The 69,575-nt window shown below is 40.5% G+C and overlaps 6 protein-coding genes across 12 annotated transcripts in view; 5 read left to right on the top strand and 1 right to left on the bottom strand.

Moving 5' to 3' along the window:
* Positions 1-6,149: 6,149 nt before the first annotated feature.
* On the bottom strand, positions 6,150-32,977 carry ngfrb (nerve growth factor receptor b). 2 transcript variants are annotated; one of them, XR_007809209.1, is made up of 7 exons: positions 32,621-32,977; positions 28,592-28,733; positions 22,209-22,565; positions 12,087-12,321; positions 10,064-10,224; positions 8,339-9,478; positions 6,150-8,236 (listed from the first exon to the last, which is right to left on the bottom strand). XR_007809209.1 is itself a non-coding variant. In XM_018661617.2 (6 exons), the coding sequence occupies exons 1-6, from the start codon at positions 32,672-32,674 to the stop codon at positions 9,135-9,137; spliced, it is 1,293 nt and encodes a 430-aa protein (XP_018517133.1). In that variant the 5' UTR covers positions 32,675-32,977; the 3' UTR covers positions 6,150-9,134. The 2 variants fall into 2 exon arrangements, 1 of the variants encoding a protein (XP_018517133.1); XM_018661617.2 differs by having other exon boundaries at positions 6,150-9,478.
* An 8,097-nt stretch (positions 32,978-41,074) lies between these two features.
* slc4a1b (solute carrier family 4 member 1b (Diego blood group)) lies at positions 41,075-51,090 on the top strand. 2 transcript variants are annotated; one of them, XM_018661619.2, is made up of 18 exons: positions 41,075-41,181; positions 42,755-42,801; positions 43,722-43,902; positions 44,787-44,922; positions 45,635-45,707; positions 46,163-46,205; positions 46,333-46,517; positions 46,783-46,993; positions 47,102-47,305; positions 47,401-47,549; positions 47,742-47,936; positions 48,041-48,289; positions 48,410-48,499; positions 48,578-48,744; positions 48,855-49,096; positions 49,269-49,438; positions 50,009-50,182; positions 50,306-51,090. In XM_018661619.2, exons 3-18 carry the CDS (start codon positions 43,746-43,748, stop codon positions 50,384-50,386), a joined length of 2,526 nt encoding a protein of 841 aa, XP_018517135.1. In that variant the 5' UTR covers positions 41,075-41,181; positions 42,755-42,801; positions 43,722-43,745; the 3' UTR covers positions 50,387-51,090. The 2 variants fall into 2 exon arrangements, with proteins under 2 accessions (XP_018517135.1, XP_018517134.1); XM_018661618.2 differs by having other exon boundaries at positions 46,783-47,305.
* Positions 51,091-51,467: 377 nt separating this feature from the next.
* Positions 51,468-69,575, top strand: part of LOC108873450 (nucleolar transcription factor 1-B) — a 37,347-nt gene continuing 19,239 nt past the window's right edge. Inside the window, exons 1-16 of one of the 3 annotated variants that reach the window (XM_018661620.2) lie at positions 51,468-51,755; positions 51,959-52,134; positions 52,647-52,724; positions 52,820-52,975; positions 53,084-53,148; positions 53,252-53,330; positions 53,547-53,596; positions 54,652-54,793; positions 54,944-54,985; positions 55,081-55,149; positions 55,371-55,432; positions 55,561-55,750; positions 55,839-55,886; positions 55,971-56,042; positions 56,437-56,505; positions 56,597-57,315. In XM_018661620.2, coding sequence (XP_018517136.1) covers positions 51,734-51,755; positions 51,959-52,134; positions 52,647-52,724; positions 52,820-52,975; positions 53,084-53,148; positions 53,252-53,330; positions 53,547-53,596; positions 54,652-54,793; positions 54,944-54,985; positions 55,081-55,149; positions 55,371-55,432; positions 55,561-55,750; positions 55,839-55,886; positions 55,971-56,042; positions 56,437-56,505; positions 56,597-56,644 — 1,368 coding nt within the window. In that variant the 5' untranslated portion in view covers positions 51,468-51,733 and the 3' untranslated portion in view covers positions 56,645-57,315. Of the gene's footprint in view, positions 51,756-51,958; positions 52,135-52,646; positions 52,725-52,819; positions 52,976-53,083; positions 53,149-53,251; positions 53,331-53,546; positions 53,597-54,651; positions 54,794-54,943; positions 54,986-55,080; positions 55,150-55,370; positions 55,433-55,560; positions 55,751-55,838; positions 55,887-55,970; positions 56,043-56,436; positions 56,506-56,596; positions 57,316-69,575 lie in introns of those variants that run through there. The other 2 variants (XM_051066465.1, XM_051066466.1) reach the window with 2 other exon arrangements.
* Positions 57,481-61,218, top strand: atxn7l3b (ataxin 7 like 3b). 3 transcript variants are annotated; one of them, XM_018661609.2, is made up of 9 exons: positions 57,481-57,603; positions 58,164-58,205; positions 58,319-58,442; positions 58,624-58,756; positions 58,987-59,158; positions 59,491-59,591; positions 59,720-59,742; positions 59,943-59,988; positions 60,197-61,218. In XM_018661609.2, the coding sequence occupies exons 3-9, from the start codon at positions 58,392-58,394 to the stop codon at positions 60,274-60,276; spliced, it is 606 nt and encodes a 201-aa protein (XP_018517125.1). In that variant the 5' UTR covers positions 57,481-57,603; positions 58,164-58,205; positions 58,319-58,391; the 3' UTR covers positions 60,277-61,218. The 3 variants fall into 3 exon arrangements, with proteins under 3 accessions (XP_018517125.1, XP_018517126.1, XP_050922425.1); XM_018661610.2 differs by lacking the exon at positions 57,481-57,603 and adding an exon at positions 57,610-57,771; XM_051066468.1 differs by lacking the exon at positions 57,481-57,603 and adding an exon at positions 57,613-57,801.
* LOC108873424 (ataxin-7-like protein 3) overlaps positions 57,487-69,575 on the top strand; it is a 34,412-nt gene continuing 22,323 nt past the window's right edge. The window contains 1 exon segment of the mRNA XM_051066559.1: positions 57,487-57,603. The gene's annotated coding sequence lies outside the window, so the exon portion shown is untranslated.
* The window catches only part of LOC108891821 (SWI/SNF-related matrix-associated actin-dependent regulator of chromatin subfamily D member 2), an 8,972-nt gene continuing 1,972 nt past the window's right edge, over positions 62,576-69,575 (top strand). The window contains exons 1-10 of the mRNA XM_018689148.2: positions 62,576-63,259; positions 64,320-64,519; positions 66,118-66,160; positions 66,255-66,377; positions 67,029-67,148; positions 67,839-67,934; positions 68,555-68,656; positions 68,758-68,919; positions 69,195-69,292; positions 69,549-69,575. The exon at positions 69,549-69,575 is cut by the window's right edge and continues 109 nt beyond it. Of these exons, the coding sequence (XP_018544664.2) occupies positions 63,107-63,259; positions 64,320-64,519; positions 66,118-66,160; positions 66,255-66,377; positions 67,029-67,148; positions 67,839-67,934; positions 68,555-68,656; positions 68,758-68,919; positions 69,195-69,292; positions 69,549-69,575 (1,124 nt within the window). The 5' untranslated portion in view covers positions 62,576-63,106. The remainder of the gene's footprint in view (positions 63,260-64,319; positions 64,520-66,117; positions 66,161-66,254; positions 66,378-67,028; positions 67,149-67,838; positions 67,935-68,554; positions 68,657-68,757; positions 68,920-69,194; positions 69,293-69,548) is intronic.

Genomic DNA, 69,575 nt, shown 5'->3' on the forward strand with positions numbered 1-69,575 from the left:
GTGGGCACCTATCTGAAGGCCTTAGACCCTCAGTAGGACTCAGTATGTGTCAAGTTATAGTTAATTAATCCTTAGCCCTCTTAGTTGCTGGTTCTGCTCCATTTAAGTTTTCTGTTATTGCCTGGTACATTTGCAGTTTATATTGAAAACTGGCAGATTTACAGTTTGAAATTTTTAGCACTTTTAAGTATGGGACTCTGAATTCAGACTGAGGTTGACAAATAGGCTTCTTTCGTTTCTAGGCCGATTTTGCTGAAATGATGTCATTTTATCAGCTAATGTTAGCTTCATGAGTTAGGCTGAAAAAGGCAGTCTTGACTTATTCATGTTTCCAGCTGAGTCATTTTAAAACAAATCCTGCAGGAGTGGTCTTAAATATTCACTTGATGACTAAGTACATGACAAATGTGTTGAATTTTGGCTTTATTATTCATACCTCAAATATATTTTGCTTTTCACTTTTTTCTCTTAGAGTTTTTGGCATTGACTTTGGTGCACATAGCACTCTCCTAGATAATGATTTTTTTTAAACTAAACTCCTCTGAATCCAATAAAAAGCAGGACAGAGTCACTAACATTAGCCAAAAGTCTGATATAATCTTATCCAGGATTGTCTCTGGATTGTCAATGTGGTTGTTTTGCTGGGTAACTCAAAGGTCCTTGGCCTTCAAATGCTGGGTTACTGACATACTAACCTAAAGTCATTTACACAGGAACATCTGTCTGGAGTTTGCTATCAATAGCTAACATTAGCCTCCATAAGCTATTGATAATACCAGACCAAGTAAGGCTGTAGCAGCATCTGTAAGAGACAAAATATTTTTTTCATAGTTTTGTCAGTTGCATAGTCTCCCTTTGATTTTTATGCATTTATTGCAAACTCTTAGCACTGGTACCTTCAGAACATTCATTTAATTCAATTCCTTGTAATACATTACATTACATTTTGATACCATTGTTTCTTTCTTTCTTGTTGAGATTACAGATGAGGTTCCTTTCAACAGCACATGTAGTTGCTCTAATTCTCAGCGTATGCTGAAAATTAACTCTCCATGATATGATTTTCTATTGACATCCACTGCAACATAAATAAAGTGAACATATAAAGAATTTCATGTTAAGTGGTTACAAGGTTTCAAAGCCAGTCTTCTTTGACAGGCATTTGAAACTTACAGCTGGCTCAGAGTATCAGTGTCACTCAAGCAGTATGTTTGTACCTCTAGGTGCAGATCGGCTTTGGAGGTATCTCGGTTGTCTCGGTACAATTGTTGCTGCACTGTAGATCTTTTTTCTGTTATGACATGAAGGCTCTATTGGTTCAGTGACTCACTTGACAGGGCGGGCTAACAAAAGAATCAAAGCGAGGACGTATGTACAAACTATTCACCTGGACAGGTGATGGAGGAGGTCAACATTTTGTATAACATGGTTGACGTTTGTTGTAGTGATGAATAGACAGATTTTCTCTATCAAAACAGTTTCCTGGCTGAATACTTTCTAATTGCACAGTTGAATGTGTGATGTGGCACCTGGTAAGCAGACAGGAGAAATAAATAGAAGCAGGGAACATATGTGGGTTTCCATAAAATGCAATTAACCCAGGAAAGTCTTGATGGTATTTCCCCCTGAACCAACCCGTGACAAACATCCTTTCTTGTTCACCACAAAGCCACTGGGTGGAATGTCTCACCAATTATGAGCTTCTGAAAGATGTTTTGGGTATTATGTCAATGTCCCTTATTTTGTCACTTCCTGCTCAAACACATTAAATCTTCATCATCGCTGAAACTGGAAGTGACTATAGACAGTAAAAGCTGTGACTCTTTGGAGCACACACACCCGTCATTAAGCTTTAATCACCTGCTTTAAAGCCGCAGACGTTTTATAACCCTTCAGTGAACAAAGATATTGCTTCTGAGAAATGCCTTTGATGTTTGATTGATTCAGTTTATCAAAAATATATAAGTATTTGAATGTACTCAACATTTTATGACTTTTTACAGATTTTTTTATACCAGTTTGAGGTTCTTATTTATATTATACTGCAGTGTAATAAAAGAATAAAGGCTCTAATTAAGAAGAGATTGATGGGATACAATGAAGAGAAACAGAAATAGAATCCAGAGAAAGGAAAAGCATTTTCCTCTGAAATATGAGAGAGGAGTAGCTGACGCTAAATGACGCTGTACTGTCTTTAAAGAGGAGGGATGAGGTAGGAAAGGACATGAGGAGGAATTGCCTAATATACTGATCTGGAAGGAGGTGAAAAATGGCTCTATTATCAGCCTAATAGAATTTCCCTTGGCCCCAGAGGGAAACAGAATGGACTCTCCCTCTTTCCCACTTTGCCTCTCCCTCCTCCCATCCCTCCATTTACCCAGGCCAGAGATATAATTTCATCACTCCTCACTTAATTGTGTGCATTGCGAGCAGAGCCTCACTTTCGGTTCCAGCAAACAGAGGCAGGTGGGAGAAGAGGAAGAGGAGCAGAATAATAGAACAGAGTGGGAAACCACATCACTTCATTTTTATAGATGGACAGCTTGTAAAAGCGATGGGTTACGTGGTCCCCTCTGAGTAGCCAAGTGTAAACACAGCAGAACACTGAGTGGGATCTCAGAGAAACACTGTCATACAGGATATATACTACAAGGTAGATTTACAGTCAATATTTGTGTTTGGCTCAAGTAGACAAAATACAAGGATAACAACACGAGCCATTTGCATATGATTACGTTCCCTGGACAACAGATAATACAGCAAAAAACAGTGTTTGGATGAAGGTGAAGTGGTCAGAAAGATGAATTGAAATGAGTGGAAGGGGAGCCCCTCTTTGGCCATGCATTTTTACAAAGGTTAAAAAGGCATGTCAGGTAAATCCCATTCATCATTGCTTCTGAATTTATTTGCAGTGTTGGAAAGACTGCATTTCAATCTCAACTGGCGCATCCTCTCATGTATTGTTTACAAAACAGGATACAAATTGAAACTGACCCTTAAATTCACGCTCATTTGTAGCTATGAAAGAGAAGAAATCTGCTTCACCTCTATTACCTTGTCAGATGGCGACCTTTGACCTCAGAGATCAGTCAAGTCTTCCCTACTGTCCCACCTAGAGATCCCATTTTGCTACTTTCAAAGGCTGCGCCTTGTGTTTGATCTCCTGTTACAGTCCACCGCGACCAAAGAGAACACGTGTGCCCTTGTCTGGAATGATCTGCAGACTTGCTACAGTCAGTTGTTCATCATGGTGAGCGTCTACTGGGATCCCCTGAGAGATGTTCTTCTCTTGGTTGTAAAGATGAAGATGCTTCTGACCTTTGACCTAGTCTCAGTAATTGCCTCTTATGGTATGGTATGAGGCATAAAAGGCATTGTGGTTAGAAAACTGGAGTTAAGAATTTTAGACTTTTTTCTTGCAGTATTGCTTTCAGTGTAACTATAGATCTAAAAAAACCTATGCAACTAGTTTTTAGCATTTTTTTTAGTCTACATGGTTGATGACATAGATGGGTTCTGAGCAAAAACTAATATTCATTGTTAGCAAGAAAGTTCCAGGAGCAGCATAAAGTGTTTGATAACGTATGTAGTTGGTTATTTTGCGTGTAGTCTTCCCACCATGAGCTTGGAACTATTTTGATATTCCTACTGTTGCTGCAAAATAAATATTAAATTTCTTACTTTTTTGTTATCTTTGGACTGAGCTAGGTTAGCCATTTCCTCCTGTTTGTGCTAAGCTAACTAGCTGCTGGCTGTGGCTTCATATTTAAAGGACATATATGAGTGTGATATGAATCCTCTCATCTAAATCTCTGCAAGAGAACATATGTGCTTATTTTACAAGAACTCAAACTATTTCAAAGCTAGATCAGAATATTATACCCCAGGTTTCTACACTCTAATTAAACCAGGGCTCCAATTCCTCTGAGATGTGAAGGATGAAACCTTCAGAGATTATTATGCGTTGTTGTGTTATTTTATGTGAGACCTGTGGAAAGGTCTTTTCATGGCAAAGGTTTCACAACCTCACATTTCTGGATAGTCCTCGGGGAGTCCTGTTTTCAGTTTCTTACTTTATCCCATGGGTAATTTGTAGAGTAAATAAGTATGTTATGTTGAGACCACACTGTGACTGAAACATAAAATTGACCATAACATGTGGTAAATTAGCTTAGTTAACTGTGCGGTAGGGAGCAATGTTACATAAAAATCATCATCTATTTATTTTCCTACATTCCTATTTTCTCTTTCTGTAATAGTTTTTTTTTTCTTTTTGATAAAAAGTTCTGAGACAGCTTGTGATTTTATATTAAAAATAAACCTTTTTTGTTTTTATCAACCTAAATATTAATTTAGCTTACTGTGTAATAGTCTAATTTATCATTTTATCTTGCAAGCATATCTGTTTTCTCATTCATTCACGGTAATTTGGTTTAATATTTTAATATGAAATATCCTTTTTATTTAGATAGCATTCAGATCCATGTCTTCACTTTGAACCACATTAGGAAGTAATCACTTAAGTGGAACTTCAGTAGGTTTTCATCATTACAGAATTCACATCAACAAGTGCTGGAGATGATGTAAATTTTCTGTTAACACATAAACACTGATTTTAAGGGATGTGGCTGAACAGTCAATGAGCACAACTTTTCTTCACTCTCTTCAACATGCAGCCAAAACTCATCTGGTCACCTAAACTCAACATGGCCTATCCTCTTTCACCACCACATGTCACTCCTGCACACATGGTTCCCTTCACACATCAAGCATTCCTCGCTAACGACTCACTGGAGGTTAGCAACAGTTGGCTGGGGAATGTGTTTTTCATTTGGACCATGGTTCACTAGAAACTGATCCTAGGCACTGGGACTGGGTCAGAACCTGTTGATGCCATTTCTGATCTGAATAAGCAGAAACAGATCAGGCTGGAGCAAGAAGGCAGGTTAAAGACTTGCTTAATTACGTCAAGTTGAATTGGACTGGAAGCATAGTAAATTTCGATTATTTGGGTGTATAATTTAATGGCACAAATAGTGACAAATATGTTTTACATTCACATGATTTTTTTGTATTTAATGCCCTGGTGTGTAGTATATACCACACACAGAGTATAACTGCATGTATGTATTTCTGTTGTTTCACATACTTTTCCCAGCAGATATACTCTCTGAAAAACAACATTAATTTACATTTCAAACATAATTTATACTGATCTATCACAATATTTTCTTACGTGCAACACTGCCACTGAGCTACATCCACAGTGACATAAAAATATGAAACCAGTTGGAAACCATGTGATAGCATGTGTCATTTCATGCACCATTACTTTGCCATATCACTCACCACACTGAGTCTAATTGTGTTGACAGGCTGTTGGTATCTATTATGATAGTATTGTATAGCTGTCGCTACAATGACCACACACATTGCCATAATTCATGCAGTCAGTTTGATGAAGCCAACAATGTACTAGGCCATCCTACCCTGCCCTCCATTTCAGTCCCCCGTTTCTCTTCCATCGCTCCTTGTGCTACAACTGTTGAAGCCTCCAGTAATCAGTCTGTCTCATTTGGCTTGGATTACATGTCAGAAGGACTTCAGTGGTTGTTGAGGAAAATGCACAGGCCTTCTCCCTCCTGAGGGCAAAATACAAAAGTATCCAGGGCTCAAGACTAAACCACACTATGATTCTGTCGGATCATTAATATATGTAGAGCCCCAAGTGTGCAATATAATTATTATTACTTTTCAAAGCAAAGTCTCATTGGAGTTCATTGTAATTTTAACATAAACATTCTTATTTCAAAATGCCCTTTTTTACAAAAATCTTTAATGGCATTGTGTCACATTTTATTTCATAATGTGTCTTTTTATTTGCTGTTTGCTAGAGCAACACAATGAATTCCAATAAAACATATATTTATACATTTAATAATAATATTCTAATAATATATATTTATATCATTTTATAATATCTAATTTATTTATTTTATTTTTTGAAACTATTGAACACTTTGGGCTGTCATACTAATGTACATGAGTGCGTGCATGTGTAAGATTAAGTTTACTGTATGTTCCTGGGGATGCAAGTGCATGCACTCTTCGGTTTATGTGTGCATTGTTGGATCAATACAGAGCATAAGTGGATTTAAGAGCTTTATTAGTGGTTTTACTGCTTGTCTGTTGTAGGAATTTTGCAAATTCACATTAAGTATAGTACAGTATATGTATTAGTATACAAGGAACATTCAGTATTTCTCAGTCAGTCTTGTCACTATGAGCTACATAACCAGGGCTTTTTTCCCCCCTTAAAATCCAAAGACAGTCTTTTAGTTACCCCTCTCCAACCGTCCACCACCATCTGCATGATCACTTTGTTACTCTCAAGTGCAATAATTGTGACACGTCTTCTCATATAGCTTTCAACAAAAAAGTGAGTAAGCTCTGATTAGTCTTATGTTTTCCCTAAATTTGTGTTCCCTATTTGTGTCCAGTCTGAAGGACACACTACCTTATTTGCCGAATGCTTCACAAACGTACCTGCTTTCCCTTTCCCTTTTCTTTTCAACTAGCCCAGCACTGATATTGTAACAAAGACCCATTCACATATTGTACAGTGGAACTATCCAGGCTTTAACCAAAACAAAAACTAGAAAATTATAAATTATTTACAAGTTAAAAAAAAACAACAATTAAAGAAGATAAACTTACAAAAACAGCTAATAACAAAAAATGTACAACATCAGCGGACACCTGAAATTGTTCCCAGGCACTTGTGATGCAAAACAGACATACATAATTACACATTTAAGTGCTACGATCTAGGACAATAAGATAATACCATTTACAAGTGTTATTTGGGAGTTAAAATATAATAACCCTCAGAGAGTAGCGTGAAAACACCTTCATTTAAAGTAACACTACAGCATGAAGCTCAGTAGGCTAGTGGTTAGTAACAATGTACAATCTGTACCCAAGAGTAACAGATGAAATTGGTGATATAGGTATGGTTTAGCACAGTAAACTATTTGCTCCTTCACATTTTCCCCAAAACATACAATAAACAAAAGGAAAAAAGTAGGTTATAGGGGTCCCCGGTTGGTAGCACGATAATAATGTCCTAATTACAATGTTGAAATATGCTTTGGAAAATAAAAATCAACAAATACAAAGTAGAAAGCACATACTGCCTGGACGCGAGGGATGCATGTTTTTACATAAACAAGCTGAATAATACAAGTGCAGATTCCTGGGTTTCACCTTTACGTTTAAGTAATCCAAAACTTTTCCGCTTTCCCTCGGTCTGAATTCATTCCACATCCTTTGACTTATGTCTCTGCTGACTTGCCTTTTATCCAGAAGTCATTGTTGCAAACAATGAGGAAACAAGACACCCTCTTTCTTCTCTCTCTGGCCTGTTTCCCTCTTCCTGCTTGAAGGATTGTCGGTCGCAAGAATCACTGCTTTGGATGAAAACCGTGTCTCCTCTTGAACAATTATAGCTTGTTCAGTTAATTACAGAGGGTGATGCAGCACAATCATTCAAGATACCCTGAGAAATGAAGCAAAAAGATAGAAAACCCTGGATATTTTTGCTTTGCATCCTGGTCACTTTGTACTTCGTATGTGCATTTGTTTTGTCTTGGAATTTGTGCACTGGCTGATGATGACTTGCTAGTTTCTGCATGCTGTTTACTGTAAATGTAGCATTTCACCATCTATAGCACACATTGAAAATTATATGATTTTTAGACATATTTTTAAGACACAGAGTTACCTTATATTTTCTACTAATAGCGAGATTACAGTATATGGTCCCCACATGAGAGTGCTCAATACAGTATATGGCAGGTTCTGAAGTTTTCTGTGTCCTCTAGATTACACAAGAATGTAAATACTTACATGATCTGTGTGTGTGTTTGTATAGTGCATGCATGCATGGCTACATACTGTAGGTCTCTATGTGTGCTGTATGTATGTACAGTATGTGTATGTATCTATTTGGTGTGTGCACTTGTCTTCTTATGTACATACAGTATACGTGAATGTTACTGAGTGACTTGAGTTTTCAGTCCCAAGTCTTTCCCTTTTCTGGGTCAGTATGAAGGAGCTCCTGTGTTACGCAGAGTCTCATGTTGCCTCTGTCAATGACCTGCCCCACAGACCACCTGGTTGTCAGAGTCCAGCCAGCAGCACTCATAGAATTTGCTGGGATTGGGGGGTGGGGGGTCTGCAGAAAAGTTAAGATTAAGTTAAGATTAATTCCACATGTGCTGCAGCTTAATGTCTTAAATCTAACACATGTATTTAAAGTAAGAGTAAATGGTTGTACTTGGCTTTCATTTTTGCTGAAGGAGAACAAGTTCACTTGAAATGTGTCCAAGCATCTTTCCTCAGATTGTCATATTTGCAAAGATCCAGATACTCTGTGGTATGCAGGCCTCATCTGGTATCCGTAACCGACACAAGCCATTTGTCAACTTAAATTCAAAAAGTCTAACATGGCATGTAAATAATGTTGCTTGTCAGGTATGGTCTGGAGACATTTACTCCTCTTTGGTAGTATAGATTTGAAAAGCAACATTTAGACATACAATACTGACTACTGTTGTTCAAGAATGAAGAAGAAAGATGCAGAGGATCAAGAGCCAGGAATCCACATTAACTTCAGTTCAAATGCCGCTGCTGCTCCATGGTTTATGAAGTCAGATCAAATGATCAGCTGGATGTCAAATAGTGTGGAAAGGCGGGTGGATATTCCAGGCTCACAATGGAATGATAACAGACTTTCCACATAGGTTTACGTTGTGTGAATATTAAAATGTTTGAATGGGTGATTATAAGCACACCCTGATAGTTAAATGAAGAGTTATTGTGTCTTTTTCATTCATTTGATTCAACATGTTAATATTCATTTGTTTTTTTCTGACCTCTGGCATTTTCCTGTCTTAACCCTTGATTTAAACATGAAATGATTCATCAGGGTTCACGGCATTTGATCACTCTGACTGCTGGCTTTATGAGGGAATAGCCTAAAGTGGTTCTAGCATGAATTAAGTGGATTGAGGGAGGACATGGAAGAATATTACAGTTAGGGTTCGGGTGGTTTGCTCTCTGTTAAGCCTAAATCACACCATAGAGGTGGCGGTTGGCTTTGCAGCACTTGGGCTGAGCACCAGGCTCTGGGCGATGTCGTCGCGGTTGATCTTGCGCAGCGCCGTGCACAGGGCATCGATGCTGGCGCAGTCCTTGCTCGCCCAGTCGGACAGGAGTGCACGGACGGGGTGCTCTTCCTGCCGGAAGGTTGCAATCCGCTCCTCCTCGTATCCCAGGAGGCCTGCCAGGTTGCACCAGTCACTGTCGTCCATGTGGTCGCAGTTGTCTCCTTCACTGCCCCGGAACAGCAGCTTCTCCACTTTCTCTCTGGTTTGAAGAGGAAGGAGTAAACAAGGCTCTTCATCCATGGTGACAACTGCAGAGGGAAAAGAAAAACTTCATGTCAGTCCTTTATTTGAACTGTATGATTTAAAATGATTTGATTTAATTGTGATTTGCTGCTTGCACCACTTTGATTTCTTCCTTTACCATTATCTAGACAAGCATGTGGTTTTTAGAGTCCTAAATTCTCTCAAACTGGTTTGTCAGGACAGAACTGGAAACTCCCAGGGGCACGTGCTGCCAAAAAAACAAATGCTGTACCTCTGTCAGTGCTGTAATCCTTGTTTGCTGATTTGCTACAGTAAGTTTGAATGGTTGTATTCAAGGTGGAGTTGTTGAGGCCACCAGACAGCTCGTTCCTGAGGGAAAATTCTTTTCTTTCGCCTGACACACTGGGACAGTTTAAGGTGCAGCCTAGAGTTTTTTCATATTCACAAAAACCCCAAATTCAGGTTTGCTATCAATCAGACTTATTTGTAGGAATTAAGCCCCAGATAAATACTGACATTCTTGCTGAAATGTGCTTACATGCAATTTAAGTACAATAGTTTGATAAATGAGGGCTATTGTATTTCTTGGCATTAAGGGAGTGGCCTCTGTCAAGGTACAGGTGTGTTACCTGTCTGAGCCTGAGTCTGGCCCTGCTGCTCCTGCAGACTTTGGCTGTCCACAGAAATGCCACTGTCGCTATGCAGCTTCTCGCCCTCAGGTGATGGCGTCTGGTTTTGGTTAGTTGTGCAGTTGTTGGCTCCTTGCTTATTTTGCTTACAGCTGTTCCACCTGAATGAAAAGAAATCACAGGAGGGGAAAAACACAGATCAGCAAAAGAAAAGGAGGACAATTGTCAACACTGTTAGTACTGTATGTGTTTGTGGAAATCTTCATTACCAGTAATGCTAATCGAGTTTGACCAAAACAACCTCATCCTTATAGTAGTAATAGCAGTTCTGCAGGTCTAGGTCAGTGCTTATTTTAACATGCAATGACTGATTTTTTTTGGCCACCTGAGGGCAGCAGAAAACAAACTTTGAACATAACACCAACACATTGGTGTTGTTAGCGAACTTGTTAGCAAACAGTTGCCTACATATTGACATGCCCAGCAGATCCAGAGTAACATTAGCTTTCATTTTCGCTCTCCTTTTAGTTCTATTTTTGTCTCCACCAACTCCAGAGGGAAATATCTGACTCTTTAGCTGCTAAATGCTCCACTATGCTCACCAGCACCAACTTTGTCTTTTAGATGTTTGGTCTTGGGCAGGTAGAGTACTCTGTAGTGTAAGTAATGTGAGTTTTTTTTTTTAAAGCTGTTTTGTTTGAACAACTTGGCTGCTCTTGCCAAAAACAACACTAATGAGTCAAGCCAAGTCAAATTTTATTCATATTGCCCAGTAGCACAAATCAGGAATTTGCCTCAGGTGGCTTTAACAATATGTACGTCATACGATACGCTCTGTCCTTAGACCCTGTAATCATTTCAGATTTTGGCATACCTAGTCCAATTAAAACCAACCTTTAAAAAAATTAAAAAGCTTATTTGGATTATCCAGCATTATTAACAATACTTACTAGGTGTGCCAGTCCCTAAAGAATTGCGGTTGGGTGCTCTGCCAAGAATAGCAGAGTAACATAGTAGTAATGTAGTGCTTTGATGCCAGCCTTTAAAAGAACCTTAGCCCATCAATAAAAATACTGTGATAAAAACAGGTTGTTACTGAGGTGTGTAATATTCAAATAAGAACAGTTACGAATAGATAAAGCATCCTCTTCACACTTCATATAGTGAGGCAGTTAAAATAAGGCAGTTGGTCAAAATGCTGCTGCCAGCTCAAGTGTTTGCCCACCTGTTTTCTGATCTGTCTTGAAGCTCCTGTCTTTGAATGTGAATACTTGCAACACACGAAAAGACTTTCAAAACATGTATGCTTGCCATACAAAATATTGTACACTCAATATGTAAGCAGTAAACAGTGGGGTTTCTGTGTAAAGAGTGAAAAGAGTAAACAGACTATATTGTGACCCATGGGGCAACAGTGTGCACTCAGAATTGAGTATGAAAGTGCAGAGATTCACAATCTGACTGGTTTGGGTTTGTTGTCCATATGTATTTGTGATGACTATCTGATCCCTTTTCTCTTCCCTTCAGCTGGAGAATACAGTACACATCAAAGCACCATGGCCTTATGGTTTGTGCCTTAGACCAGGGGTTCTCAATTTGGGGGTCAGGACCATCCAAAATATCTAAATATATGTATCAATTACACAAACTTGTTTGCTTGACTCTTGTGTAAACTTTGTGGTTTTTTTTTCTTATGAAACATGAGGATACTTTGACCTCTTCAGTCCTTTAAAAGTCCATCAAATGAAACAATCTGAGATGTAAAAACACCCAACTGACTTTGTTTTAGATGATAAATGAGACCTGTAGGCCACTTAGACACCACTGGTTTTACAACTTTTTACACTTTTGTTTCAGTGTTTGTAAATTTACAAAGAAAATTTAATTTTTATCTCCTTATACCAGAAATTGCTCAAGAAAGCCTTTTGAGTGGATCTATAAAATCCACCAGATCAGAAGAATCAATTTCCTAAAGCTTGCTCCAACTAAAAAAGCTTTGTTTCATGCCCTTTCCAGACCTCACCTTTTGAAGATGATGAAGGCCACAAGGCCGACCACGACAGCTGCCAGGATGGAGCAATAGATGGGGATGAGTTTGTCGTTCAGGCTCTGGTAAATCCGCTCCTGGGAATCACCATTGGTGGTGGTGGTGGTGCTGTCTGTGCGGACATCAGTTGGAGGACTGTCTGGTAAAGGTTCGTAAATGGTTGGTGCTGAGGCATCCATAGAGGGCGTAGGAGACACTGGAGGGTATGTAACTGTGAAGGATAAATATTCAAGGAGAGAAAACATATATGAGCTTCCTGAATATGTGAAAACAAAGTGACACTGCAATCAGACATTTACATTTTCAAGAGAAAGTCGGTTAAACCCACATAAACAGGTTTTTTGGTCAACTGGGGGCGGTAAAAACAAGCTGCAAACACAACATGATGGCAAATCTTGCCCGCAAATAGTTGCTATTTATGCATCCAGCAGATAAGACACCACATTAGCATTCATTTGAAGTCATGTCCCTAATCACCTGATGAGCACTGTTTCATCACTATTTTGGTCTCCACCAACTCCTGCTGGAAATATCCTGCCCTGTAGCTGCTAAATGCTCCAGTATTTACACCAGCTAAAAAAAAGATGCTAAAGAGCACTGTAGAGCTGAGGGGAACTGCAGAGTCTGAAGATATTACCTGTTTGGTCTGTTACAATGAATGTCATTTTGCACATTACAGATAATGGTTTGACCTATTTGTGACCTCACTACATAAATCCAGCTTAGAATTAATATGTTCTATGGAATTAGGACACAGCATCAGTCTTACAAATGAATTTGAAGAAACAACTTCTGACTTGAGTAAAAGACCTTGTTTTGCTGAGAAATGTCAGCCATCTTCCATAGACTCTTTGATACCTGCAGATCAGATATATGTATATATTTTGAAGATATGATTGGAAATGGCATCCAAGATTTAAATATGGCTACAAATATATCACTAAGACAGATAACAGATAATTTCTCTTCAAGCTTCTATCATCATTTCTGCTTTCATCCACCATAGCCAGTGTAACCATAAAATGTCACTAATTCTGCAAACACGTACACCAAGCACACCCACACACACATTACATACCACATCACTTGGTCATTTCCCCTCCTCCCCAGGGAGCCATTAATGAGGGTAAAAGCAAGTTTGTCCATCCAGTCCTGCTCACTTTCCTCCAACCATTAACGCTAGTCAGACCTGTTCACTCCTCACCGCGGATGTGGAAACCTATCCTCGCCTGTCACTTACTTACAGTTACTCACATCATCAACAGGAAATCATCCCATTGGTTTTCCAAGGCCTCTAAATACCCCAAGAGAGCCGCTGAGTGCAAGGTGGCCATTTTTCACTAATGAGGCGAAAAATATTTTTAGTGAGAGCTTATTTAGATGGATGCACATAACAGCTGTGGGCTGTTAAGCTGAAGGAGGATGTGAGGATGTGATAAGTACTTTATGGCTGCACCAATATAGCAAGCATCCTGTTAAGTTATTGTGCCAGAAGTCCATCATTCTTAATCATTAACCTGTAAAGCCACTGATTTTGTCCATCAAAATACTTTGTCTTAAAGTGATGCTGGTGTCATATTACAGTGAAACCTTACAGGAAACTTGATGCCTATCAGTGGTTACCTACAACTTCACTGTGCCAGTTTCATTTGACATGTGACACAACTGTGCCTGTTTGTCTTGCTGCTAATGTGTTAGCATTGGTCCAAAGCCATCTTTATATTTTTGACTGCCAGGTCAGTGAAGCTTCCTCCCTCTGGATTCAGTGAACCATATCTTGCTATTAGGTGACCTTTCAGCTCACTCAATTACAAGTGGCTTGATAAGGCCAAACTATATCCTCTCTTACATACAGTAAATTGCAAGTTTCCATCATGTTTTCAACATTGTTTTTCACTGTTTGGTGCTCTTTTAATTACATCATCTTATTGCGTCCTCTTCTTCAAGAAAGATCTATCTGCAAACTGTGAGACAAGGGAGAACCTGCACCCAAACCCTACGCCTAACCAAACCAGATAACGGCTACTAATCAGTGATTTGGCAATTTGGGTAATTGGGGTGTGTGTATGAGTGTGAGAGATGCTGGTTTACTACATTTATCACAATAACTTGGGTATGTGCTTAAAGAACCCTCGGTGTTCATTTTGTGTTGTGATAATTGGCAGTTCACATGTTTGGTGTATGGCGGCAACTTTGTAGTTGGTCTACTCATTGTGAACCTTCTGGCTTGTGGTTGTTGCGCTCCATTTTTGTGTTGGTCATGTGTGCTACTGTTTTGTTGTGGGTAAACGCAGTAACACTTTTGTTCACCTCATGGTGGTAGCCATTTTGCATCTAGTGGGAGTGGCACCCATTGGTATGGCTACTTGTGTGTTGGCTGCTTATTCTTCAATCCAGTGGCAGTGACTTAGTTTAACCTGAGTACAATCAGCATTAGTCCACGTGCTTACAGAAGTAGTGGTGTTTGCTTTTCAGTGTGTTTTGCCAGCTGAGTTGTTCTGGTTTGTCCATTGAGCTAAGTTGTACACATACAGTCTTGGTATGTAGAACCTGTGTTGCAATTGTAAATGCTCAAGTGAAATACTTTTCAATGAATAAACAGAATGGTGGTTCTTTGTCCATGTGAACTTTGATGTATATTATTGCCACATTGAACTTGAATGCCTTTGTAATTCAGTGTGATTGAACTATTGAATTATTGTTCATTTATTCATGTGTGGGGGTATTGCAGGCTATATGTGTTCCTGGTGCTTTGCTTGTCCCTCTCCTCTCCTGTCTTCTCTGTAGCTCTGTCCAAGTGCTACCTGATCAGTTATCAATGAGGTGCTCTGGCTGTGAATGAAGTACTTAAAAGCTCCTGTGGCAGCATCTTCTAGCATAGGAACAGGTGGTCTTGCTGCCTCTCAGCCTGGGGTTTTATTTTATTTTGTGATCTTTTGTAGTCATTTATTTACTCTTTTTGTTGTTTTGGTATGTCTTTATGTTAGCAAAAGAGTTTGAAAATCCCCTTCAAAAAATCTGGGGGTGTGGAGTTCATCTCTGCTTAAGGCTAGCAGCTTAAGGCTACTAGCATAATGCAATGAGTGCACTGTCAAATCAGTGCAGTGGAGTATGCTTAATTAAAATATCCATATATATTAGGCTAATATCCATGTAACAAATGCAGAAGAAAAACAAGATGCATACAAATTCCTCCCTGTCCTCTTCATTATTCCCTCATAGGCCAACAGACACACACACACACCAGCATCATCACCATCACCACCATGACTTGTCTGTCTCTCCCTGGCTGTCTTAACCCCCCATCAACACAAACACACTTGAAATCAGACACCATTCATTGACAGAGATCTTCTTTGTCCAGCACAAAATGCCCCCCTCCCCATCTTTTCATCCTTCAATCCTCTTTCTTTCCATTTTGCCTCTGGCTGCGCTTTTGCTCGCTCTTATCAGGCATTTCATTTTTAATCCTGCTGTCAGTTGGATAGCACTTTTTCTCCCTCACTCAACCAAATTTCAATCAGCGAACACTATGATTTTTGTCTAAACTTCTCAGTTACATCTTTTATTTTTTTTTTGTTCATAAACCGTCCATTCATTTACCCCCCACGCTTCTGCGTCATTATTGTGCACTCCCTCCCTCCTCCCTCTATAATTAACAGTTAAATCATGGCCCTAAGTGCCTTCAGTGAAGCACTTGCTCAGCCTCTCACATTGGATGGTCTAGCCTCAGAGGGGTGTGACCTTTTCTTGCTGAGCTCTGCTTGTTTCTAGTGCACACATAGCTCAGTAGTTATTAGACCACTGCTCTCAAAGAATTATCATGTCAAGACATTTTAGTGATCATGCTCGGCAATGATTCCCTCATAATGTATCCCTGGGTGGCGTGCAGTAAATTACCTTATCCGTGTATCCAAAATGTCTAATGTGTCAATGTTAAACACCAGAAAAACAAATGGTAAATTTTTGAAAATACTAAACACAAAGCCGTGACAGATGAGAGGAAGCCATCATGGTACTATGTCCTGGTTCAACACGTTGTCATTAAAATCATAAAACTTGAAAGGCACATAGCTGTCTAAATTATAGGTTCAGTCAAATATAACTCCTCTCAGCAAACCATTTGAATTTATTTGGTTGATGGTGAAATTACTGGAATTTTCCTCCCCAGGGTTTGTCTGTTAATGATTAACAAATGACTGGAAATCCAGCCACACGTGTACTTGCTGGCATTAAAAAGAGTAATTATATAGAAAAAGCTTGTTGCTTGTTTCCCTCACATGAGTGTATATATATACAGTGGGAGTGTGTGTGTAATTTGTGTTCAAAGTGTGTGCATGTGGGGTACTCTGCAACAGCCACACCTGAGTTAAACTTGTTATTCCAACCTCCTGCAGACTCTTGCAAACAGGTGTTGCTGCTGTTTCAACACGATATACTTTGCTGCGTTTGGATTTAAACCAAAAGGGAAGGTGGAGCTTCCGACATAAGCAAGTTGTCTTTTTTTATGACATGTCATTACACCTGAGCACAGCTGAGACTGGTGCCAAGACCTGCCAAACAAAACCTGAAATACCTTTGCCATTGACACTATTATTGTATTCATGTTGTTACAACAAGCACAAGTGACTCTTGAAGATTGCTGCTGATCTGCTTTTGACATTTGCGATTTCTGTCTTTTGTTTCAGCATCTCCTTTCTCCTTGAGGCCTCTGACTCGGTTCCTACCTTACATGAACATCTAATTTTTCTGCCCACATGCTCCCAACACGCCCCTGAATGTGTATGCATGTTGGTGAATTTGTATGGAGTGCATGTGTAGTGTGTGTGTGTGTGTGTGCGTGTGCACTCGCCCCTGTGTGTGTGCGCGTGCGCCTGTTCTGCGGCAGAATGTGATCAGCACTCGTAGAGGTCAACCAGAGAAACCCGAGAGTGCAGAGGAGTAACTTCATCGCTTTTATCGACCAGGCAGCTTTCTCAGCATCTGTTCCTTCTCTCCGCTCGCTCATGCTTTCTCCATCTCTTTCATTTCTTCCAGCTCTGTATTCCCCTTCCTGTGTACCATTCTCAGTGTCACTTATTTTCTGTTACACAATTTAGCTTTGGATTTGCTTGTCATTGCGGTCATATCTTATTTAAATTTTGGGCACCACTTTCTAGTAAGCCCTTTGTAAAGGGTGTAGAAGTTGTTTATTGTTTTGTTATTAATGATTATTAAAATATCTACCAACGGTTGTAGATTTACACATTTTTGGAAAAACAGTTCAATCCTACTTTCTCGAATCTTGTAATCTGTACAAGAACCAGCAACACAAAATTCTGTGAAATTCCCTTTTTGCCACAGTGTAGTAATTCAGCTCTAGGCAGCTGTGACAGATAAAAAGATAAATATCGCTGAGAAAAAGGCTTGACTTGGCAGAGACACAATTCCCCAGCACATGCCGTAAATCCTCATGAGAACAAAACCTTGACTCCCTGGGCAGAACCTCTGGCATTGAATGAACGGCACGAGCGAAAGCGCAAGTGTTGTGGTCACCCTTGGACCAGAACAGCTCACTCATGCCAAATCACCTCCAAAAATGCCCCCACCCCCCCAGAACCATGAGGGGCAAATTCCTATGGGATAGCAGGCGGCTTCAGGAGACTGAGTCATGGCCACAAGAGGTTGATTCTTGTTTGGCAGCAAAGAAAGAGACACAGTCGAGTTTAAAACTTCCTTCATCGTGACAATGCTCGCACTGTGTGGAGCAGGGAGGAAAAGGGTTAAAGAGAGAAGGTCAACTGCGGCCATACAGCCCAAGTCAGAAGAGATATAAGTCAGTAGATGTGTGGACCAAGCTATGGCCACACAATGAGTGACTGTGCAACACAAAGACAGTGAATTGTTTAGTCATTTTGGGGATGGGGATTCTTCACAACTATTGATGTGGTAATGCTCTAAACGCAGGAAATCAGGAATGTTGATGGAATTTTGCCCTTTATCATTTTCCCCGTTTGGCTTCCGCTCCTTATCTGTCTGTCAAAAGCCCCTCCCACTCATAATGTCTATCCAATGGTAGCAGAGCAGCCATAATTAAGCATTGGCAAGCTTGTTAAATTTAGGGAAAAATCCACATGTTCAAGTGATGTGCATGGGGCTCATGAGAGCATTTGGAGTGCTTCACACAAGGCAACAACTTCAAAACAAAACCAATTTAAGAAACAATAAAACCAATTATAGTATTGCAAGCAAAAGAAAAAATCAATCAATCAATAAAAATCAAGCAAAACCAGGAAATGCACTCTGACAAAGGTGTGTTTTAAAAGAGGTCACTGATTGTACTGACTTGATTTCCTCAGGCAGCTCATCCCATAGCTTCAGGACTCTTTTTTTTTGTAGTTTTCAGCCACACCTGCTTAGTTAGCTACCTTTTTGAGTGTTATATATGTTACTCTTTCATTTTTAACTGTGTTTATATGCCATGATTGAACAGAAAGTTTTTCTCCTTCTGTCCCTTCACATTTTCTCTTCCCTCTGTCCTTCTGTCAGGGTTTACTTGAACTGGCCCTGAGGGCCATTGCATGGGGCTGGTTAGCAGATTACGCTTTCTGATTTCTGGAGGGCAGCCTGTCAATCGTTAAGGTCAACCAAACTCAGGAAGGAAACAGCTCTCTCCTCCTACTCACCCTATCAATTCAATAACCACATGCACTTGGCCAAGTCACCCTGTTGTCCTCATCCTCCTCCTCCCCTCTTGTTTCCTCTCAACTCCTCCCATTTGCCCTTCATCCTTCCATATGCTGCCTCAGATCAGTAACATTCAATATGTCATCTTGTTGATTCCAATCCGTGCGTTGAAGCGGGAATATCCGTGCCCGTCTGCTTTGTGTGTGTGCTTTGTGACTCATTTCAGTTTGTGCATGTATGTGCATGAATGACATAATTGCATGTCTCCTGCAAACTACAACCTTCTGCCCTCTCTTGCCACAGAACCAAAAACCCAGGCTTTGGGGGCAGTAGGTCAGCCTACTTACGTGCAGAGCAGCGCCATCAAGTGAAAGCCACTTTCCCATTAGCTTTGAGGGCTCACAGCCAAAACTTCAAACTGAAAAGAACAGTGTGTTAGCATGGCTTGCCATAATCTCTCCCTGGGTTTAGGAACAACAGGAATTACTCCATCTGTAGTAGGGGTTAATTATAGCTACCACTACGGTATCATAGGTGTGTCTTAACTGATACATGATTACACAGTAGATTAATAAGAGAAATTGTTTGGATTCACTTCACTTGTTCTGCTGTTGTTGTCACCACTGAATTGTGGAGATTATACCATGTTGTTCAATGCACATCCCCAGGGGGAACTCATACTGCCTGAACTTTCCACAAAGCCCCCCTCCCCTCACATACAAGCCTCCCATGATCTTCGACCTCTGACCATGTTGGGCAGCCCGTAGAAGAGTGGAAGTCATATCACACTTTTTAAGATAAGCATCTTGCCTTCAGAGCCTCAATTACATAGGTCTAGGCTAACAAAGTCTGGTCGGTATTAACATGTTTTACCATCGGAAAGAGATGAAGAGGGTGAGTTTTTTTTCCCAGATAAGACCCAAAACAAACCACTAATCCCTTTGGAAGAGTGGGAGTAAATTGGATTTTCACCCCACATATCAGCTGAGCTCCACATAGAGAGGTGCAAAATCATTGCAAGGGAAAATTCCCTGCCAGCCTAAACTCAAATATAATCCAAACAGTGACAACGGCACTACAGTATAGTCAGGATGATGTTCTGGTTTCTCCATCTTCAGTTAAACCATCTCCAGTGTCTCAAGTTACGACTTGTCTTTTCATGAGCAGTGGCCTTCTGTGTGATCCTCTCTCTCCCTCCGCCCTCCTGACTGTGTTTAGCCTTCAGGCCTGTGTCGCCTGACTCCACAACATTAATGGATATGGATGTCTGGCAGTACTACAGATTTGTAAGCGCTGATAGCGCTTGTGCCTCGGTAAAAAGATTACATTAGAAATAAAGAGCACATGATTGGGTTAGAATGAGGAACAACATATGATGATGAAGCCCATACACAATGGACTGTGAGCCATCGTGCCTGGAAACACAGCAAATGCACATTAATCATGAGGTATACTGCGTTAGTTATCTAAAAGATGTTTTTGTATTGGAGTTCTGGTTCCTTATATCTTGATCTTGGATGAATCACCTCTCCATCCCCCACACTTCTCTCTCAGACCACAAGTTGAATCAAGCTGCATCAAAACGTCATCCTCAATGGAAGATGTTTTATTTTTATTTTTCAGTAGAGGGGCACTGTCTGCTACATCTGTACATGTTGTGTCCACTTCTGATTATGTCCTTATCAAATCATATTCTAAGGCATCACTGTATATGCAAAGCCAGGGCATCTTCTGAATCCATTCAAATCCCAAGAACTAAACTCTGTCCACATATTCCATTTCACTACATTAAATTTGCTCTAACTTCTGTTTTCATTTTCTGTATGTAGAAAAAAAAAAAAAAAACGCCACTGTGGTTTAACAAGTGTACAATGTACCGCTTGAGGACCCCCAAATTTCAAACCACAACCGCCTGAGTCTAGAATTAGTTGGGAGGGCTAAAATCAGATTTAGCTGTACAGTGTCTTCTCCGCGTGAGCATCGATTTCTAGATATTTACATTAAAAGCTATAAACAGCTTAAATATATAAAGGGGAAATCTACATAAGTTTCACTATCTGTTTCGCTCATTACTTGCTCCTTCAAGTAGCCCCATGGGCTAAATTGAAATCCATCACGGGCCAAACAGGATCATGGGAGAGGCACAAAAGATTCCCTTTAGCCTGAGACTCGCTCTGTCTTCACCACTGTGATAACAACATCCTTCAAACTGCTGCCCCAACAGTCTGCATGGCTGATCAACAGGCTCCCTTTATTGTCATCTCACAAAAGCGTTGATTTAATCTGTGAGGCATCAGGTCATTGGAATGAACAGTGACTGCAGTCATGAGGAATTTCTGATTTGGAGTGTGATACCCACAGGGTGCAATGATATAAAAGAAATTCAGAGCCCCGTTCAGAGATATGACCTCCTTCTAAACCCACGACATAGGAAGAGTGTGGTCTTTGTGTCTTTGGATGGGATGAGTCGGTGAAGACAATGAGACAACCTTTGGAGTGGCATTTAGTTTGACAGGCTAACAATGTCTATAGTGTCGCGCGGAGATGATCTGATTATGTGCCCTGACAGTGTGGATGTCCAGTGTGTTGCACTGTCCGCTCACATTGACTCTATTCAGTCTATCGTGACCCTGGGCGATGCACCCCCATCATTCAGCTTTTCTGCCTCTGCATGAAAGTTCATGATAAACTTGCCCACTGTTTAGATAGGGTCATCCCACAGCCATTTGCTAAATAGCTGAAAAATAAATCTCCGAACAAGTGGATTAATTGTCTTTTAAAAGAATAGATCATTTTTTTGAAGAATTTCACTTTTTTCTTACTAAGCAAGAGTAAAACAATCTCATGAATGGCTTATTTATCTCTTGCTCTCAGTGTTAAACATTCTGAACTTGCTATCCCTTTGTTTAAGGGACAGTTCACCAAAATTACAAAAGACAAGTAGATAATACTTTCAGTTTAGCCTGCTGAGTCTTAGACATATCTGTCTCCAAGATTTCTGCTCTCACCTCTCACCTCAGATAATCCAAAGACCTCCCTGTGAGTGGTGTTTGTCAATTATATCACACCCTTGATTTTGTTTCATATTGAGGTACAAATGCCAGCCAATGCATTGAGTCTAGAAACTCTACAGATTGAGAGATTGGTTGCCTTTTTGAGAAATATACTTCTTATTTTTGTTGTTGCCAAGTGTTAGATGAAAAGGTCCATACCAGTCTCATGAATATGAAGCTATAGCCAGGAGCTAGCCGAGCTCTGTCCAAAGCTAGAGCATCAGTGTTACAGCAAGGGTTTGCATGACATAAATTTCATCATCTGACTGTTTTCACACGGAGGTTCGACTAAAATTGTGACTACATATGTAGATGTAGATGTCTGTCGTAGTACTTAATGAACGCTTCACTATGAGCCCCTGTGAGCTAATTGTCTTACCTAGACAAACTGTATCACTGACAGACGTGCAGGACTGTAACACCTCCCCTTCGTCACAGGTGGTGCAGGGGATGCAGGGGTCTCGAGAACTCTCCTGGTCTGAGTACGTGTCCGAGGTGCACTCCTCACACACGGTGTCGTGGTCAAATTCACAGCTGAGCAGCATGCCCTGGCCCTCGGGACATTTGGTGCAGGCTTCGCACCGCTGAGAGAGTTTATTCAGGTAGTAGCCATAGTTGCACACGCAGGTGGCATCATTGGAGTCTGTGCAGGGTGTCTCCATGCGGAGTAGACCCGTGCACTGTGTGCAAGGCTGACATTTCTCTGTGTGACTGAGGTTTTCTGAGAACGTTTCACCTGAAAGAGGAGGGAAGAAAATGGTCATTGAGCTTTTTATCTGCATGAGTGTTGATTTCTTTTTATCATCCCTACATCAGAGGTTCTTTTTCTATTTGGGCTTGAAATATGACAAAAATAATTGTGTTGCTTAAGCCCATTGATCTCAGAGTCCGCAGGTCAGATCCATGTGAAGTGGTGGTTGGTAACTACGTACACTGTTGCAATCTATCCATCAAAGTTTAGAATTTTCCAATTTTAAAAAGTTGTACAGCTTTTTCTCTCCATCTACAGATCTCAGGATAATTTTACATGCTTTTATCTCACCCTCTTGAGTTCTGTAAGTTCTGTCTCAGCTGCAAAAAGTGCTTGAAGGGAATATTGAAGAAAAATCATATTTTCTTTCTATTGGTCTCCATTTGCTGGCTACCAGTCAAATCCAGAATCGACTTTAAGGCTTTTTTATTTGTTTTCAAAGCCGACCATGATTTGATGCCACATTACATTTCTGACCGCTGCTCAAATTCCACCTCCAGGCTACTTCTATCTTCTGCCTGAATACTCCTGCATTTTGACAGAAGCAACACAGCTCTTGTTCAAATCAAAGGTTGACTGTGTACTTTGCAATGTTGCTGTGAGACTGTGGAATACTGTCATTTACACCTATCCAGAAGGTTTTGCCTTTGTGCTGTACTGAAATTTGAGTGTAACCATGTAACTATGTAAAATATAGAAAATAAGTAAAAGCCACCATCAGCCATAGCATTGATTAAAAAGCATAAGACTGGCAGAGGGTCAACCAGCTGAAAAAGAAATAAATGGTGGAGCAAGAAGAGAATAACCCTTGGTCCATCAAGTTTCACTTTAACACATTATATTCTGTATTGACATATAAAATATATGACATGTAATTAGAATCTCATGTTCACTTATTCATCTTTTAATTTGAACTTTATTATATCTTTAAAATCGATATATGGAATCTTGGCATTTATTAATTCAAGAAGTAGAATCATTTGTCTCATTATCTCTTAACTTGGAAACTTGGATTTCAGTTTTATAATGTCCCACTAACATGGGAATTCTTTAGGAATTTTAGGGTCATTTCCTCCAGTGGATATGTAGCTACAAATAGGTTTGGACTTTTCACTTTGGATAGAAAAGCACCTAAAAATATGCATTAACAGCAACAACATCTTTTACACAAGACATTTTCTCACTGTAACTTTTTCTCAGGCTGTTTTTAAGATTTTTTAGATGATGAGCTACACACATACATCACGTATGTTTCATCAATCGTTTGTATACCTGCAAGATTTCCTAGGACAGATATATCTGCAGAGGACGCAATCAATATTGCATGTTTTATGGAATTGTATTTCGGCTGGATAGAGAACTGGGAAACACACTAAATTATGCAACAGACCCATTTGTAAGAGCAGCTTGTATGTGTGTGTGTGTGTGTGAGAGAGAGAGAGAGAGTGACAGAGACAGAGATAGGGAGGTGGGGGATAGACTGTGAAAGAACGACCTCGAAATTTCTATCACGTCTAAATTGTTGACGAGCAAATTCTTTCCAACACAGTGAAGGTGATCTAAAGTGGAGCTGAAACAATTAGCCAATTAGTTGATTCATTGAAAGAAAATTAATCTGCAGTTATTTTGATAATTGCTAATTTCTTTTTGTCTTTTTTTAAAAGCAAAAATGTGAAAATATTCTCAAGTTTCCTTATTATACATGATACTAAACTTCATATCATTTGTTTTTAAGTGTTAAAATAGATAGCACAGGCAATCTGACACTATCATCTTGAGTGATAAGAAACTGTGATTCTTTCTTGCATTTTATAGACCAAGCAATTGATTCATTGAGACGGTAATCAGCAGAATTAATTCACAAGGTAAGTAATTGTTAGCTGAAACCCTGAGGTAAACTGCTCAGAGACATGCTTGATGTTGAACTAATAGTTGATGCACCTTCTTAAAAGCTGTAATTACATCCGTTTGCTCCAGATCTCATTTCCTCCAGATCTTCACTTGTCCTGTCTTTTGAGGAACCAGTTTGAACTCAAAGTTGGCTGACCACTCCTGCAACTATTACTTTCATTAATCTGTTGATTATTCTCTAAACTGTATTGTTGTTGTCATGAAATAGAGGAAAACTGTCCATCACAATTTTTAGAGCCCAAGGTGATGTCTTCAGATGTCTAATTTAGTCCAATAGTCCAGACCTAAAGATATTTGATATATTATCATAGAAGATTAAGAAAATCAGCAAATAATTTACATTTGAGAAACTGGAACAATAGAATCTTTGGGATTTGGGCTTTAAAATGGATTAAACAATCAAATCAATTCAACCACTATTGTTGTAAATTACTTATTTCAGCTCTAAACTAAACTAAATTTAACTAAACTAAACTGTGTGTGGTAGGAATCTGGAGGCCTTTGGCATGCATTCTCCATGTAGACCTTTTTGTGCTCAGTGTCTCATAGCATATCAAGTTTTCAGTCTGCGTCACTGGCCCACCAACTGAGGCGAACGCTCTGATGATGCAGAGATTAAAACAGAGATGAGGAGAGATAGACACAAAGACAGCGAGATAAAGACAGATGGATAGAAGAAAGCAAAGACTGAGTCATTTGAGAAGACAAATCCATCTGTGCAATTCTGTCTCAAACTGGTGGTGTCAGATGTGGGACCCTCGCATTTTTCTTTATGTGTTCAGAAGCAGACGCTGTCGTCCCCTCAGTCGTTCGTGGGCCCTGTCAGTGTCCAGTCATATACTGTTACCCCCACCCCCTCACCCCATTACCTCCTCCCTCCCCTCAAACAGACACAGACACACTCAGACTGCCCTCACCCCCACTCCCCATGAGTGCTCTCAGAGCCATTATTATAATGCCATGCATCAATAATGCAAGTCAATACATTAATAACTGTAGCCTGCAGCATGGAGGGAGGGCTGAAGAAGGGGGGGTGATGAAGGCAGAGGGAGGAGGGGGGGGTTACAGACGGTCTTTTCCTAGCTCAGCATATCATATCATAACAGTACTTTCGCCTCTGGTCTAACACTCAATCCTTTGCTTTGTTTTCAACATCCATAAAAGGACTCCTGAGTTTATCCGCTCTGGCTGCTCTGCAGCGCAAGGTGTGTGTGTGTGTGTTGGGTGTGTGTGAGGACGTTTTTTTTGTGTCTGCTTCTATGTGTGTTTGTGTGGTTTAATCTGTGTTTTCCTGGACATGTCTGTATGTGTGTAAGAATGAACCATTAGCTGTTGGCTGAGAAGTTCGCCGTGTCTTCATTCCAGCTGCACAGCTGTACTTGCTCTGTTTCATCTCCACTCATCTGTTCATTCATCCAAACTCCTCCGTATGTTTCGACTGGCTGGCCTTTTTAGCACATCAGCCAGGCTCCTGTTAACTATCTGCACATAGACACACTGTTTCCTATAAATGGATTCCTGTGCAAATTATGCAATCAACTGTGGGCAATGCACCCAAAATAATATTCAAAGACATATGGTGAGTGGGAGTGGATGTTAAAAGAAAATTAGGAATAGGGCTTGTCAGAAATAAAATGTAATGAGTCTCTGTTGCATGAGTTTTGTTAACACATTAAGAAAAAAAATTACACAGCCCAAAGACACAGGGAAATATTGTGAAATAGATGATAAAACCACATTCTTTGAGTCAAAAAGGTTAAGATTAGACTTTTACTTTAACAAAGCTATGTATACATAGCTGTTGTTTGGATGATATGTTTGGCAAATGTAATGCTATCACAGGCACAACCTAGCTGCTGCTGTTAGCCTACTCTCTATTTATGGAGTATCTCCCTAATTACAGCCCATGTACATCGCTGCAATGCAGAATTTAAAGTTTGACAGACATGTGCCTATTTATAGTTGCTAAGCTTTAACTGGATAATCACTTTTATTAGGGTGGGGTTTTGTGAATGGTGAACTGACAGATAGGAGACTAAACCCACAAAACATGTTGCTGTTAAAACATGTTTGTGCAGTTCAGCTCTATCGGCCTACATTACAGATCTAATCAATACATTTGATGTGCTCTTAAAATATCAGTGTGATGTTATCTGATGAAGAGCTATCTGCTTTGCATTACTGCTTTTCCATGAGTCACTGCAGAGCCTGTCTGGCCTCTTGACAGTTTTGAGAGCCTGTCACTGTCTGTGTTTGTTCATGTCTGAGCAAAACAAGTGAGCTCTATGAGAGTCAAAATTATCACCCTGAAAACCTCAGCGTTGTGCAACAGAAAGCGGCAACCTCCGAGACACACAGTCATTTTGAGCTTTTACAAAAATAGAGCAATTTATGATGAGTAGGCAAGGGCTTAATGTGTTTATACAAGGCAAGAATATATCATAAAGATGTAACTCTTGATCTGAGAGACACTTATAAAACTATATATCATTCCAAAGAGGACTCACAAAAATACAAATAAATAATTTTCTCCACATCCACATTCTCTTTGACTTCTCTCATGACCTGTGAGGTCTGAGTGTGGGCCTCCTTGGCTCATGATTTGCCATCCTTCACCGACCCAGGGACGTTTACAGCTACTTCCTGGCCCAGGCACAGGATTGTCTTGGAATTTGTACAGATGGCAAAGAAAACTCTGGGAACAGCTACAGATCTGGCTCGGGACCAGCTTTGGCCTCTGCAGACACAAGCTGACCTTTGACCTCACATGATAGGGGATACAATAAACCTTACATGTTAATTTGTTTTCCCCACACTCAAGCACAAATGTACCTCATGCAGAAGACCTTAAATATCCTTTTGAGCTTTTCAGTCACCACTCACTTTACCAAATCTAAGTCTACACTGCTTGCCATCTTAATCACTGTGACATAACTTGTCTGATGCTCTAAATATCTTCCAATAAGTTTTTTTTCTGCAACAACATTTGGAACTGGTCCCACTCTTGTATCCTCTCAACATCACTGTCCTCAGAAAGTCTTTCAGTCAAACACAGCTTGTCTCCCTACATGGTAAGGGCCATGAGGAGGGCAGTAATGCTGGAGCACAGTTAAGTTTGGCATCTAGTTTACTTCCTAACACGCAGCTGAATCAGCCTTGAGCTTTACATTGATACTACAATCTGCATATGTTTCAAGATGTTTATCAGTCACTGACACATGTCCCACAGCTGTTTGACAATAATGATAATGTTGGGCTTAAACTGCCTCAAATGCACTCCTGTGTACTCATAGTCATTTCCTCTGATCCACTCTGATATTGAGGACTATTATGAGCCGTAATCTAAAAAACTGTGGCGTGACTCTAGGGATGGGAGCACTTTGGTCTAGATATTTGCTGAAATATCTAGACTAAAATTAGAAGGATTGCAATGACCTTTGGTACTGATATTCATGGACTCCAGAGGATGAGTCCTACAGTCTTTGGTGATCCTCCCACTTTTCATCAAGCACCACCAGTAGGTCAAAGTTTTCACTTAAGTAACTAAGATTAATAAAGTGCTATTTACCACTAATACTTATCCTGCTAGAAAAAGTGAAAAGTCATATAATCTTACAATTCTTAATGTCACTATAGCAAGGAATTTTTGGCATCTAGAATTATTTACTGCAACACAATTTTGGGTCCTAACTTAAACTACACAGAAACATTACTTTAATTTATGACCCTGCATACTTACTGTGACTCACATAGTCTAAAAAAAATCTGTTTGAACCACATGTCTGCTTCAGGGACAGTAAGTACAGTAGCGGATTTGTATGAGGAGGTCATAATTTACAAAGAGAACGTCACAGTGGCGGCAATTTAACGTTTCTGTGTCAGATGAAACACTAAATCATTATCACAGGTCATCTGAGCCAGAGCAGTGAATACACGACATGGTGTATGTGTGTGCGTCTATGCATGTGTCATGTGACCAGCAAAGTCCTTTCACTGATGTTCAGTGTACTTGCTGCATGATCATCTTTGAACTCATGTACATTATAAATTGTGCGGGTGTGTACATGACATGACATACAGCTGTTTTTTGTGTTACTCACTGTCAAGGCAAGGGACGCAGACAGTCTGCATGGATCCGCATGGTTTGATGACACCCTCTCCGGGCTGACACTGCTTGCAGCATTCCCCACTGGTTGTATACTGGCCCGACGGACAGTCCTCTGTACTGGCCAGAGCCCCGAACTGCCAATCACCAGAGGGATCAGTCAGAGCGAGACAAGGAAAAGACATTCACGTTTAGTATGCATTTAACATTGTGCAATGAGAGCAGCTTTTTTGTTCATTTAAATTATTTCTAGAGGCCTGAAAAAGGTGAAAATAGCCAGTATTTCACAAGAAAAATCATTAAAAAGAGAGGCAACATAAACTAAACTCTGAAGCTGATTTCTTTCTAACTACTTTAATCATCTTGCATCCACTTAAATTTATTTTGAAACCATTAAGCCGCTGGTTCCCAGCCTTGGGGTCAGGACCCTGCGAGGGGCTGTGAGATAAATCAGAGGGGCTGTGAGATGACTGATGGGATAGGAAAGAAAAAAATGTAGATTTCAGTAAGACAAAATTGTCATTTTTTCCAGGTTTTTTCTTCATTTCCTTTGTTCTTGTGCAATATCAGAGAGCATTTCCTTATCGGGCTTCTAAAAATATTCCAATCAAACAATCTAAGGAGGAAAAATCACTCTTTGGCTGAACTGCTCACAACCCACAGACACATGGGACCTGTAATGTGAGGTCTCAAAGAGACATTGCTTTGTTTTAAAGGATCATGAGCCAAAAAGTTTGGAAACCACTAGTTTCACAACAGCTTTAACCTTTAACCACACAGTCATGTAAGACTCACCTTTACCTTAACGTGACCGTAATTCTAAAACTGTACCTTTATCAAAGCACAAGCCACTTGTAAAGTCACTGATGCATTAATAAAAGTAAACACAATCACACACCCAGACCAGGTAAGGCTGGATTATGTCGTCTCTGCATTCTTCACACAGTAACCTGTTGAGTGCTTTATCTCAGCTGATGACAGGTGAAAATGTTTGTGCGTGCCTCTACATATGCAAGCGTGAATGTGTGAGAGTTCGTACACACTCGCACGCTCAAGCCCGGGGCTGAGACCTTTAGGTCTGCGTGGCCTTTTTACATCGTATCATTATAAATCTTTCTCACATCCCTCTCTCATCGGGCCTTTCTTCTTGAAGTCTCCTGCATACACCTTGATTTCCAAAGTGAACTTTGATAAAAGCAGGAGTTGCCCTCTGACACTGAGCCAGAGAAGAGGCCTGTCTTTCGTTCTTCCCAGATACATAAGGAGTGGTTGTTAGGCCAACATTTATGAGGTTAGGGTGTTCTTCTGTTGGCATATCTCTCACTGGTTGACAGACAAGCTGCAAATCAGAGAGCAAAAGAAAACTACATCTTTGACTTGTTTTGATCTTCATAAAAAACTATAAGGAATGGCTTTCCTCAAACACACTCATGACCAACATGTGAGTCAGTTAGTTCTTTCCTGAATTGTTCAAGGCACATTTTTGCTCACTGACTGTTAAGTGAGTATGAACCATTAAAACAGTATTAAAACAGTTAAAGGGTGTGTGTATGTGCTTGCATGTGTGTACATTGAGGGATGCGTTAGGGTAAAGGAGGTGCGCTCGACATAAATCGTCAGGCGTCAGGGTTCAGGTGTGTGTGGAATGCTGCTGACAAGAAAGAGGAGGTCTACAAAACATCAAGTGTCCCCTCAGGCACCTGTGAGTCAGCTGGAAGATAATGTGTGTGTGTGAGAGTGTGTATGCATGCCTGCACGCACACACACACACACACACACACACACACACACGTCTCCCTCTTGCCCTTCATGGTGTCACGGCCCATTCACCTTCAAGTTTCTGGTATTCAGTTATGCTGCTCATGCTCAAGAATGTATCTATAGCTTTTTATGGGGAAACGTCTGTCTTGGAACGATTTGTGCAACATGTCTGATATTATCTGAACATTGTAGTAGAAGTCAGGGGGGACTTTGGGAAAACTAAGGAAATTCACATTAGTCATCTCATGCTGATAATATGTTTAAAAAAAAAATCTGTTACCCAATAGAAAGTTTTGGTTTTCTTTGGGTGGGTGGGGGCAGGGGTGTGACCAGAAGAGAACATGACATAATACAGATTCCCTATAGAATTTAAAATCTTTCATTATCTGTCTTCCTCAGAACTTCATTGACCTTCCTCTTCTTCGTCACTCCTTGAACTCTCTATTTCACACACCTGGTGCAACGCGCTTTCATTCGGCAATGAATCAAATCTGTCACAGCACACACACGCTGATCCCTCCTCTGCTTTCTCCTGAAATGCCCCCTTTATATACCGTCCACGCCCATCGGCTCACGTACATACGCATACACAACCTCACATGTGAACAAACCTGTTCCGAGTTGTCTGACTGACACTTTTTGAAACGACTCCAACTCCTTTGACTCTCTTTCTCTTTGACCCTACTCTTGCTCCGGGTGTGGGCGCAACACCAGAACGTCTCAACCCCCCCCCCCCCCCAAAAAAAAAAAAAAAACTGTGATTAAAGTGCATCGCTAATGACTGCTAAACTGTGCACACAGATGAGTTAGAGGGTAATGTGATTTGAGCAAACAGCTTGTGGAATGGGAGAAAAGGATGCGCGGCACTTAGCAAGTCGTTGCTCTCTTCAACTTTAGTCAGCCGATCTCCTTAAAGCTAAAGCAAGAAGCCAGCTGATCACACACACTCAAAGTAACAAGCACACGCGCACACACACAAATGCACAGACACATAACTTCAACAGAGCTCCGACCAATCTTGCTAATGCTTCAGTCAGTTTTCAGTTGGAGGCACTTAACCTCTGGACCGCGGCTGTCAGCGCTTGTTAAGCCATTAGAGTTCCTCTATACCAGCCGTCCCGGTGAGGTCGGGCCTAATCCAGATCCAGGCGTTGGTCCGCAGGGGGCTGCTGCGGGAACACTGGTGACACAGTGACATTACAGCTAATGCCCTCCCAAACAAGCGCTGAATCATCATCTCTTGTGAAGCGAGAGGAAGACACACACACAGAGGCAAAGAAGAAGAGAGTGATGCGAGTGTGAGAGGTGAAAAGAGAGGAAGAGGAGGAGAGAGGGAGGAGGGGTGGTGGAGTTGGTGGTGGTTCAGCCTGTATCAATATTGCATGCAGCTGAGCCAGCAGAGGATGCATACCCATCAGTTGGAGCAGCTGTCATGTATCAAGCGGTGCAGCCTGTTCCTAAACCAGGACCTTGACAAGCCCGGCAGCCCTGACTGACCGTGTCCTGTCAGATAGAAGACGCTGGAAAATAAATATATACTTTTTTCCGGGGGTCACTTCCTCAGGGGAATTGGAGATTAATCAGGAAGATTGTGACCTGTGACTCCCCAGAGTTTTCATGCATCCGCTCAAGATTTCTGTTCGGTCTCAGCCAGAGATCTGGAAGTCTCAGAAACTTTTAGAGAAAAAAAACACACACCCCCACCCCCAAATTCACCAAACTCCACATCAGTTAATGCGTGCTTTATTAGTGAGCTCCTCCACAGAGGCCACTGCGACATTGTTATTGTCCTGCTGTCTCTGTAGAGCCACATGTAACTGAGAAGGGTGGAACTACAGATCCAGCAACTGGAGCTATAGAGTAACAATCTGAATGGCTGCTGCCGTATACATCCACTCGGGACAGGTGCAAGGACGCAGACTCTCACTTTTTAAGACCTTAAAATATCTCCGAGAGATCATTTACAAGTGCCACATAAAAGGACATTAATCACATGACATGTAAGCTGCTATAAAATCAGATAATGTCAATAAGTCGTGAATGTAGGGAAAAGTTGTGACTTTTTCCGGTAAGTTTCCTGTCATAAAGTGATGGGCGCTAAACTTTATCGCAAACTCTCACCCCTTAATAACCCTCTTTCCCCTGGCTGTATGGATGCGCAATTGCGCAGGTGTCGTCTTGGAGCGTGACTGGAGGGATTCACCCAAGCAAAGTTCATGGTAAACATTTAACGCACTCCTCGATTATGTAAGAGGCTACTCACCACTCCAAGTAACACAGCCACGAACGCGGAATTCATCCTGTAACTCCTCTGCATCTTCCCACAAGGAGGTGAACGATTGGATGCTACGCCAGGAGGATGCGGTTCTCAGTGATTTCGAAGTGAAATCATCGCTGCGTCTTTTTTTTGCGCTTCTTCTTCTTCTTCTTCTTCTTCTTTGGTGATAAAAAGAAACTCTCCAACTAACTCTTCGTCTACCAGGTGTGTATCACTCGGTCCACACGAGCGCTGGCTGCAGACGAAATCCAGACAGTGAGTGAACTCGCTGAGATTGGCCCATTGGATGTTCGGCTCTGTGCGCTTTTCCCCCTACTGGACTCATATGACAGAAGCGCTCAGCTCAACGGTTTCAGGGAAGGAGCCGTCTCCCCCTCTAACTCTCCACGCCCACTGAGCGCGCACACGCGCACACATGAACCTGTTCTCCCTTTAACAGCTTAACTCTTGGTCTGGGATGTTCTTGCTGAGTCGGACAAACCAGCCTCCTTAAATTTTAATCATCAGACAAATTAAGTCTTGTATAAATCGTCCATTTGGCACGTGGTTCACTGGCTGCACTGTCCCAAACGTCTCACTGCAACAAGGAGAGGGTAGAAAATCTAACATTTTCTTCAACTTTTTCCCTTCTTGAACAACTTCCATCAGATTGCTGTTTTGCTTTTATCTTCCTGAAGCATCGGACTGACCTTGTTTTCCGGGCCTGACAGCAGCCACATCAACACAGCTCAGCAAGACTTTGCTCTGAGGACACACTGTGTGAATGCAACTTAAACCCAGAAACCTGATATCCCCCACAGGTACACATCTACTGATATCTGCAATAACACGCATGCAACAACTGGAATCTGAATAAAACTCAATCCTGAATCAGACCATGACCAAGACCAGAACTTTTATTCCTCTTCCTGAATCCTGAATCATAACTCCACTTGTTCTTAGTCCAATCCCTAAATTTGATACACAAAAACTGCATTGTTGTTATTTAAAAACAACCCCATAATAAATATTATTTAGCTGAGTGAAATCACAGGGCCGCTCTCACCCAAAACACTGCCGCCTTTATGCATAACAAGAGGAAATCTACTGTTGTGAAAGGCTGACACCTGAGGACAAATGTTGGCCTGATATAAACTGAGTTCAGATCATGACTATACATGTAACCCCACCCCCACCCTCCTACCCCCTCCATTCAATATGAGAACAAGTCGATTTAAGAAATTGACAGGCTTGTTTGTGAGGTTTATGGATATGTTACAATCTGTCATGTTTGCACACGGTTTTCATTAACTTAATTTACCTGCCTGCAAAAGCAATGATCTTTTATATCTGTCTCTTTCTTCTTTCTTTAAATGGAGTTCACTGTAGTTCTTGCAGCGCCGTCCAAACACTTGATATGCTAAAGGGCACTGAACTAGTTGGTGCTCATACACAATTATTCCTGGCATGGTAATAAACCTACTAAGATCATTATCTATTACAAAATTCTTTTTAAGAGCAGTGCAAGCCTTGTTAATCAGTATGCTTTGTTGTTTTAAGTCAAACTAGTTTTCCACACTGTCTCTTTACATACTGATCTCTACTGTTAAAGACTTGATCTGTATTTGTATATTGATGTGCCTGTGTTTTTAATATACCATCTTTGTGAGTAAGTGATTTAATGTATATACACCATGTAAAAGGACAGAGGGTAGTGGGGGAAATGGGGGCAGAAGATGAGGAGAGGGAGAGGAAGCTGGGTTGCTATGGGTAGATAAATAATGCATGAATGCAAAGAGAGAGAGAGAGAGAGAGAGAGAAAAGCAGACAGACAGAGGGGAAAAATCTATTTCAGAGTCACTTATATGGGGCAAAGAAAATGAATCTAATTTTCAATGTGGCCTGTGTAATTCACCAGACAGTCATTGCCAATTCTACCTGAAATTCTCTTTTAAAATGTTGGTTCTTGATACTGAGATGACATGAAATCCACTTATAGGACAAGACAGTGGTCAATAAAGAAAAAGAAAGAGCAGCAGTGAAATGTATACCTCCTTTTTTTCATGAATAGAAATAAATATAATAAAAAGTTTTGAGGAACTGAAACAGAAAACCAAGCAAAAAAAAAGATTGAGTGTGATAAAGTGATTCACTTTATTTTTGGAGTTTTTGCAGAATCTTTAGTTCATGTTGAACATTTTTTATAACTTGCTTTTTAAGAAATAAAGGGGTATACACTTTTCACATGCAAGCACATGGACGTACACACACACACACACACACATTGCACACACACTGACCATCTGTCACCATTGAGTGGACAGAAGATGGGTGGTCCAGGAGACATTCACTGTCCCTTCTCAGGTTCAGCGAAAAAGATTCTGTTCCAGGTGGCCGGTCCTGCAGATAAAAGTCTGTGTGTCTGTGTGTGTACCTGTTTGTGTGTGTGCGTTTACTTGTGTTCCTGCTGTCATCTCTGTCATATGTGAAATTGTCTTGAAAGTTTTTATGCTTTTATCACTCTGTTATTCAAGATGTTCTAGTGATCTGCTATTAGCTAACGTCTCTTCTATCCAGTACCTAAACCAAGATTCTAGTTAAATTTTAAGATCTAAACAGTATATACTTTATTAAGTACACTTCTACTGTATATTCTTATTGTAATTTTGCATAAATTATTGCTAATTATCAGACAAAAGGATTTGAAATGTCCAATGGTTCTTTTAATTAACACAACAACACTACATAGTAAGTGTGAAAATGACTCAGGAGCATGTTTTGTTACATTTGAAGTGGATTTGGACAGGTTTTGAATGAATTCTTTGAAAGACTTGACACCACAATTTTTGATATTGGCAACAGGCCAATTTCAGGTCCAGATTTTTCAGCTAAAAATGACACAGGGGCATGTTTCATTACAATTTCAGGTCCATTTTATTTTTGTGATCACAGTTACCAACAACCCCCACCCCATCCACAGGATCTAGCGAAAGAAGAGTAGAAACAGCACTGGCAATGTTATCCACAGTTGTCTTTGCAAGCTTTCCTTTTTATGCAATGTAATATATGGAGAGGATTCATATGATGAGCCAAGGAAGCCTTTAAATTTACTCTGAAAGCACTCACACCAGTAACGGGCATGAGAGTCATGTCATGTTGTTGTGTTTGGAGAAAACCTTTAGAGCACTGATGTCGGTGCGTTTCATAGTGTATTGTACAACAACAAACCACCATTAAGCGCAATAAAGGTTTGGGACAGTGAGTGGGTGCATATGTCTTTAATTTCAGTATGTGCCTGCTGATGCTGCTGCTGCTGCCGCAGAGATGAAAGATGAAATGATAGAAGTTTCTTTTTTTTTAACCTTTGACAGGCCAGATGGCAACACACCCCACTTCTTCCCATGGGACTCCCTCATCTGCACTTTATTGATCTGATCTGTCTGATCTCCTTTTCTCTCCCTTTACTGTACATCCTTCCCTCCAGCATCTGTTCACTATCTGCCACATCTCACAGAAAAACTAACAGAAATATTTAGGCACCGAGCATGCAACATTGCTTCATTTACCATTAGAATCTGATTAATGAAACACTGAATATGGAAAAAATCTATATTTATTTATGTTTATAATTGCAGGGTTTCCAAGTTGTTGTTTTATCTACTTAAATGAACCTTTTAACTTTTTATTGGATATTTAACTTGGTCTCCAAATGCATTGGGACTCAACTGGTCACATAAACACACTTAAAAAATGTAATAACTAAAAAAAAGTGTTAGTTTTCTTTCTTTTCATCCCCCTCAGTCTACTGCAGTCAAAGATGCACTAAAGTTTCCCTCACCACAAGTTTTGACTTTGAAAGTTGCTGTTACTATGAAGATTCACTTCCCTCCCCAAATCAGTGAGTGAGTGAGTGAGCGCTGGAGGGGATGAATGTGTCACCTGACCTGAACCCAGAGACAAGACCAGCAGGAGCTACAGTCATGGTACAGGTGTGTGTGTGTGTGTGTGTGTGTGTGTGTGTGTGTGTGCGCGCGCGCGCCTATGTTGATATTATCTGTTTGTATTCAGTCTATGCATTTCAATTTGCAGAAAATATGTTTACTCATCCACCATCTGGAGTAATGAAGTCTGATGTATTGTGCAGTAAATATGTAGTGTTACCTCAAATACAGGTCCGGTCCACTTCTGTTTCTAGAATACGCTCTCCTTAAAGATGCAGCTTTTATAGTTTTGGGATGTTGTCAGAGTTTATGACCAAACGTTCTCCAGTTTAGGCCAGAAATGACTTGAAGTAGATGCCAGTTTGGTTGGAAAGTGTCTATTCAAGGAAGTAAAATGGGAAACTAAAACAAACACAGAACTTGGATCTGTCTCAGGTCTGCCATCATGATGCCAACATGTCAAGACGACCCCAAATTGCCATTGGTTGTAAATGAAACTAAAGACACAACCCCTGCTGATAAGTTTCACCACTCTCAGTGCTGCTGTGACTAATACAATGCTGCCCCCTGCTGATATGAGGGCCATCATTCTGTAGAGAGCACCACTCTTCAGACTCAACAATCTATACAACACCAAATCCTCATTCGAAATAGTTATTAATTATTTTCTAAAAAGCTATCATGTGTGTGGTCAAGAAGCTGTTAAAGACCCTTGGATTTCTGTCTCAGTTACAATCAAATGTGCAGTTGTAAGTGGTATTTTAAGATAATTAATGTATTTCTTATTACCCATTGGAGGGCTCTTCCTGATGCAATTTATACTTTATCTTTGATGACATGATAACCAGTAATCAAAGCAACTTACAACCTGTAAGTATGCCTGGGGAATTGGTATCAGTCTTTATTTTATCCTGGAATAGATTTCATTGATGAGACTGGATGGCACAGAAGAGAGCAAAACACCTTTGACTCCCAGTTTATGTATTATACTGTCACCCAGTCATGTCTCACCTGCCCACTAGGCACCCTCAGTAAATTTTCTCCTCTGCTGATCACCTGATGTCTCCTGTCATCAGCCTCCTGCCTGCACAGCTGCTGCTCCTCTGCCCCTCAGCTCCACAGAATATATACAGCAAGAGAGCAGATTTCCAGATGCTCTTTGCCAGCTTGTTGCCTGGCTGCTGCCTGTTTCCTCCTCTGACTACCTGTTGCTTATGTCCTGCCTGCCTGCTGAGGTTTGGAGTTGTGTGGCTGATCCCGGTTGCCTGCCCGTGACCAACTGTAAGCCTGATCCTAACATAGTAAACTTTCTTTAACCCTTTATGTTATGTCAAGTGTCCGCACTTGGGTCCAGTTATGTGATACATGCTGCTGATAGGTGAAACTATGTGTTTGCTGGCAAACCTTTGAGTATATTAACACAAACATGCATGCTGAGGGTTTGTCCAGCTGTTTATCTTGTATTTTTCTGTTATGACCAAGATAATGATCTATGCAGGCAGCAGTGTGTGTATGGTCACCACTGATACTCTAGGACCATTTGTATTGGTTTTCTAACATCTTTTTAGCAAGCATTTTAATGCATTTAAAACATTTTGTAATTCATATATAAATGTAACATTGTAGATTTTATATATATTAGTATAATACTAATGCTTATAAATGTATGAGTCAAATATTTTCATTTAGTGTACAATAGATTCACATGATTGATTTTTTTGTAAATACTCAAAAGAATGGACTGTGTATCACTAAAGAAATAGACTGAGCCTCTCCCACTGCCCTGTCATCAGTATATTCCCAAAATAACCCTGTGAGTCGTCATATCAGCATCATGCACACAGAGCAACCTCAACAGTGCCAGTTATTGCTCCTCCCACTTAAATCTCAGGGTCAAATCTCTTCTGCTGGACTTTTAATATATATGTTAATTTTGTTGGCAGCATTATCACCATTTGTCTTTATTCCACTGTTTAATGGCTTTCACATTAAACTGAAAACACCACTCAAATTTTGAATAATGACATAGAGATGACTGAATCTTACTGAGATGGCGTCTGTAATCAAACACTATTGTCTCATTAAAAATTTTATCCGTAATCCATTACTGAATGTAGCCTACTATATCTTTGCTCCAAAGACACAACCTTCTACAATAGTTTCAGGCTCAGTGATCAGTGATCTATACAAATACTGTTACCTACAGTATATTGTAGTCAAAATCTTGTGACATGTCATCATCACCTGGCTCCTCAGAGATTAAATGAAATGTTACATCTGGAGATCACATATCCCATTTAACTCCTCATTCCCAGCCCTCACTGCCCCTCTCTACCTGTGGCCCTCTGGCTGAGTGTGGTCGGGGCAGTCAGGGAGGGGTCATCTTCAATAGGGTAGCCCCTTGGCTTGAACCAGATGTGGATGAATGATAGCATCCCTGTGTGCCCCTGAACAAGCTTTATCTTCTTCCTTTCTGAGTGAGTGAGGGGTGGGTGTTGGAGCCTGAGAGTGCTGGCCCCCATAAACACTGTTTAGGGTGGGGGGTTTCTACTGTTGTGCGTCACAGTGTCATAACTTTGGGACAAGGGGTACCTTAGGGTGGGGTGTTTCTACTGTTGTTGACATAGTCTGATATCTTTTAGCACTCATTAACTGCGTTGGTGTCATTTGGAAAAATTCTCCACAGGTAAGACTTTTTAATTGATTTCCAATTTTTGTAGTCTGACTTGAGAACGTTTTACTGCCATCATTCTTATTATAAGAGACTGTTATTATAACTGAGTGTGTTTTGTCACATTACACACTGACCTGAAAATGTTGTCAGTAATACAGCACAAGCTATCTAAATCTATTTATCTAGCTATCCATCTTTATAGAATTCTGCTCATAGAATTAATGCTGCATCACAAATATCAAAGTGTTGCTGGTCTTCTCTATTTACAGTTAATACGTGTCAGTATATGTATACTAAATATGCTGCATTATTAGAATTACATCCTGTATATGGGTAATTAAATACTACTCATTTTACCTTTGTATTCATTCTGTACCTGGGTAAATAAAGTTTAATGTTGTCAGATATGATGAGTAATGTCAAGTCAACTGATCTAGTTGTCTGAAACTGAATTTTTAATGCAGCACTTTTACTTGTATTAGAGAATATAAGACATGTCTGTCATGTCTTATGTAATTTTCTGTCTGACACCTGTAAGAATGCACACAGTGTAGTGCATATGTGCTCAGCCATGCATGTGCACATGCATGGGGGTGGAGGGGTCATGTCACTGTAGGGACATAAATTTAAGGGGCCAGGGAATGCATAATGTCAATGATAGTGAAATAACACCATCTGTGTGTGTGTGTGTGTGTGAGGGAGAGACAGAGAGATATATCTCAGATAAAATCTCCAACACAGGCAACATACAGTGTGAAGGTTATTGTAATAACACATGGAAAATAGCGTGTTGAAGCAGCCCTGGACAGTTTGAGTCACCGTGATCAGAGAACTGAGAAAAGACACAGTGAAACATTGTCATCCATGACTTCACCCTTTGTTGACTGTTTTTAAGATGACACTGGTGTGTGTTACAGGTAACCACCATTACTGCTGACTTATCAACAGGACTGAAGGGTTTGGGATACAATGGCCTCTGAGCTGGTGCCTAGGACTGTAAGTGAAAATGCATACACATATATATATACCTGCACATAGGTATAAGCACATCCGAGTCCACACCTAAATCTATTGCATTATGGGTAAGGTAGGATTCACGATCATTAGACAAGGAGTTAATATCAAGATATCTCTGCCTCAGCTGCAGCCGTTTTTTTGTTGTTGTTGTTAAGTCATTCCCTTGTGGGTCCCCCGAGTTTATGAGAGTGTAGTAGTAGTAATAGTAAATCTCTGGAATAACCCTTTAATGACTAGAGCATCACCAGAAGATGAAAAATATATTTAAATATGACTCCATCTGTGTTTTTTTCCCTCACTTTTACAGAGCAAAAATGAAGATGAGTTTTCTGTTTACATCTCTTTAAGAGAGTAAGTGACCCTACCTCTGCCCTCCTGCCATCAGTGCCATACTCTGCCCTATGAGTGGCACATTTCAAAAACCAACTCCGTCTTTCCCCTCATGTCGCAGGCCTCAGTTCCAGGCGATGGACCAGTACGAGATGCTGACCATTGTGAATGAGAAGGAAAAAGTGAAGATGAAAGCCGACTTCAGCCAAAGTTTCACTCTATACCCTGATGGCGTTGAAGGTGAGCAGGAGGGGCCCCCGGCACTGGAATCCAAGCCTTTGTTGTCCTCCAAACACAGACATTAAATGTGATAAGATGCTGGTTGGATAATGACACAGTGCGACTGGTTTTCTGCACATACCAAGTGGCTGTATTTACTATCAATATTATGGGTAAGACCAGAACACATCGCTCTGTTGGATGTGTGTTTCAGAGAGAATTAGCGTGTGTGTGGGTCCATGCATTAGTCCCACCCATTATCAGGCAGCATGCCCCCACGCAGACACACTGAGACAGCTTTAAAGAGGTGGTGTTTATAAAGTCACGCTTTTTTGCCGCACAAGGGTCAGTCATTTGTCGCTGCCGTCGGCTTTGGCCTGCAGGAGGTAAGTGTCACCTTTTCTGCTGTTTGTGCAATTATACAAGTAAAGATGTAACTTTGTTCGAGAAAATACAAGGGAATAGAACACCTCTAAAGGGAACTGCACACTTTCTGTTGTTGTCTTGTCAGTGCTGCAGTAGGATGATTTTCATACTTTAAAGCAAGATTTTCTGTCTACTCTTACAAATTACGCCTAAAGTACAAACCTTTGCAAGCAGTTTACAATAAGTAAAACCAAGAGGGCACAGAGGATTGCAGATTTCATGCTTTTGTAATGTAAGACAACTTAGCAGGGGGTTTAAAATTCAGTATAAATGCAGCTGTCAATAGAACTGATTAAGCTTGAGAAGCTTATGTTCATGAGAAAAAAGTCTGACTTAAGTTTGAGTGACCGACTAAGGAATACACAAATTATGCAAGGTGAAAAGGCAAAGCAATTGTGTGTAATGCTGTTATGTTTGCAAATGTCATTGCAAATATATGCACACTTGAAACATAGTTTTCTTTAGTGTGTATGTTTGTGCATTAGATAAATATATTTACATGCAAAACTAAATAAACAAAAATTATACATATGTTGCCATTTGCAGTGCAATTCCAAACACTTCAGAGATAGATATATCTGCAGACACATGCTCCCATGTGTGCACACTGGACATACACGTACTCATATAACATAATATGCATTGCACATACACATGCACACATACACCCACCCGGTGCTTTTCTGTGTGGAGTTTGCATGTTCTCCCTGTGCCTGTGTGGGTCTCCACGTACCCCGACTTCCTCCCACATTCCAATGAAATGAAAGTTAATTAGTGACTCTAAATTGCCCATAACTGTGAATGTGAGTGTGAATAGTTGTTTTGTCTATATGTGTTGGCCCTGCGATGTACTGGTGATCTGTTCAGGGTGTACCCCGCCTCTCGCCCAATGTCAGCTGGGATAGGCTCCACGACCCTCACAGATAAGCAGTATAGATAATGGATGGACACACACTCTCTCTCCTCTCTCTCTCTCACCCTCTCACCCTCTCACCCCCCACCCCCAACCTCCACCCCCCCATCTCTTTCTCCCACACACACACACACATATGGACTGTAGACAGTGTCTAGTCAGTCTAATCTGAATCTTCCACCCCTTTGCTCAGCTGTATTTTGGAAATAAATCATTCTGTTGTGACAGACAACCTCAGCACTGTGGTCCAATTAAATGGACACTCTAGAGATATCTTACATAATCCCCCCAAACAACAAACCAAGCCCATGTTTCCTATACAATTAATGTCTGTATTGCAAATTCAAAAATGTATACACTCATTCATTCTGTTCATTCTTTACAACTTTGTGGCAAAACTTTGAAAAGGCAAAGTTAAAATGAACCTCAATATTTTTTCATGCCAAAATCCACCTAAAGACACGCATTTTATTCAAACTTCAAAATGTGCATGAAAGTGAATTAAAAGTAAGCAAATAAAATGAGGTACATATTCTCAGTTGAAATAAATTATGGTGTTATTGGAAAAAAATATGTCTTTGTGTTGAAAAACTGAGTGGTCAATTGTGTCTGTTCTACAGTTGCCTGGAACATTAACACCAACGCCAACCCTGGTGCAGAGTGTCAGGTAAGGAGCACACACACACACACGCACGCACACACACTCACACACACACACATACACACACTGTATCCCCACTTCAGGCACACGACATATATTGACAGTCTAAACACGTCCAGGGCGAGACATCAATTATGTCCACACCGGAAACTAGCAGTGGCCCAGAGCCTGGAGCCCGCTGGTTGTTGAGCCAGGAGAGCCACCATGTTTACCTTATAGACACAAGTGTCGCCAGGAAATCGCCTTTCCACATTAGCCTGATCCATATCCACATTGAAGCTGCCAAGAAGATTATAGAAATGACAATAACTTCATTTAATACTACAGGTTACTGTGGTAGAATACAATCCCAAAATATCATCTGTGTTTTTGGAATGCAGCAAAGCATGAACATGATTTTTATCTAATCTCCTCTGATCTCATCTGCAGAGACAATATCTTTCAAGTATGACCCTTAGCTGAACGTGACAGGCTCAGGAATGTTCAGGGCAGTTTGTTCAAAGTCATCCTGGAACTTATATTTATATTATATAACAAAGCAGAAGATATTTGTATTTATATTTTTACTATGTTCATTATCAATAGTTTGAGGTAGTCAAATCAAGCAGGAATCTACCAAAGCTAAAGTCTTATAAGTTGTAAATTCTCTCTTTGCTTTTCAGAATAATGGTTCTCAAAGTACTTTAACTTTGGTAGGACAGGAGGAACAATTATAGCCACCAAAAAGAACCTTTCAACATATATTCAACATACATATGTGCATATGTTTCAAGGCAGATTTAATATGAACCTATCTTTAATCTGTCTTAGCTTAAATTAACTAAATATAAAAGTTACTTGTGTATAGGATTTTTATGTTTCCCAAGTTTAGAGGGAGACAAAATATATCAGCCGGTCCTTACCTCTTTGTCCCTCTGTGCCCTCAGAGGTACGTTAAGTTGAGGGAACTAATGAAGGACCAGAAGCACGAGACTTACTGGCAGGAGACGGGTCGATGGGTGGGCTACGAGGAAAGCTACGACCCTCAGGCTGGGGTGTGGGCGTTCTCAGAAATCTCCTACCTCACCTTCAAGAGCCTCATCCAGCTCCGACGTGCCATGAACACAGGTCTGTGATGAAAATCAATAGAAATATGAGCATGAGTTAATTTTTACTTAGAGACTTTGTCTGTATATAATTGTTTTCAGTGATAAAAAGAATGCTACATTCATCTCCAGTGCATTTTAAAGGGAAATATTATACTTTTTATTCCACTATACACTTACCTGACAGCCTTAGTTAAGAGTTAGAATAGAATAAGCATTATAAATTATTAAACCACCCAGTGGTACAGTAGATCCATCTTTAGCAGCTACAAGACTGATAGACCAATAATTATAACCCAGTATTATAATTCACAGTATATTAAAAATGGCCCATTTTGCATACTGAGTACTTTTACTTTTGGTACTTAGTCGTTAGTATATTTTGATTGATAATGCAAACACTAAATGTGAAGGTTACACATTGAAGATTTTCAGATTTTCATTTTCTTCTCATTGTAGTGTCATTGTTGTCTAGGTACTAGGTAAGAAATGTAGAGCTCACTTGCCTCCTTCCCTGTGTTTTCTCTGACGATATGACACTGTGGGAGTGCCAAAGTTAAACCCTTGCAGCAAGTTCTGACACTCTCAGCACTCTCATTTTGACTCCCCTCAAACCACAACCACACTTTTTAAGATCATCTCTAGCTCACTCACTTAACTACATCATTGCCTTTTACTGTATATTTCATTACCAACTTATAACTCATTGCTGAGCTATGATCTGTTGCTTATTGTATTACTTAGTGCTGATTTTACCAATGTTTTATCACTGGTGCTTTATTGCTTATTTTAGATTTTATTGCCATATGTTGTAAAGTGACCTTGAGTGCCATTAAAGTCACCATTAGATAAAAATATATTATTATAATCATTATTTATCTTTTTCCAACATGATCTTTTTTCAAGGTGTGACCATTTTTGATTGTGAAGAGCAGACCCTGGCCACCATTGCAGAGAAGATGGTCACTGAGATGGTCAACAAGAAGGAGATCAGGCCCGGAGACCAGGAGGGAGTGCTGAAGGCTCTGCTTCAAAACCGCAGGTATCAGCCAACAGTGACTCAAGCACAAATGACCCTACATTTAAGCATTTAGCTGATGCCGTTATCTAAAGCTGGGGGTGAGAGGGGAATGTTTCAGTATCTTGCTCAGAGAAAGTTGAACAGAGTACATAGCTATTGTGGGGATCAAAACTGTGATTATGGTCTGTAACCACCAAACCACCCTGTCTACCTGAGTCTTTATTAAAGGTGACCATTGTGCACTGCAGTTGCCTTCCACTTGTGTGAGGATCCGGTCACTCTAAAAGTCTAAATAGAAAACATATTGTCACTGCATTATAAAGATTTTGTTCAATAAGCTGACAAATCAAAGACCTCTAAGTACATTTTAATAAAGATGTTGTATTTTTTTCTCAAGTACCTGCATTAGTTCTTGTGCCTTTTTGTAGTAGTAGTAGGCAACTTTAAAAAAATGAAAATTCACTGTAACACTGTACACTGTACACTGTAAATAATCTGTAACACTGTAAATAATCACTTTTTAATCACTTCCCTCTTAAACTACAGGTTTTTGTAAAATTAATTTTATCTATTTTATTTTATTTATTTTGTTGAATGTGTCCTTAACCAGATGAATGTGCACTCCCACTTTCTCCTGCACGAGGGACCACCAGTGAATAATTTGCTTGTCCACAGCATCTTCAGCCTGACACAAACACAGACAATGACACAGACAATGGTTTTCTCCTTCCAGCCAATCAGATGACCCAGAAAGCCAAGCTCTGACTAGTGGGATGGACCTACAGAAGTTTTCAGTCAAGGAAAGGGTATGTTCTTACACTGATGTAATCAGCCATCTGAATGTGCCTCACTGATAATAGGATCTGCTATCATGACAGTGGTGGGACAATGTCTTAGGTGAAAGTGTCTCCTGGCATCGGATAATCAAAGTAATTCAGACGAGTGAAGGTTTTAGAGGATTCTTTTTGATGCAGAACTAAAGCTGATTGGACTAATTGACCTTTTAAATTACCAGAGTGGATCATATTCCATTTTTAAGGCTGTGTCTTCACATGTTTGCAGTTATTGCAGTTTGCATGAGTAAGTATTTGCACACAGCTGTAAATGCTCTGAATTTAAGTTTCTCCTGGAGTAAGGTGCAAAAGCACACCTTCACAGATTTAATCATGCATTTTAATAGATGATTTAAGCATGTCTGCCATCATTTTCCAAGATGAACAGATGTTTGCTCACCATGTCTGTTCATTCTGTGTTTCTTTAGAGGGATGAATCTGACCGGGTTGAGGCCTCCATGGTGCTAGTAGGTGAGCCACTATTTGTTCTATTTGCTGGATCTAGAGTATGTGTACATATGTGGTTATTTGCATTCACGTTTGAATCTATGTCTTTCTATATCTTTGAATATAATATTTCTGTTTCTTTTTGAACCAGGAGCCTTGGACTTTCTGGAGAAGCCGACAGTTGTGTTTGTGCGTCTGAAGAAGGCAGCAGTGCTTGACTCTGCCTTGGAGGCCCCTGTGCCTGTGCGCTTCATCTTCGCTCTGGTTGGCCCCAGCAAGACTGATATGGACTACCATGAGACTGGTCGGGCAATGGCAGCACTAATGGCCGATAAAGTGAGTTGACTGACAGTTTTGCTGTGCAAAGTATACAAGATACTGAGTCTATGAAACTCTGGTTGCAAAATGGTCTTTGTCAGTCAAAATTTTAAAAGGGCAGTCAACTGAAAATGTCATCAGTGTGGTATAATTTTGCATTTCTTTGTTCAAACATTAATGTCTAGTTATTAATTCTCAGATTTTGAGTCTAAGTCGAGTCTGATATCCTGAAGCTTTAACCTACGACTTCCAGTCTCATCCAGCTCCACTCTCTCCATCCCAGGTGTTCAATCAGACAGCGATGCAGGCAAAGAGTCCCCGAGAGCTGACAGACAGTGTGGCCGACTTCATGGACTGCAGCATCGTCATCCCGCCCACCGAGATCCAGAACGAAGCCATGCTCAGCTCCATCATCAGCTTTCAGAAGAAACTGCTACAGGGCAGGTTCCAGTCCTCTGATCCTGCTCTCCGCCTGGAAACCAAACCTCGTAGGGGTGGGTCCTATCAGTCCACGCTCGTAACTACAAACCAAGTATTTGCTGGAAAACTTTCCTATTATCAATGCATATTATTAAAATTAGATTTAAATTCTTTTCCCTTAGTTTCCATCACTTCCGGGTCTACTCCTGAAGACCCTCTGGCCCGTACTGGTCGACCATTTGGCGGGATGATTCGAGACATAAAGAGACGCTACCAGTATTACAAGAGTGACATCACAGATGCTCTCAATGCCCAGGTCCTTGCTGCTATTATCTTCATCTACTTTGCAGCCCTGTCTCCTGCCATCACCTTTGGAGGGCTGCTGGGTGTGTGTTCATATTTGTATGTGACATGGTATATGCTGTTTTATTGTTGCAGTAGACCCTATAACCATTCTTTGCTGTCATCTTTGCCATCTCAGCTGATAAGGTGGAAAATATGATGGGGGTTCCAGAGCTCCTTATCTCCACCAGCATCCAGGGGATCATCTTCTGCTTTGTTGCTGCTCAGCCTGTCCTGGTCATTGGTTTCTCTGGTCCTCTGTTAGTGTTCGAGGAGGCTTTCTTTGCTGTAAGTTGTAGCACTGAATCATAGTCTCTGCTGAATCACATGATCCCACTGAAGTTAATTTTTGTGATAGCTTTGTGACACACACTAAATTTTTGAATACCATGGCCCATTAGTCCTTTAATTCATTTTCAAGCTGTCATTCATCATTTGATAGTGGTCATGGTCAACTCAACCCCCATTCGCTTCATTCAGTTCTGCAAGTCCCAGGAGATTGAGTACATTGTTGGGAGAGTGTGGGTCGGAGTGTGGCTGGTCATCATTGTAGTGGTCATTGTGGCCTTTGAGGGCAGCTTCCTGGTACGCTTCATCTCACGCTTCACCCAGGAAATCTTCTCCATCCTCATCTCCCTCATCTTCATCTATGAAACCTTTGCTAAGCTTGGGAGGGTAAACCATTTTCATCATTTCTCACATTTCATCTGTCCAAATTAGTCATTTGTGGTGCTGTTCCTTAATCTTTCCTCATCTATTACCTCCTGACTTCTCTGTAGATCTTTAAGGCACATCCGCTGATTCTGAATTATGATCACCTGAATGCGACTCTGGAAAATCCCTGGCACCCAAAGGTGGAGCAGACCATCATCTATGACAATACTACCGGCAATACAACTGTTCTAGTCAACACTTTTAAGCCACCTTACCCCAACACAGCCCTGCTTTCCATGTGCCTCATGCTTGGCTGTTTCTTTATTGCCTATTTCCTGCGCCAATTCAAGAATGGGACATTCCTTCCTGGAAAGGTGAGTTGGCTGCAATTGTGAATGTCAGAGGCAATCTATAGTTTGATCTCCTACAGATTTTTGCCAGCTATGACAAAAAACATTTTTTTAACTGTAATGTTTCTAATCTGTGTTTACCAGGTGAGACGTTTGATGGGTGATTTTGGTGTCCCCATCGCCATTTTCCTCATGATTGTTGTGGACTACAATATTGAGGATACTTACACTCAGGTGGGCCTATGCTTTTCAGCTTTTATTTTATTGCCTGAATGCATGCATAAAAGTAACTAGTTACCTTTTTATGCACAGAAACTAGTGGTTCCCAAAGGTCTGATGGTGTCCAACCCAGCCAAAAGAGGGTGGCTCATCAACCCCTTCGGAGAGCACAAGCCTTTCCCTGTGTGGGTGATGTTTGCATGCTGTGTTCCGGCCTTGCTTGTCTTCATTCTCATCTTTCTAGAGTCTCAAATAACAACGTGAGTCATTATATCTCAACAGCAAAATCACTCACTGAATGTAACCTTAGAAAACGTGACATTTCCTGCCTCTTACCAAAGTTTGATTCAAATGTTGTATCTGTCAACAGTCTGATTGTCAGTAAACCTGAGAGGAAGATGGTAAAGGGATCCGGGTTCCACTTTGACTTGCTGCTCTTAGTTGGCATGGGAGGACTCAGTGCAATATTTGGTGTGCCATGGCTGAGCGCTGCTACAGTGCGATCTGTCACCCATGCCAATGCCCTTACCGTCATGAGCAAAGGACCAAAACCTGTGATAGAGAAAGTGATGGAGCAGAGGATCAGTGGCATTGTGGTGGCTTTGTTGGTTGGTAGGTGCTGCTAATCATCCAGTCTTTGTGTGCTGCTTGTCTAGACTGCAGGTTTAACTTTGGCAATGTAAAGTCTGAGAATACCTTCAAATAGCATAGCATATCAGACTTTCATCACTGCCAATTAAAAGACTGCAGGCTATCCTTTATCTGAATGTCTGTTTGTTTCTAGGTCTGTCTATTCTGATGGAGCCAATCCTAAAGATGATCCCCATGTCGGCCTTGTTTGGGATCTTCCTCTACATGGGAGTCACGTCACTAAATGGCATCCAGTTGTGGGATCGTATGCTGCTTCTGCTCATACCCAAGAAATACCATCCCGATGAACCCTATGCCACCAGAGTAAGAGTCCCATGATGACATGAATGGCCCCTAACTTTCATTAGCATGCAAACAAGACTAAGAGTCTACAGTCATGTGAGCAGCGCAGTTAAACTGTACTTTGATAAATGCTAACATGCCCACAGTGATAATGTGAACATGCTGATGTTAAGTGGTTGTAATGTTCACCATCTTAGTTTAGTCATAGCATGCTAACATTTGCTAATTAGCCAAGCATAAAGTTTACAGCTGAGGCTGATGGGGATGCCACTAACTATGTAAGTGTTTTAGATTTTATAATCAAAGGTTATTATAGTTCATCCTCAGGGAAACATGAATGTGTGCTCTAAATGTTGTGTTAATCCAACAGTCGTTCAGATATTTCATTAAAAACCATAAATGTGAACCTCACAAGAGGAGACGTAAGGGGGTCTCCAACGACATTAGGATTCATCCTTTGAGCAATATGAATGTTCTTTTTCATGGCAATCAATCCAATAGTTGTTAAGACATTTCCAAAGTGGTAGACTGACTAACAGACACTATCGATGCTATGTTTGTATAATTTATGTTTTTATATCTTGAATGCAGGTGAGCACAGGGAGAATGCACTTGTTCACAGCCATCCAGATAGTGTGCCTTGCACTTCTCTGGACTGTGAAGTCCAGTCCAGTATCCCTCGCACTTCCCTTCATACTCATCCTCACCATTCCTCTGCGCATGTTTATGACCGGGCGTCTCTTCACTGAACTGGAAATGAAATGTGTAAGTGGTTTCTTGTCATCTCAGTAACTACTACAGAGAAATTCAGTTATATGCCTATTTCTGTTTAATAATGTATCTGCTGTATCATAATGTCCTTATTCTTCTATGTCCATTGTGTTTTAGTTGGATGCTGATGATGCTAAAGTGACATTCGAGGAGGAGCCAGGGCAAGATGTATACTGTGAAACTCAAATGCCATTGTAGATGACTGCTGCCAGAAATCTTTTATTTTAACAAAAGGATATTTATTTTATATGAAGCTCAAATTAATGTTTCATCTACAGTATCTATGAGCACAAACATGTTATGTTTTTTTGATGAAAAATGCAGATATAGATTCTATCTTTGTTGTGTCAGTATGGATAACATTAATATATTGTAATGGTAAAACATACCTGAAGAAAACAGTCACTGCCTTATACACAGCTGAAGCCAGAAATATTAATATAACACTGTTTTTACGGAAAAGGCCTTATATATATATATGTGTGTGTGTGTGTGTGTGTGTGTGTGTGTGTGTGTGTGTGTGTGTATAGATAGATAGATATATATAGATATAGATATAGGCATGCATGAAAAAAAAAAATTCAGTGATGCCAACACTCCAAAAATGGAAAGACTGAATGCTGAGTGGAATGTATTGTAGTGTTAAAAGCCAAATAGTATGTTTTCCCAGGCAACTGCACATTGAATGTAATTTTATAACATGGGCTTTAAGTTATTGTCATATTCACTCACCTTGATGTGTAAAATATCCAAACTCTGAATTTAATAATTTGTGATTTATGACGTAATATTGAGAGCAAAGTGTATGTATTTTAACAGAAATGATCAAACTGGTAACAGTGGAAAGCTACAGGACAAAACCACTGTATGGCAATACAGGGAGAAATAAAAAGTGGTTAACATTTGTGTGTTATGTTGCTCTTGTTCTCGTCATCTCTCCATAAATAATAAAGACTACCTCCCAAAGGACCCATCACATTAGTTTCTATTTTTGAACTTTTTCTTACTTCTTAGTCAACTTTGGTAGCTGTATGTAAATAAACAATATGCCTGGGACACCAGAAAAAACTGTGCGTGCTGTCAAATCAAATCAGTCTTCATCTAGAAGTTATTTATTGAATGCCATGATTCTACATACTCCAGCTCTGTAGGGGGCGCTTTGCACCCTAAACGCTGGTCTGTGACCAATAACCACAAAGAAGGAAAAGATGCGTAACCTCATTGGCTGTTTGGGTGACGCTCTAGTATGCTCGTCTCTGATTAGCTGCTCTCTCAGCAGGATCCGCCTACGAGACATGTTAGCGACTTAAGTGTAACCGGGCACATTTCACGTCTCTCTGCTGTTTTATGTCTCGATTTTGTGAAGTAGCATAACGCTAACAACGGCAGTTAGTAAATACATCCCGTTGTTAATTGGACGATGACTAAACTAAACTTGCCAGGTTAGCTAACCAGCCAATGTTGTGGTACTCGGAGGCACATGGATTGACCTGAACATCTGCTAAGTTTGTATCCAGCTAACTCACTGAAACATTTTTTGGAAAAATGAGTGAAACCGAGGAACCTGGTAGGTGTAATCAAATCAACTGGTTAAAATATTCTAATATTTTTTCGCTATCTGATAATTAGCTCTGTTATTGACTTAAATTAGGTAAATGATTAAATATTAATCTACCTTCCTTGGCGATGTAACATTATCTGACTTGTCAGTCGCAATTTGGTTCACTCTAATGATTGACTGAGTTTTCTGCCCCCATGCTATGACTACAGAGTGGACCAAGGAAAATTTCCAGAAGCTTTTTGCTGCAATGAAAAGCAACATCCCCAAACGTTATAGAATGTTCGCTTATTCCAAAGCACAGAAAGCTCTTGACTGGAAGAAGGTGGCTTTCCCTCCTTTCTCTCCTGAAGAGTGCCAAGAAAAGTGGGGAGAGATTTTGCAGAAGGTGAATCACACTTACACTTTCAGTTGACAAAAACAGTCTCACCACAAAGTCTGTCCAGCAGCTTCTCTGGAGCTTTCAGTCATATCACACAATTACCACAGCATTACCTCTCTTGGGTTTAATGTATCACAAAAAAGTATTTTAACCCTTTTCATTTTTTATACTCCCAGTGTGTTATTTATAACATGATGGCAACTAAAGGGGTTTATAATATTTTGATGTAATATGCACACAGTGGCCTCTTTAGGTGCACCTGTACAGTCTCTCAAACCACTACAACATCTCTACCATAAATTTGACCTTTCTTGCAGATATAATGTTCAGGTTTTGGTGATGTTGTCTGACAGGTCAAAACAGTACCCAGTATATACCCTTAACAAAGCAGCTACTTCGAACAATTTTCTTCTCTCTCTAAGAAATGCAACAATTATTTAGAATTTCAAAGCATTTCTTTCAAATCAGTCTTACAAATTTTGTTAATTTTGTGTAACATCCTTGTTGTTGTTGCTCAGATGCGCAAGTTTCGGTCCCTCACTGAACTCATTGTTGAAGCTGAAGATGCCCTTTCAGAACCTAAGCAGAACAATAAAGTAAGAACAGCACAATCAAACTTTGTATGACGTAAAATTATCTGAAAATACCATGTTTCCTTCGGAGAATTCATGGTATGTAATTTTTCCTGCAGATCCATCCAAAGTTCCCGAAGAGACCCACCCCTCCAAATGCCTTGTTTTACAAGGAGAACAGGGCCAAGTTTCAAGAGCAGCACCCAGAGCTGAGCCACAGAGAGGTTTTGGAGGTCTTAGGCAAGAAGTATCCTGCGCTCCCAGATGAAGAGAAGGTACAGTCACTGAGAGTTTACTGCTAAAACAGAGTCTCTTCTCATTCAGTTTCACATTTACATACAGCTTACATGCTGAAGTACTTTTTTTTTTTCTATGAATCACAGACTCCGTATAAGGAGAGACACCAGCTTGCAGTAAAAGAATACAAGGCAAAGGTGCAGGAATTCAGGTAGTAAATGAACACACATACCTTACAGTGTGAACAGGTATGATTTGGCCCAGAAGGCTGCCTGTGTATAGTCAGTGTGTTAAGCAAATTATTTTTCTCTCAGGAAACAATTTTCCAGCCCCCCTGATCGTAAGCGCAGGAAATCTCGAAAGAGGAAGCAGGTGTCTGCAGACACCCCAGATGTAAGTGATGGTCACATCAGCCACTGTTAGTGGAGAACTGCAATGTACTGTTTGCATGGTTATCTGGATTACCCACAAATACCTATTGATATAATATTCATGTGTTTTAATACAGTTCATATTTATTGGAAGAGCACGTATTTGGTTGCAGTTATGTAACACTGCTGGAAAGGGTCTAAATCTTGATTATCCTCTATTTGATGTGTGACTTCTCAGGGTGAACAGCATACTGAAGGTGCAGAAGATCTGCCTCCCAAGCCTCCTCTGTAAGCCTTACACACACACACAAACATGCAAACACGCACTCTCAGTGATTGGAACTAATCTTTGAAGTGCCTTGTTTTGCTTTGTTGCATCTTTACTACTTACTGTAGAATCATGTACTTTGGTGCCAGTTCAGTATATTGTTTACCGTGAAGCTTCATCAAAGTGGATGAAAGATAACTGCTGCCACCATAGTGGATGAAGATGTAATTTGAGCCACTAGTTCAGAAGGTGCCAAAACCAAAGTGCGTGTTTAAGGCACAGTCAGTCACACTTGTCCCAGTTTGTGCGACTATTCACTCTGTCTCTGAGTCTGTTCAGGTAAAGCTTCTCAAAGATTCACAAGTTGTTGAACTTTGATACCCAGATTTATACAGTTCCATATATACAGTCCATACAAAGTGTTGTCTTGGTGAGAATTGTATTTGAGTTATTATTCTTGTGCTGTGTCATCATCACTCTGCAGTGACTCTCATTGACTGTTTACAGTGAATGATGCTCTGCTCTGTTTCCAGCTGCTTGTTACATGCTGTTTGGGGAAATGCTCTTAAACAGAGTGCAGAGTGCATATGAAGCTGTGGGAGTGATGTTAAGTCTCTGTTGGCTAATAGCCAATAGCCGCAGGTCACAGCTTTTAAATGTTGGCTGGCAGTATTTGGATTCAGCCCTGGCAAGCCTTATAAAATATGTGTTTGTCTGCCTTGTTAACCACAGTGTTGGTGCATGTGGTGAACCAGTGCGCCAAATCCCATTCAGCTCAGACATGCTGCTAGAGTTTTAGAGCACACCCTCTCATTACCTCCCTGAGGTAAGAGAGAAGCCATCACCAAAAGGGCTCACCACCTCTTAAAAGTTGGGCACAGTTACATCGTCATCCACTACGGGGCATGGCATTTCCAAGGAACACATGCTCAGTATTTCCTGTCTGCCATTACCAGCAAAGTTTATTGAACTTTGTGACAACCATGTATCTTGTAGATTGTCTTATACTGACTTGTTTTGTCATAGTTTTAATAACCTTTTGTGACTTAAATTTGTTTGTGATTTGTATCTTTAGCAACGGCTATAATCTGTTCTGCAAAGAGCAAATTGCATCCATGGCAGGTATCTCAGTGAAAGACTATGTGATCGTGTGGGCCCAACGTTGGCGAGATCTGACTATGAGAGAGAAAAACAAGTACAATACACGCTGCAAAGAGGTATGAACACACACACACACACACACACACACAAACAAACTGTTTCATATACACTGTTTCCTACAAACGTGTTCATTAGCTGCTGCACCACAAGACTCAGTTTACAGTAAAAATCAGTTGAATCTGAATACAATACTTCATTTCTTCCAGTTGAAGAGACAGTATGCGATCAAGCTGAATGAATATCTACAGGTGGGTCATTTAGAAGGAGAAGTCGAAGGCTACAGTTGCAGCTTGCAGATGATGCTGACAGACTTTATGTGACGTTGATGTTTATGTTCCTTTAGTCTTACACTGAGGAGGAGCAGCAGCGGATCTTAAATGAGAATGGAATCAAAATACCTAAACAGTGTAAGGTAAGAAGCACTGTTAGAAAATAATCATCAGCTATTTAAACATAGTCTTGTTAACAGTGAGGAAAAGCTGTTTTAACACTTTGTCCTCATTGTCCATGTCATTAAAATGTTTCACCTTTTCACTGTGACTCACATAAAGTTATTATTTGTGTACTCTTCACTTGAAAAACTATGTTGGATTAATCCTCTCTTCTGAAAATATTTTTGTCACTAATGTACAGGGAATTCAAAGTGAAATTAAACCAGTATTTACACATCCTGGTGAGCCCAAGATGCCGTCTCGGTGAGCAATGTGCTTTCAAGAGTCGTAGGAGTCATTAAAACTTCGAACAATTCAAATTTAAATTTATCTCTCCTGAGGAAAACTGATTGTTTTTGTTTGTTTGTTTGTTTGTTTTTCTTCGCTCATAGATCTGGTAATGTAATTTTCTACAAAGCTCAGATGGAACTTCTTAAGGAGGAATTCCCAAACTCAAAGGAGCGCTTCCTCAAGGTCTGCCAAAGTTGGCAGGGCCTCTCTATACGAGAGAAGGAACGCTACAGAGAGAAAGCACATGAAAGGATAAGAAAATACTCAGTAGAGCTGCAGAAATGGTTTAAGGTATGAAGAATCCTCTTCTAATGTTTATTTTTTTTAATCTAGGAAGTTTTTATGAACTTTAAACTGAGTTACCTTTTACATTCTTCAGACGCTGACAGCAGCAGAGCAGGAGGACTATAGAGCATGTAACCCCAGTGTAAGCAATTCAAGTACCCATCTATATTTCTTTGATTTTAATTTTGACTATTTTCTGAAATTCACAATGTACTTATCTTTGCAGAAACGTCAGTACCTCGATGACAAAAAAATTATAGTTTGTAACATAGGAGAACCATACCTGAGCATACCATCAGTAAGTAGAACTGTTGATGCAACTCACGTGAAGTAATTCACTCTTCTGAACCACACCTTTATGATGTGATCAATGCAAACTACTGCTGATATGACATGCTGTCTTATAATGAAGGTTAAAGAAAATGAATTCTACTAGGAATTTATTGTGAAGTTCACTTAGACTCATACAAGTTCACATACAACTAAAACAGATTCACTAGATGCAAATTAGCACATAGTTGTAAGTGGTATATTGTCAGTTAATGGTGCAGAGTCAGTTAAGTCATAGTTTACTCTGTAAGTTATGTACAGAGGCAATAATAGGATGCCATTCACAGAATTAAAAAAAAAGTATTTTGCACTCTGGGTTGAAAAGCTCTCTCCTCAGTCCATGTTTATTGTATGTCATGCAGGATTCAGAAGATGATGACATTGAGGACAGCAGCAGTGATGAAGAAGAGGTTACTCTGAACTATTATGAGGTTAGAAAAGTACAACATATTTTATGTTCTTTTGTATTCAGTTTTACAACTGTGCATCTGGATGTTATAAATGTCAACTGTTGATCTACAGGATGAGGAGGAAGAAGAGGAGGATGACATCACCTTTGAGATGTTTTAGGTGGTGGTGAGATGGACAGCAGAGGTCTCACACACACACACACACACACACACGTGTCAAGTTCAAAGCTGGATTCTGGATTTGGCAGGACGGACAAGTGCTTCTATGGCTGACTTTAATGCCAAAATAATCAAAGCTGTTGTAACTTTGGCACAAACTTGTGCCCATTGCTCAGATAAGAAGCTAATGGAGAAATAGATTTATGCATCTTAAATTGGATGCTGCTTTACAACCAAATGTTGAGGCCCTGTTATGGAAATGCGATCCATGCAAAAAGACCTTCATTGTTTGATCTGCTGTGCTCACATGGTTTATATTCCCAAATCAACTTCAGATTCTGAGAGAATACACTTTTAGTAATCTGCCATAGGAATGTTGTTCACAATGTATGGAGAAAAAAAATGCATGTGAGGTTGTTTGTTCAACCATTACTCAGCTGATTTAACATTGATAATACACATGTATTAAGTTATTTTAGAGAGAAAGTACTATGACAAAATGTCTGGGGGAAAACATGTATGGAATTACTAAATATTTTTTGTTTTTATTTAGAGGATAAACAAAACCTTTTCTTTGTTTTTTATGTTGTAAAGCCTTGCACATTTTCTTGTTTGTAAATCCCACAAAAAAAAAAAAGATGTTTTTAATAAACGTGCTACACAAAGATGTGACTCGTTTTAAAATTTAAATTACTGGGCTTAACCAGACCAGGGTTTTAAATAGGATGGTTTATAATGACAACTGCAGAGCTAAACAAAAGGGCCAGTTTTACTCTAAAATGCATGGGGTAACATAGTCACATGCTGGCCTGGGTGACAAATACACTCGAGTTGGGAGTTGAAGTGAGAGAAGCCCCCGGCGGTGCAGCAGAGGAAGCGCCTGGTGGAGAAGTCGTCGTGTAGCGATCGATTGCTACTGTCTGATCTCTCTGACGTAAAGATGGATGCCTGCCGAAATAGGTAAATAAACACAATTAGTAATTTGCGCGGCTGTGATTGCGGTAATCCCGACGGAAAGGCTTCAAATCGGGATACAAGCGTCGTCTTTTCCCCCTCATTCATGGTTTGTACGGGGATTTGAGAGGCGGACAGCCGCAGTGCAGCAGCAGCAGCAAGCAGCAGTGCCGGGTTCGTGGTGAAGCCTCGCTGTAGTCAAATGTATTCCTTCAACAGCAAAACCATTCAGTCACCTACAAAACCCGCTACATTGTTTCTGTTTACTCCGCCAAGTGTGCTACATCTAACACGTTCAGCTCGTAGCTGTAGCTGCCGTTGACCTGGTGGTTTTTTTTGTGAGCAGGATACCGCCTCTCTTGTAACCTCTTGGCATTTTCAATTCCTCCAGCCTATTCATAGCCACGCTCTTTGTTTTCTTCAGCAAGGTTTAGGCTAAGCTGCCTTCATTACACAGCTATGCTCGGACCAGTGTTTGAAACGTTTAGCTACCGCCTGTGTCTGTTTATTTAGGTATTCGTGCTACAACACCAACGCTAAGATCTCCTGTTTTGTGTTATTCGCAGGTTATAAACGTGGGAAGTTAACTCCCTGTTCAACGTGCAGTTGTGAGTAGCCGTATCACATTCAAGGCGTCAAACGTTGACCATGCACTGATTCATTGGTTAAACAGGATTTAACGGCACCGTGTTGCTAACTGTGTTTCCCTCCCTTGCTGCAGCCCTATTTTGGCCAATGCTTGCTGCGCTACAGCATGACCACAGCAGTGTCGTCTCATCTGGTAGTTCTGGCAAATGAAAATGGAGGAGGTTTCAATGTCCAGCCTGGACAACAGCAAGCTGGAGGTACAGTAGAATGTAAAGCCACTGAATAACAATGCTTCAAGAAGGCTTGGTTGATGCAGATGCACTGCAGAGCTGTTGGATACAAGAACACACGGTGGTGATAGACACATATAGGCATCCCTGTATGTCTCCTGGATGGCTGGCTTGACTTATGTCTGTTTCCTGATCCTTACCCTGGCAGGGCCTAGCTCAGGACATCCTGTCTGACCTGGTAGAGGATGCATGCCTGGGTCTTTGCTTCGAGGTCCACCGGGCCGTCAAGCAGGGCTATTTTTTCCTGGATGACACGGACCAAGAAAGCATGAGGGACTTTGGTGAGCACAAAGTCATTCACTCCCTACTAGAGAAGTAAATCTTATTAGCCACCCATGCTGAATTACCTCTTGGCAATGAGAAACTGTGTGGAATCAGTTTGTTGTTCATATTGTGAGAATAGAAAGGCCACACAGCAATCCGGCAAGGACATATCTCTGTATGCTCATGTGCTTTGAGCTCCATGGCAATTTTCATGCGCTGTTACAACTCATACTTTCTAAATTTCTAGAAATTGTGGACCAGCCAGGATTGGACGTGTTTGGCCAGGTTTACAACCAGTGGAAAAACAAAGAGTGTGTATGCCCCAACTGCAGCAGAAGCATTGCTGCCTCACGCTTCGCCCCACACCTGGAGAAATGCCTGGGGATGGGACGCAACAGCAGCCGCATAGCCAACCGCAGGTACGAGAGTAAAACATCCCAGCGGATTGCCCTCAGATATCGCTGTTTGTTCCAGAGTTCTAGCTCATTGCTTCACTAAACTGGATTCTGACTGTGTGCTGAAATTATGTACACGTCTTCCTTTGTCCAGTAAGCTCAATAAAATGCATCCATGTAGATAGAAAATATGAAACCTTGACCAAAAAAATCTTGGAAAGTCATTAGAGATGAAGCTGCTGAGGCAAAAAGTAGTTTCAGGTCAGGATGTACTTGTTTTATAATCAAACTGTTAAATGCAGTGAGTAATGCTGAATCATTGTGAGTGTCATGCCTTATTCTTCCCTCTTTTACAGAATAGTTACTGGTAACAACACAAACAACAAATCAGAGAGTGACCAAGAGGATAATGATGACGTCAACGATAATGACTGGTCTTATGGAGCAGAAAAGAAAGGTAATGTACTGGTACAACCTCTTTTTGCTTATACAGAATGTTGATTGCTGATATAATCCTCTAATGGGATTGGACACATGAAATTAGATGTTTTTAAATCTCTATGTCTCAATGTCTTTCTTTTACAGCAAAGAAAAGGAAATCTGATAAGGTACCTTTTATTTTCATTGTAAAATTCAAGAGTATTAATATAACACACACACATATATCTGTGTGTATATAAAATACATATCTTGGGGAGCATTATATTGTTTTTATCCCCAACTGAAGTTCATTTATATAAATACACTGAGAAAATTATTTGTCATTCCTGTCTTGTCAACTCAAGTATTTTTTTTGTCTTCACCTCAGAATCCAAACTCACCCAGAAGATCCAAATCATTTAAGCATAAGAGCAGTAAGTAGAAATCGTTTAACTTCATCTTGATGGCAAGTCTACAGTTTGTGTACATTTTGATTTTCCTCCATCCCCTTTTTGCGATGTGGTAGAATAGTGTGCATCAACAGAACAATGAAAATTGACTTCTGACTTCACCACACGCATTTAAATCAGTGCGGTATTGGATGGAATGACTGAGTGATCTTCCTGTTGTGTATTTCCATAGGTATGATGGGTCCTAGACGTCGTATGGACAACCAGGAGAGCCCGCGCATGCTGATGAAAGATGAGGCATTCCCTCAATAACACACTCAGCCACAAACACACATTCTCTTACCATTATGTGTGTGCACGTACACACAAGCGCACATGCACAGGAAGACCAATAAGACTTCACCTTTGGTTCTTTATGACGTGATATCAATGTACGTTGATATTATAGGTGACATTCATGGTGTTCGCTGCTCTGCTCAGGCAGTCCAGACCTCCCACTGTATACTTGACAGATTTTTTTTTCCAGAAAAATCATTGCACCAACACTCATTTTTTTAATTCAGTTAATTTTGTTTTAGAAGTTTTTGCTGGAGTCCAAAATAATGAATATCACCATATACGATTTCACTGCACAGAAGTAGATTCTGGTGTAATTCATTCAGTGGCCAGGAAGAGGCAGCTGTGTGCACATACAGTATGATGGTTCTTAAAATACAGCAATGATTAGGCATTAGGTGTGCTTATATTTCTTCACCTGTTATCTCATTCAAAATAATGTTAAAGACAATCTTTACTAATGGTTTGTCTTTTTATTTTCACATTCACTGTCAGGCTCATAGTTCTCCAGTTGAATTACAATACAGTATGTCTGTCTGTGTGTATGTGTGTGTGTGTGTGTGAGAGAGAGAGAGAGAGAGAGAGAGAGAGAGAGAGAGAAAGAGAGAGAGAAGCAAATCTCAGTTTTGTCATTCACCTGTGGAAATTTGTTCTAAAAATGTTCAGTCAATGAACCCCTAATTGTACAAGCAGGTATTTACTGCAGAAAGCAGGTTTCTTTTCATTTAATTTTTGGTGGATAGATCAGCTTGTTTTCTAGCATTCAAATATGTCTTTGTATCATGTGTTTACATTGTAAAGGGTTACATATATCCTTTGTGTGATGTGATAGTGTAAATATTCCAATAGTTGAATTGCTGCTATCATGGCTCAAGTTTGTTTCATCTGTCTAGCATAATAAATGATTTGTTACCTGTCCTATGGTCTTGTGTTGACTTCAACTCTCAGCAGGCTCTGAATGGAGTTTTGATGGATGTTAAAGGACAAGAACAATCTCAGTAAGTCCAAAGACCAAATAACCAACAGGGGATGCTGTTGATCAAATGATGAAGTTTCAAGGTATTCACTTCTGATTAGAGTTGCACGAATGTTGGATGAGACAGCAAATGCTGCTAAGTTAAGGGTTTTTATGCCATCTTATCCGTGGGAAACTGACAGATGGTAAACACAACAAAGTTGACACAGTTCAAGCTCCGTCTTCAGAGTAAAGTTTTGTGTTCTTAGAACTGAGAACTGCCAGAGGGGCTCAAGTTATGCTGTTTCATGTGCTCCTCTTGAAGTCTTATTTCTGAGCTCTGTTACAGCTGTGTGTGTAGGCAAAGTGAGCAAAATGCTGAGAAGAAGAGCTTGAAAATAAGACCTTCATATTGGTGCTGTTGCATACATGATGTGTTGTGTTATCCAGTTTGTACTCTGCCTACCTGGGCAAGTTTTAGCATTGGCATGTTGAAACGTGAAGTGGGCCCAAATGGTCTATGAGGCCAAAGGTCATCCCTACTGGCTGCAAACCCCCTACACACCCTTGCTTTGAAGCAAGGCTGGATTACCAACCAGGCAACTTCCCTATGGCCTCAATCCCCAGGAACCCCCAAAATCCCAGGTTTAATATATTGCAAGTTGCACCACAAAATTACAGCATTAACTCAAGCAGTTCCTGAACTGAATTGAATTGAATTTTGCAGCCCTGTCTTTTAGACGGACCCCTTGTTTTAAGACCTGCAGTATCTTAGTTTATATGCTAACACGGTGCATATTCCATTTATTATAATGCTGTGTTTTATTTGATTACCACAAACTAATTGACCTGGCACCAGAGAGTATTATTCCTGCTTCTATGCTTCCTGCGTCGGTGTAGGCAGTTTTGAATGGAAAGTGGGAGGTGATAGGCTACCTGCATAAGGCTAGGCATGCATAGACAACATGTAGTGGGATAGGTGGTTGGTGGTTGATGGTGTCAACATGGGCCTGAGGGGTTTTTTTTTTCGTTTGTTTGTTTGGTTTTTTTTTTTGTGTGTGTGTGTGTGTGTGTGTGTGTTCCCGGGGGCCACCTGACAGGTTGATCCAGCCATGTTATAAGGTCAGTTAATTGCCACACGATGTCAGTTTTGATAATGAGGAGGATAAGTATGCATCAGGGCCCGTGTAGTGTTTAATTTCATCACTAGAAAGATAGTAAGGGGAAATGAAAAATCGTACACAGACCAAACGGCTATCAGTGCGTCATAGGCACACATAGAATAGTTTGATGAAATAATGTGACACAAGTATTTGAATTTGTTCACGCCGGTTTAAGCCAAGCGAAGAAACCGTTGATTAGGCGAGACTAAACGAAACAACGAAATTTCCGACATCAGTGAAGGCAGCATTTGGCATTGTGTGTGTAGGCAGTTAGAAGACTTCTTGGTTTTGCTTTTGACGCCCAGTTTTGTCTTAGTAAGGTGTTATCATGTTTATCATTAGCTTCACCGTGAAATTACCCTCCCATAGTGATGTTCAGACTTAAAAGCAAGGGGAGGAGAAGACGAGTAACAGCCACCACTTGGTGTCTAGAAACCAAGCAGTTGTAGGAAGAGGCAAATCCCGGAACTTGAAACGGTAGGAGACGAGCTAACATTAGCTAGCTTTTTGTTGACAGTGTGTCTGCTGTCAAACCACAACTCGACATCATCTAAAGTTATTCTAGTTAGCTAGCTGGCTACTTCGGGACTTGTGCCAGCGACGTCCACCTAGCAGCCTGCTAGACTCGTATTTGGACCGAAATTTGGTAGAAGTTTCGGCCACTTTTAACCACTTGTGGATCTAGAAGATGGCATCAAGAGGAGGCTTCACGGGTCCCCCGATGAATCCGAATGTGAATCCCATGAATGTAGGGCATTCAGCGGGCATGAGGATGCCAGGAATGCCGCAGCCCCCGGCGGGATACCCCCGAAGCATGAACAGCGCTCCCCAGTACCTCCAGGTTGGTTTCTACCTAATTTATCTGTTAAATATGGAAACTGGGTTGGTTATCTCTGAATGACGTTATTTTTTGCCGCGGCTTTCTAAAATTTACGTCATACTTGTCTGCTTTTAAAAACAAATACAGCACTCCTAAATTTAGTGTTAAATAAACTTATCCAGTTTAAATGAGTCACCTGACGGACACCAAATTGAAAACAATCTCAATGCTCATCAGTCTGAAAATATCAAGGTGTGGGCACAACTTCCGCATTTGAAAGGGTGTGTAATTACTTACTGCCACGAATAAATTGAACACATTTTTAAGATGTCGTTTACAGTGTTTGAATACTGTGTGCCTTGAAAATTTGGACGTTTTATTAATATTAGTATCACAGAACAATGTTTTGAGCATGTATGAAAGCGAAAATCACGTGGCTGCCCGTGGCCTCCTGTCAGTTAGCTTGAAAACAAAAGTAAGTTTATCATCACCACCATCTGTCAGAGCTTAGCCTGCATATATTACCTAGTTTTGCCACCATCTGCAGCCTCGTGTGGTCTTCAGTTGACATGCATTATCACAGTTGTGTAGTGTTTGTCAGTTGGAGCCATATGGGCTCAGATATTTGCTTTTCAGTTGACAGACAGACTAGACGAAGAATACAGCAGTGTTGAGAAGTCATTTCTTTCAAATACATTGTAGATAAATCACTACTGTCTGGTTTGTTTCAGCGTGTAGCTTCATAGTAAAACAAGGAAATACTCATTTCTATATCCTCCATCCAATTATCCCTTTAATTTTTTGACATTAAATCTGACACCAGAATCTCATTACATTGGGATCTCTTAGTAATCTGTTGTAAACCAGTAGTGTGGGAAGAAAGCATAACCAAATCATTTGCATACCTGTGTATTTTGATAACATTAGTTTTTTCAAAAGGGGAAGGAGTGAGTACTAGAAAGATACAATTACAGGGATCTGGAGAGAGAAACTTGTTTAGTACACAGCAGTGTGTTTTCAGTACTTGAAAATTGTTATGAACCTGAAATAATAGCTTCAGTTTCCTGTTCTGTTTCTCTAGCGTCCAGGGATGCCACCCAGTAGGGTGGGGGGCCCCATGGGGTCAATGGGGGGTCAGCTGCCTGGCCCCTCTTATGGTGGAGGGAGCATGCCCATGCGGCCAGGCATGGGGCCCCCAAGCATGGACACCTCAAGGAAGCGGTTCCTTCATCAGCATCAGCAGCAGCAGCAAGAGGCGTTGGGAGGAGGCCTCAGACGAGGGTAAGCCGTGGAGAAGTGAGAGTGTTTGTGTGACAGAAGGAGAAGTGAGGGAGAGGAACAGTGCCAAGGTTGATTGACCAAGGCGCCAAATCAGAGCATGGCGCTGTGGAAATCTTGACTTTGCTTTCATATAAATAGGGCTGCAACTAACAGTTACTTTTGTAATTGTTTGGTCAACATAAGTAGAAATAAAGTGAAAAACTACAATTTCTCAGAGCTCAAGGTGACATTTTCAAATTGCTTCTTTTTCCTGTACAGCCGTCCAAAATAATATATTCAATTTACAATGACACAAAACAAGAAACAAGGAAAACAGCAAATCCTCATATTTGATGAATTTTTGTTATTTTTATTAATTAAGTGGCTTAATTAAATCAAGTATCAAAACTGAACAGTAGTAAAAATTGTCAGCCAAGTAACTCAAGTCAAACCATTTTGTAACAACAGCAACAATGAATGGACAATAAAAAATTTACTTGAAACTCTTGAAATACTGTTTACATTTTAAATCGCATCACATTTCCTGCAACATCTCCCCCTTCTTTCATATCTTGGACATACAAAACCTAATTTTTCTGATTCTGACTGACTAAAACAAACCAGTGTAAAGCCATTGTCAAGTCAAACAGTTAAATTTTATTATCACACTGTTGTTTTGTTGATTTTTATGATATGATATGTAATGGTAGCAGAAAAGTGTTCATGAGGATTAGAAACCATTAAATAAAGGGCTGTATATATTTTAGTTTGTGTACTTTGAAGATGTTAAATTAACATGATGCTCAGGGGGAAGTTTGCTCAGAGTGTAGTTTGTGGTTAAGGAAATGTACTTGCTAATTTTGCCCGTCGTGGCTTATTAACATCATAACAGCGCTACTCTTTATCTAGCATGTGTTTTTCCCTCTGCACTCTGTTTGTGAAGCTGCTGTACTGTTAAAAGCACGGCTTAGATCACATAGACACGCGGATAGGAGTATCTCATGACTGGCCTTTGCTTAGCAGAGGGTATTTTTGACTTCAAACTGCTCAATGACGCCGCACTCATAAATGTGGCGAGCCATGATGCAAAGCAGTATTTACAGTTTTATCCACAATGAACCTCTTGTCTTCTCAGTGTAGTGGGATTAGGGAGCCACAAGGCTAGAGGCACCATCCTAAATTCTCATTAAAGAGCTTCAGAATTAAATTTAGTCATAATGAGGGGGAACTGTGTAATTTAATTAAATAAACAAAACAGCTTTTATGAAGTCAGTAGTAATGATAAGTGAGAGCCCGAGGTGCTCATTCGTGGGACTTAATGAAGAGATAGCAGTGGCCCAGATACTGTTATCGAATGAAGTCAATGAGGTCTTTCTGTTAGTCTTATATGTGTCAGTGCATGGTCAATTCCTTGTAAATTGGTTAATGAAGGTCATAGTTTTAAAAGGGCAAATGCTAAATGATAAGATAACACTGGCAACATAGTACAGTATGTCCTCATCTCATAAAGTAATATTTTTAGCCATTGGATCATCCAAATGTTATAGACAGCATATGGTTAATGTGACCATTTCATTTTACTTTGGAAATCATCATGTTATGTTTTCTGTGTGATTCAGGGCAAAACGACGCAAGATGGCAGACAAGGTTCTCCCACAGAGGGTAAGAAAGTTTTCATCCAGTGAATCATGTGTTACATGGAACTAGTTTTCCTATAGTTGTCTATACTACTTACGTTCTACCATTGGCTCCTCAGATCAGAGACCTGGTCCCAGAATCCCAGGCCTACATGGACCTCTTGGCCTTTGAGAGGAAACTGGATCAGACCATCGCCCGAAAGCGTATGGAGATTCAGGAAGCCATCAAGAAGCCCATTATGGTATCTCTTCATTATAATGCATTGTGAAATTTTAAGGAAATCCAATGAAAGGAAATTTAGAGATAAGGTTTCCAGGTTTTGTGATGTGCAGGCTAATCACAATAAATCCATGAGATTTCAGTCCCGGTTCATTTGGTGACACCTGTGGTTACTAGAGGTGAGCAGCGAGTGTGGTTTAATACAAAAGCAAAAACTACTTCAGCAGCTCCTTTGTCAGAAATCCAGCAGAGGAGCAACTGGTGTATCCATTTACAGTGTAGCCAAACAAACACACATTGTTTCAGTAAAAAATAACATGATGTTTTCACAATAAAAGCCACTGTATGTTTCATCAGTTGAATGCTGTAAGAAGGTTTCAGTAGCAGTAACTTAATACAGCTCTGAGATTTCTTTATGAGAGTGAAACTAACACTGGATTATTTGCATGCATCATTTTCTGTGAATGCCTCATGTGTAGATAGGAATCCAGCATAGCAATGGCAGACCCCGCCACTTTAAAATGTTTTTTTTGACTAATTTATGACATGACAATTTATGGCATGTTTTGTCAAAACCCTTTCTCAACCACTTCAATTTTTTCATTTTAAATTGAGTAACACTGTTGTTACTTGAATCCCTGATGTGTATGCTTGTTCATCTCCTCTGATACAGCAAAAACGCAAACTCAGGATCTACATTTCCAACACATACACGCCCAGCAAGCCTGAGGGTGAGGAGGCAGAGAAGGTGTCGTCCTGGGAGCTGAGAGTGGAAGGCAAACTTCTGGAGGAAGTACGTGTATAACATCACTCATTACATTTGAATCTTGTTGCTCAGTTTCACAATTCTCACTGTGGCCTCACTCCCAAGTATTTCAGTCTCTGTTATTGTGTTTCTGAAAACTTCACAGTCACACAGCTCTGGTTGGCCTGTGTCCTTGGCTCAGACCACGCAACCAGATGTGTGTTTACTGCTCTCCCCACTCCACCCCGCAACTCCCAACACACACATATGCACTCGTACGCACAAGCTCATACTCTCTTTTGAAACAATGAATTGAAACCACTGGCCTTTACATACCAGGGGCTGACATATCCCCCCTCCCTCCATCAGTTCCAGCTCAACTCATTGTGTTGTCTGGGACCACATGAAGGAGGATTTTTTTTTTCCTGTTAATTTTTCTCCCTCGGCTCATTGGGTTAGGTATGCGTAGGAGTTTTGCATGGAGTAACAGAAAAAGAAATGGGATGTGAGGGAAGGAGTGAAAGGGGTCATGTTGTGCAAACAGTTTGACAGGGCTGGGGAGAGGGTGGGGGTGCAACAGCTTTTTCTAGTTGTCTACAGTTTTGTTCCTCACCACCCCCAATGTGGTCAGAGCTAAACAATGCAGCTACACAGCCTGACACAGCACAATAAGAAGACACAGATAGCAATATTGTTGCTCCGCATTTTCACACTCTTTTATGCACTTTGTATTCCTAGCCCGGCAAGCAAAAGAGGAAGTTCTCATCTTTCTTCAAGAGCCTGGTGATTGAGCTAGATAAGGAGCTCTATGGACCTGACAACCACTTAGTAGAGGTATGATGTAATGACATAATCATTTGATCCAACCACCTCATAACATTTTAAGCACAAAAAAATGTGGTGAGATTGCTGTTGATTCACCAGCCCCAGTCCCATTTTTCAGCTCTGGTCAAAAAGCAGAGTTCAGCTGGAATCAGTAAAAATCTGGAGCCCATCCTCTCTGAGCCTGTTAGACAGTCCAGAGAGGGGAGCAGCTTTACTAAGAGCTCTTGAATGTGGAAGCTATCCTACCATGTTCAGTCCAGTAACCTTGAATGAATGTGTAAATTAATCTCACAGATAGAGTTATACCAGCCCTTAATGAAAATCTACAGTGTGCTATACCATTTTTGGCATTATCATCAGAAAATATGTTTTAAAGCCAACTCACAGATCTGTATCTCACATACAAATAGAGTGGTGAGAGAAAATACTTATGGTAATAGATACCTAATAATTATAACATAAGCCTGGAGCACCACAAGTAAGGGTGGACATAAACAAGGAGTAAATAGTGGGCTGTACTTAAGTTAACAACTTACTTGAGTCAACAACTTTTTATTTTATCAACTTATTTCAGTTTAGATTTTGTGTACTTTGGACTTTTAAGAATTTTACTTGTTTTTATCATGCAGTGGCATAGAATGCCCACCACCCAGGAGACAGATGGTTTCCAGGTTAAAAGACCTGGCGATGTGAATGTTAAATGCACTCTACTGCTCATGCTCGACCACCAGGTAAGCTCTTTGCTTGTCCATCTTGTCCAAAACAGTTGTGGTATGACTTGGTCAAACCTCTTTCCACTAACTTTGTATTTGCCCCAACGCTTTGTTTCCAGCCCCCTCAGTACAAACTGGACCCACGGCTGGCTCGTCTGCTGGGTGTGCACACACAGACCAGGGCCAGCATCATGCAAGCTCTCTGGCTCTATATCAAGAACAACAAGCTGCAGGATAGTCATGAGAAGGAGTACATCAACTGCAACCGCTATTTCAGACAAGTAATGGAGTAATTTTGAGTGGAAGCCAAGTGACAAAATGCTAGCTTTCCCCTTGAGCATAAATTTCCCAGTGTTATGTTGATATTCCAAAATGCCTTAAAAATTATTGTGTATCTGTATTATATCAAATGAGCAGAGCCTTGCTAATGTTGAGCAGTGTCTTCAATGATTTGTTCCTTCAAACTAGTGATTCATGCACCCAATGAGGAGGAAAGTACCATTTGTAGGACCTACCGCGATAAACATAACCTGTTCTCTAACCAAATGCTCCTCAGATCTTTGGCTGTCCTCGCATGAGGTTCTCTGAAATTCCCATGAAACTGGCGGGCCTGCTGCAGCACCCTGACCCCATCATTATCAATCACATCATTAGGTAAGGGGGTGTGGATTGTTATCCCTCCATCTGTGTTTTTGCATGTGTTATGCATGTTTGCTTACCTCTAACTGCCAGTATTGTCAAGATCTCAGGTTTTTTCTAGAATCCTCCAAAGTATTTCTAAAGATTTTAATTTCATGCATGAGCTTTCATTTTCAGCCACTGTGCATTTATATGAGATGTTTTGAGTCATCAATACCTAGTCCTAGTTTGCTCTTAAAATTCTGTCTCACTTTGTGTCATCTCTGAGCAGTGTGGACCCCACGGATCAGAAGAAGAC

This window comes from Lates calcarifer, linkage group LG23 (assembly GCF_001640805.2).
Source record: "Lates calcarifer isolate ASB-BC8 linkage group LG23, TLL_Latcal_v3, whole genome shotgun sequence".
Lineage (NCBI taxonomy): Eukaryota > Metazoa > Chordata > Actinopteri > Centropomidae > Lates > Lates calcarifer.

What these genes read in the sequence shown, in the direction of transcription:
- ngfrb (XM_018661617.2), bottom strand. Translation starts at nt 32,674, where the DNA reads ATGCAGAGGAGTTACAGGATGAATTCCGCGTTCGTGGCTGTGTTACTT. An exon ending in CTGCGTCCCTTGCCTTGACA is followed by an intron (nt 22,566 to 28,591) that starts GTGAGTAACACA and finishes CTCCTCTTTCAG; the next exon opens with GTGAAACGTTCTCAGAAAAC. An exon ending in CAGTGATACAGTTTGTCTAG is followed by an intron (nt 12,322 to 22,208) that starts GTAAGACAATTA and finishes TATCCTTCACAG; the next exon opens with TTACATACCCTCCAGTGTCT.
- slc4a1b (XM_018661618.2), top strand. Translation starts at nt 43,746, where the DNA reads ATGAAGGACCAGAAGCACGAGACTTACTGGCAGGAGACGGGTCGATGG. An exon ending in CCGACGTGCCATGAACACAG is followed by an intron (nt 43,903 to 44,786) that starts GTCTGTGATGAA and finishes TCTTTTTTCAAG; the next exon opens with GTGTGACCATTTTTGATTGT. An exon ending in TTGAGGATACTTACACTCAG is followed by an intron (nt 48,500 to 48,577) that starts GTGGGCCTATGC and finishes TTTTATGCACAG; the next exon opens with AAACTAGTGGTTCCCAAAGG.
- atxn7l3b (XM_018661609.2), top strand. Translation starts at nt 58,392, where the DNA reads ATGAAAATGGAGGAGGTTTCAATGTCCAGCCTGGACAACAGCAAGCTG. An exon ending in AGAAAAGGAAATCTGATAAG is followed by an intron (nt 59,743 to 59,942) that starts GTACCTTTTATT and finishes TCTTCACCTCAG; the next exon opens with AATCCAAACTCACCCAGAAG. An exon ending in ATCATTTAAGCATAAGAGCA is followed by an intron (nt 59,989 to 60,196) that starts GTAAGTAGAAAT and finishes GTATTTCCATAG; the next exon opens with GTATGATGGGTCCTAGACGT.